Below are 72089 nucleotides of genomic sequence, written 5' to 3' on the forward strand. Positions count from 1 at the left end.
GATGTGACTCTGAGAGCTGCAGTGATTCTGTTTTCAAATACTCTTTCATCTATAACTGCTTCAGACAACAACGTGTATGCAGGAAAGTGGTTAAGAGTGCACGATTGTCTGGGTCTCATGTGTTGTTTTGTATTATTTTGTCTTTTTTTTTTGTTAACTTTTCTTTTGATAGCGGCGCGGACACCCGCAGTTCCTCTTGTTTTTTGTTGAGAGAAAATTCATCTGTGCTGTATGTTACACATACAGTACATTTGACAATAAAATGTATCCAATCCAATCCAATCCAAATACTTGCATGCACAACAATGAAAATGTTTTCTGGCTTTCTCCTCATCACTGGCGCAAGAGGATACAAGTTGTACCAGAGCATTCCTGACATCCACGACAAAGCTCAGGCGTGAAAAAGGATCAGGAGACCAACAAGGGATGGCACTGCTGACTGCGATTGCACATCAAGTGACAAAAACAGAAATCCAAACCTTCCCCACTCTGCGCACTGATTTGAACACAGCTTTGATGACCTTACTCTTAAAACCCAATAAAAACCCAACTACGACCATCCGATTATCACCGACTGTCCTGAAATCAAACCTGTTTAAAAGTTATAGAAAGCGATGCTCCTCATTCAACCTGACCTGCATTTCCTACACACAACAAACATCCTGTCCCAGTAAGCTTTTGACACAGAAACCATTACCACTGTCATCTGTGGTGCAGGTGCTATGGCGACCGCTTCCTGTGGAAAGAGCAGCAGACACACAAACGATATCACGCACACCAACGCTCATACTGAAATAGCATAAGTCATTTTTAACTTACAAAATAAATACCATAGGCTTGCTAAATGATGTGGGATTTTTTTGTTTTTGTTTGTGTGGGTAAACTCGCACTACTCCAAGTCAGAGCAAAAGTTGATTTGAGGCAACTTTTCTAGTTTGTTGATTTTTTTTTCAAAAATGGCTTTCTATAGCTGAAAGATTTGTTTGTTGCCTCATCAACAAAATAATACAGCAACAGCCTTTTAAAACATGTTCTTTTATTGAATTGTTGTTGATTTAATGACGCATTTTATAGCTCACTGACATATAAAACGTGACAAGTTCTAACATGAGCGCAGGAGGAAGAGGAAGGCGGTGGCACCGCACTGGCTACTCCGGTGCGCCGAACCACAGGCCCAGTGTCATGACACAGTTGATGGCGAGCATCTTGGCGAAGATGAGGCGGAGGGCGAGGAAGGCAAGGGACAGGAGGTTCACCTTCTCGTCTGCCGGCGACATGCACATTTAACTCAGACCGACATGCTGCACCTCTCACATGTTCAATACGAACCTGGCACCAACACGTCCTGGCATTGCCCTTGTCCACTGTCACCTGTGGTGGCAAAACAGGAAGCAGACGTGAGGTGGTGACTCCACTAAGATGACTGGAGGCCTTGCCTGACCCTCCTCACCTTCCTCGCACGTGTCGTTATGTGCGATTGTGAGCAGTGCCACCTGGTTGTATAACGAGTCATCTGATAATCGCGCAGGACGAGACTCCTCAAACGTGTCCTTTTCCCATCTTCTCAGTGGCATTGTGTCGGCTGAAGCCGGTGGCGAGACATGCCGTCAGGTTGCTGGCCTCAAGTTTGTAGAAGGATGGCTCAAAGTCCTCCCCTAAAACACCAACCAGATTCTCACATTACAGGGGAGGTTGTGTAAAAAACGTTTTCATGACCATTACATGGAATATGAATGACCAATCCAAGTGGCTCCCCTCACTCCTTTTAAAATCAAGGCAGTCAAAGGACTTTGTCAAAGCAGAAATTGACTTGCTGGGGTGTATGAGATTGGTGCACGCCAAGTGCATTAATTTAGCTGCAAGCTCTCCCCTTGCAGATGATATATTTGGCTGGGCATTTGAGGGCCAGGCATTTGGCATGGGTAATGGGAGAGCACCTTGCAACTCTGTTCAAGCATCCATGGGGACCATGGAGATTTTTTTTCCAGTGATCCACTTTGGGTTATGGTGTTTACTTGTAGTTTTGAAGAAACTTGCTGGTTCCTGACATGTCTAATATGCAACAATAGCTTTCATATTATGTTCGTGACAGAGTCTGTGAAAGATTCACACAAAGCATGTCAACATGTAATGAGCAAACCCCCAAATTTCATTTAATTGAGCCGCCAAATAGACTTTGTCATGTTTCCACTCACCAGGGTCAACACTTAATCTGGTTCCACATCCAAACATCCAGTACACATTCAGAAAATGTGAGGCTCAAACAAAACCAAAAAAAAAATATGAAGTAGCAAATTTTCTGTTTCTGATTTTAATTAAAACAAAACTAATTAATTCTCTGCCCAAAAAAAAAATCCCACTTACAAGTTTCCACCGTCAATCTGGTTCCACCTCCAAAAAGCAACCTGTTTCATCTTGTCACACATTAGTTACTTCCTTAACAAGAACCTCCTGAGATCTGTTATGAAGCTGCAAACTCAATAGGCTTCGCGGTTTTAAAAAATGGACACAAAAAATGCATTTTATCTTGTTTTATCTCATCTTTTTGAGGTAGTGACACAATTTGGGTAGCGATACATTAAAGCCACACTTACAAGTCTTCACAGTCAGTCTGGTGCCGCCTCCAAAAAGTAATCTCCCAACTCCTGACACACATCAGTTGGTCCCTCAACAAAAACCTCAAGATAAACTTTGACAAGAGCACACTCGGAATCCTTATGGTGGGGTCACAGATCAGGTAGTATTATGGTCGTTTTCCAGCCTGAAGGTCGTGGGTCCAATCCTGAGTCCAAGTGACCATGCTGAAGGGTCCTTGAGCAAAATACCAAAGCCCCAACTTGGTCCTCAGAATCAGAATCATCTTTATTGGCCAAGTGGCGTGCCCGTCAATACTGTCCGTTGAGGATGTGGAAGACATGTACATTATCGGCCTTTTGATAACAGGTATGCTGCTGTTTGGTGTTGGCAGCTTTCGCAAAATTCAACCGACGGGAGCGGCTTTATTGGAAGGGAAGAAGCTGCCGGTTCTGGATGGTTTGGCGCGAGTGTCCAACACTCAGACTCAAGCGGTGACTGAGCTCAACCGCAATTTGATGCGGTTTTGGAGCGACTCCGTATGATCGACAACAACATGGAGAAGTTGGAATCCGCGCTGCGGAAAGAGATTGCGGATTTGGCTGATCGGCGCCAGTGAAGAGATACAGGCCACGGACTCAAGGCTGTCTGAAATTGTTGGCGGCCGTCCCTCCAAAACAAACAACGCTATCTGGCCCTTTCCGATGGATGGAAGTATGCATGGAATCTAGGGCCCCCACCATCACCCCCCTCCTTCTGGGCCATGGACTGATAAGCCGGGACTGTCTTCATGAACAGACCTCGACGAAGCAGCTATGACCTGTACACGCATACACATACACAACTGGGCAACCACACGCGCATACACATCCTTATTATCACCGTCTTCATCGCTCCGATTCTTTTTCCCCCGTGACGTGGTTCGATCTGCAGAGCGCTCGTGTTGTCCGTGCAGCTGGTCAGGACTGCCCCCCCCCCCCCTTCCCATTCATCCTCCCCCTTGTTACATGTTATGTCTTGTGACTTGTTGTAACTGTCATATGCTTATTTATGTGCTAGGGTCTTTTTTTATCCTGGACTTAAATTATCCTCAGAAGAGGATAGTTCGAGTGTGGTTTTTTTTTTCCCTCTCCCTACCCAGCATTTTCCTTTCTGAATTCTGACTGTAATTTCCCCATTGCGGGACAAATAAAGGGATATCTTATCTTAAGTATGTAGAGCACACAAGGAATTTGTCTCCGGTATAACACGCTGCATTAGTATCATCATAAACGAAGACATGACAAATAGATGAAAGTCCTGATGCTGATAAGGATTGTTCAAGTGCTTTGAGTGCCTTCAAAAGTGCAATATGAGCAAAATCCCATTTGGTATTTACCTTCATGTTTCCACGCACAAATCAAATGTATTGTCAGCGCACCAGTTAGTTCCAGTTCCAGCTGCATGTATGGGAAAATTTACCAGTTGTGACACTCAAACTAGTTTCACAACAGCGGTTCGCCTCTTCATAGCGGCATTCCTCAGGGCAAGGTTCCTCGTCCACGAGACTTTCATGTAATCAATGTCGACTGGACACCCTTCTCCAAGTGTCTGTGAAAGAAGATTCTCGGCAGAAGCAAGCAACTGAACCTTTCCCCGAAAAATTGAGTGGAGAAAGAAAACATGTATTCACGAACAATGATGTCAATACAAGAGGTGGAAAATAGAAGCTACCGTATATATTAAGATCATCCTGATTTCCACTGTCATTCTTGTCTCGCCCTCGAAGACAATCTTGAAGCCTGCAGCAGCCTTCTTGCAACATCATACACTGTGACACAAAGCTGCAACCACATTGGCCACGCCCACCACCTCTGGCTTCACAATGCTGGCATCATGTTGCCTCTCTTCAAAGTTCCGCTCAAAAGTCATTCACATCTATTTTAATGTTACCAGGTGGTCCGAAGTAATGGTACAAACTCCAGGAAAATGATACAGGATCCGACATTAACGGTGGCCCAATGGCCTTATGGCCCTGGACCAGTATGCCACTGTTGTCAGGCCATCACCGGCATTCCATATGAGGGGTCGGTAGTCCAGTACAAATTTCATGAATATTAAACTGAAATTCTTGCTTTTAAACAAAATCATGTATGATTTGAAAATTGAGTTTTTAGCTGTCAGGCGAGGCAATCAAACTGTCTCAAAAGCAAAGGATCTTTTGGGCTCTCAAAAGTCAAAAGTTGTCTTGTTTGGGGTTCACAGAGAATTTTCAGTGAAAGATTCTTTGTTCCAAAGTAAGCGGCCACAATACACAACCAAAACATATTATGCTGGTGCGTGCTAAATAATTTCTCACAACAATATGTATTGCCTTAAATAAGAAATCAGCTCAGAAAAAATATTTTTTATCCGGATCTGTACTATAATCACAGTCACACCAAGCTAACTTATTAGTACTATTTGCTTGCCTGGCCACAAAAAGTCAGAAAAAAACAATACATGGAACAAAAAGCGCTTTCGAAGGCAAGGTACAAGAGAACAATGAGAATACCCAAACGAAATATCACAAGTCCAATAACGTGAAACGAAATATCAAGATCGATAAAAAAGAATACTGAAAACGAGAGTGATTATGAAAGGCACCGAACGGTCACACGTTTCCTGCTTTCCGTCTCGCCGAGTGGCAGCTCACCAAGTGCCGAAAGGTCGACGAGTATCGAAAGTGACAGGAAGCAGGTGCACCTGCATATCGAGATGATAATGGACATAGAGTATTTACTTTAATATGAGTGTAAGCTTATGTTATATTCTTAATTATCATTTTATGTTTGAGCATCATATTATTTCATGTTAAGATTACCTAAATTGCATTCTGTTGTTTAATTGCTTAGAGATGATTTTATGTTGATAGATTCTGATTGGCTGTTGAAGTCAGGGAAAGCAGGAAGTGATTTTAGTTGTGAAGCGTGTGTTCTCGAACGTGCTGCGATGCAGACGTCTTTTTATTCTTTTAAATAAAACTGCATTCACAGGATTCCATCTTTCCTTTTGCCGTTCGTAAAGTAGAGCCATCCATTAAAAAAAACAATGAACCCCTCAACTTACATTAGCTGTAAATGAGTCTGATGAAAACCAAGACAAGACTACGATGACGATCACGCGAACCACAGTGCGCTGCTCCGCCAATACATGACTTCAGTTGTGCGTGTGTGATGTCACTGCTTCAGAAAGGCCCCGCCCCCTAAGCAACAAGTCAGCATTCACGAGTGCAGACATGAGTCGGGCGCTTGCATGTGTGCTGACGGCTGCTTGGAGCCTGGATGAGGTCGAGATGTGAAGTCACTGCCGCTTTCCACTGAGGTCTGATTGCTTTTGTTGCCTTTTTGTGACAGGAATCAGCGGCCAGACGGTGCACCAGCCGGAACCGGAAGTCCCCGCCGTCGAGTGTGAAGCGGTGACGCTCGGCTGCAGCTCCGACAGTTCGATGTCCAGAGACTACATCTTCTGGTACAAACAAGAAGTGAACTCATTGCCGGACTTCATCCTGAGCACATCTCAGTTCGGTCAGGGCAAGAAGGGAGAAAAGTACGGTGAAAGGTTTCACTGCAGCATTGATGCCAGCGCTCGGCAAACTCCTCTGCATATCGAACGCGTGAAGCCCAGTGACTCGGGAGTCTTCTACTGCGCCCTGCGGCCAGCACTGACACATCCACTGGCGTGCCTGCACAAAAACACCTGCACCCGCCTCATCGCATGAGTGACATTGGGGGCGTGGCCTCACCGGAGTAGATTGGTCTCACTGTAGCAAGAGCTGCAACTCAGCGTGACAAGAGGCTCCTACCGTGCTCGAGGATGCTCTTGTCTAGTTTTTTACTTCACTCTGCTCTGTAGTGTGTCTGATATCTGTCTGCTCTTTAGGTTATCCCATCCGATACATGTAGTTTTCTTCTGGTATTATCACGTTTCTTATCTTCATTTCTCTTCTTATGTTATGTTGACAGCAGCTCAGACATCAATTAGGAGGCCAACGACAGCTGATGCACCAGTGTAATGGCAGCCTACTTGGCAAACGTGGCAGGCGAAGCTGCAATAAAATGACAAAAGTCGCGAAACAACATCAAACTCCATCGACATATTGCACATGTACAATCCAAATGCATAGTCCAATCCACATGAGTCCCTCAGGCCGCAGTCACAGCCTGAGCCCGCCCCTGTTGTATAATCACGTGACCACAATGAGCCAATCGAATAGTTTGTTCACCTGAAGTGATTTTTTTCTTAATCGGAATCTGACGTATTTCGTACGTATTAAAATAGAAGCAGCAAAAGTAAAATACAGCCTTATTCCCTTGTAGTCAGAAAAGAGTCTAATCACAGTTGGAATTTTGATTTTTTATTCCGAAAATTGAAATAGCACGAGACAAAAAAATGGCTGGTAAATTTGTTTTGGATTCTCGACAAATTTTCTGGTCCGTGTCTCCCGGTTTGTTTTGTTTTTTTAAAAAGAGAACAGTTTGCATCTGCGACCGTGTGCATCCTATGACACTGAAGGGCATTACAATACATTAAAAGTGAACAATGGCCAAGACACAGTGACAGTGAAGCACAAGTGTCAAAATAATTTCAGGAAAAAAAAGGCCCAACAGTAATTCATCACTGCCAAGCTTATTGCACACAGAACAAAATAGAAAGGGGAGAAAAAAAGCTTTTGTCCATTTTCTGAGGCCCATCCAAACCTTAAACCACAATTTCATTAAAACCCTGGAGAACCCACGGGGTCAAATTTGGCCCCTATAAATTCTGCTACTCAGATGCTACCCTTAAATCCCAAAGGGTCAAATTTGGCCCTCATCGTAAATTAGGATTAAAGCATTAAATATTTGAAAAAATAGATATTTTCGTGTTCAGTGAACATATAGCAGTCATTTAATGTATAACTCATCATTTTCCAAAAAAGAAAAGGGTTCTTGGGTTCTCCAGGGTAAAGTCCATGAGACTGGGACAAAAGAAAATCCATCCATCCATCCATTTTCCGAACCGCTTGATCCTCACTAGGGTCGCGGGGGGTGCTGGAGCCTATCCCAGCCGTCTTCGGGCAGTAGGCGGGGGACACCCTGAATCAGTTGCCAGCCAATCGCAGGGCACACAGAGACGAACAACCATCCACGCCCACACTCACACCTAGGGACAATTTAGAGCGTCCAATCAACCTGCCATGCACGTTTTTGGAATGTGGGAGGAAACCGGAGCACCCGGAGAAAACCCACGCAGGCCCGGGGAGAACATGCAAACTCCACACAGGGAGGCCGGAGCTGGAATCGAACCCGGTACCTCTGCACTGTGAAGCCGACGTGCTAACCACTGGACTACCGGGCCGCCTGGGACAAAAGAAAAATCCTAAATATTGGATAGTTTTCATAGTGTTGTAGTGTGGAGCCAGTTTGGCAGGTTCTTTGTTTCAGTGACCTCATTGTGTTTTTTGTTGGGTTTTTTTTTTTGGCGCTCCCTGCACATTGACTACAAAGCAGGACAGGTAAGCTGTCATCTCCTTTCAAGCCCTTTTTCTCCTTTTTTTCTTTTCCGAGCAAGTTAGCTTTCAGGACTGCATTTTGCTTTCGTTTTCTTCTCCTGCGGTTCAAAGTCGAGGAAGCTTTGTAGCAGTGTTTTGGGGTTTTTTTGGTATTTGAATCCTAATTTGATTTTGCTCGGTGTGAATTGTTGGATTTGAATGTTTTTGTGCACATGCATGTTAGTGTGTGTACTTCTGTGTGTGTGTGTGTGTGTGTGTGTGCGTGCGCGAGTGATAATAAATCATTTTTTTGTGTGATCCCAGATAACGGCATGCTTTTGGCTGCCGTCAAGTCAGAAAAGGAAAACCAGGAAGTCCACTTGGTGACATACGATTCCTTCACTCATGACTGAGGCAAATGCACAACAGCTCTCCTGACAGCCAGTTGCAACTTACAGACTGATTGTGTCTTCGCGAGGACCATGGCGAGAAGAGTTGCGCACTATCTAGTACAGGGGGGCCAACCAGTCAGAGACGAAGAGCCAATTTTTTTACTGAGTTACTGCAAAGAGCCACATCATAACCTTCCTTGCACACACGCGTGCACACACACAGTTTTTTGGCCAAAGATCAACTTTTGAAGCAACCAACTTCTCACGAACAACCCGATCGCGCACGTGCAAGCATACACACACGCAGCTACGCACTCACGCGGGTGCCCACCAGTGCACTCGCGCACATATGCACGCACACTACGATGAGCAACAGTCGGAACGGGCCGAAAATGAATGAAAGCTCATGATACAAACAAACAAATCTTTTTTTTCCCCCCACGCATTTCCTCCTCCCAACCCTTGCGGTTGACCTGGGACCAGTTCGCTGGCTACTGGTCGATTCTGCTGGACGTATTGGGCACCGCTGTCTTAAAATTAGAGGTAATTCGCTGACTAGCTTAGCACTTAGCGCCGTTGTTTGCGCATGAGCGGTGATGCAGTCATCTGATTGGTTGCCCTCTATGTCAATCAAGTAACGGGATTGATGATATGCTGACTAGCTGTCAGAGATTTTCTCGGACAAAGTTAAAGAAATGACTCGGCACACAGGAAAATTGTCTTCAATATCGGCGGGAGCGGATCTCTGAGAGCGAACGACGGTTTAGTTGCTCCGCGATCACACACTTGAGCTCCCTCCCCGCCAATTCAGACTTTTATTGTAACATACAAGGAAAACACTGCCCCCGATATTTGCATACCGCACCCCCGGTCCGGCCCCTCTGTAGTGATTGGTTACCTGTTTTTAAACATTGAACCACCAGTACGTTGGCGCCTTTTCTGTCTGGTCTACATCGAAATAACATGTTGCAGACTTTGCAGATGGCCAATGTCGCCTGGGCGCGACGGGTGTTCTCAACTCGTCGTTTGTTGTTCAACCGCTGTTCCCGAATGATTCATTCCCCTTTTGTGACTGAGTTTCGCCCTCTCCCCCGTGACTTCAACAGCCCTCCGGCCGCCTTTGTGCACAGGCATTTGGGGGTGCTGGATACGCACCCAAATGTTTAGATGTGCCCAGATTAAATGATTTCGCTCATAGATTCCTCTAACACTAGCTGAGCGCTTAGCGCCTTTGGTTGCGCATGAGCGGTGATGCAGTCATCTGATTGGTTGCTTTCTATTTCAATCAAGTAACGGGATTGATGATAGGCTGACGGAGTACGTTCTGTGAAGTTGCCGCCTTGTTTGAATGGCATCGCCGCTGCCGAGGCGTTTTTGACGCTTGTGTGAGAGCCTGGGAGCCGCATTGAACCAGTCAAAGAACCGCATGCGGCTAGCGAGCCGCGGGTTGGCCACCCCTGCTTTAGTAGCATGAATGGCAACTGGCAATGACAGTCGCAAGCTGCACCTTACCTCTTGGGAGATACCATCTCAACTAGAACGGGGGGCGGGGGTGGGGGATAGTCTCCAAATATCTCCCCTTTTATAATTCAACACAATTCACAATAAACAATATTAGCTTTTCTATAAATCGAATCTTTGTTCATTCGGGAACAGCGGTTGAACAACAGTACAAGACCAGCAGTACAAGACCAGCAGTGGTCTTGTACTGTCCCTTTGTGTCCATCTGTGTCTTTTCCTCATCTTGTTCGTTTCTCCTGTCCTTGCTCTTGTTCTCTTCCCTCATACAGTCACTGCCCTGACTCTCCTGTGGTTTGGGAGGTGTCAGGTTTTGTTCTGTTGGACTTGTAGCCTCGTTTTGTTCCGTTTGTCTCTCAGCCATATTTTGTTCTGCTGGTCTCAGAGCCACTCTGTTACGTCTGTACAGAGTGCCTTCCACATCCACTACATAGGACCGAGGGCCCGCCTGCTGGAACACACCTCTTCTCCATCTCCCAGTCCGATTTCCAGGCAAAGGCTGCATTCTTATTGGTTGGCCAATTTTTAGTTCTGGCAGATCTCTAGCTGATTTGTCATACCACAGCTTGGCTGTTTGATGCTTAGCCTTCAACTTCTCCGTAACACCCGTCACTATGCATGGCTCCAACAGACTCTCCGAAACAGGAAGTGACGTTTTCAGCCGACGGGCCATCAGTCTTTGAGCCGGACTGTAGTCCATGTTGTCTGAAGGGGTATTCCTCCACTGCAATACAGCCAACCAGGGATCAGAGCCAGCACCAGCAGCTATTTTACACAGATTCTTGGCTATTTTCACAGCTGATTCAGCCTTGCTATTTGATTTGGGGTGTCTCGGTGAAGACATTACATGTTCAAACCCCCATTCTTTTGCAAATCTTCTGAATGTGTCATTCTCAAACTGTGGCCCACAGTCAGTGATCCCCCGGTCAGGCTGGCCATAGCGAGGAAATTGTGATTCACACTTTAGAACTGTGGTTTCCGCTGAGAGGTCAGGAAGCCGCTCAATCTCCCAAAAATCGAAGTAAGGTCATTACTTTGATTTTTGGGAGATTGATTAAAAATGATTGATTAAAATGAAAAGAAAAACGGACATTACATCATATTTCTATATGAAAAAGAAACAAATTGATCCAGACACAGAGAGAGAGTCAGATGATGATGGTGGTGAGAGTTCTGAAGAGGAGCAAGTTGAAAGCACCAGAGAGGGAGAGTCAGAGGACACGGGATTCATTTATTTAGCGAGGACACAGAAGCAGGAAAGGGATACAAATGAAGATCCTGAGAATGAGAAGACGAGACTGCAATAGAAGTGGAGTGTGAGACACAGACAGAGGATATTTGCGCTTCAACAAGCACTGGACCATCAGGTATGTGATGCTGAAAAGAACACAATCCTGTTCTGTGTGTGTGTGTGTGCGCGTGTGTGTGTGTGTGCGTGTGTAACTTTTTTAGTCTCCCTTTTTATTTAAATTTCATGTAAAGAGGACCCGCCAATGCAGCCAGACCTAAAACAGTTTCCCAGGACCCTGATGGGGGACAGGAGAAGGAGCTTCAAGGCAGGCTGGTACCATATCATCCCCTGGCTTGAATTTTCAACAGATGGACATGGCGTATTGTTACGCTTGCAGACATTTTAGCCCTCCTATTACTGTTTTTTTTCTCATCACTGTAATGTTATGACTACAATGCTTTCAAAGTTTGTTGAAATAAAAAGTCAAATAAGATTTCGAATCTGTCTTTTTAGCCCTGGGTTGAATGTGCCCCTCCATCAAAATCCCTGGCCCCAGCCCCCTCAGTGAAATTGATCCAGAACCGCCACTGGTAGCAAACCATTTTTTTCCTTGACCATGTCGAGCACCAATGCTCTCTGCAGCATAGATTCCGTCCTGTTCTTCATCAAACTGTGCGTCTTCCGTGACTTTAATTCTCTGGTTGGATTGAACTTTTCTCATGCACACTTTTGCAAAGTGATTCAAAGTCCCACATTTAGAACATGTTTTTCCAAATGCTGGGCATACATCCGCTCCCCGTTTGTGTGAGCCACCACAATATTTGCACTCGAAATTAATGTCCCCTCTTCTCTGTCCATCTTTGGGTTTATACATGCCTTGTGTGCCCCGTTGCTGTTGCTTGTCTGATACGTGAATACTCTCTGAAATGCGCTCTGGCGTCATGAGTTTCAATTTCATACCTCTCATTTCAGCCTCTCTGCACATATCAATGGCTGATCTTAGTGTCAAGTCTTTCTCCCTAAGTAGGCATCTTGTCACATTTTCATCAATGATTCCAAGGACCAGCCGGTCGCGTAGCAGCTCTTCTTTTAGCTCTCCGTATTCACATGAAGTGGCCTTCTCGAGCAGTCTTGTAACAATTGAATCAATTGGCTCACCGTCGTCCTGCTTGCAGTTTCCAAACACGTATCTCTCGAATATTACATTCCGTTTTGGTTTGAAATAATTCTCCAACGCGTCCAATATCTCTTTCACGTCCTCCTGTTGTGCCGCAGACAGGTTCAGGTTATGTTTTTACACATGGCGGCAATCGCCTCCCATAAGTCTTCTCAGAGCAGCAGCCTGCACTCTTTTGTCTTTATCTTCCAACCCGGATGCCAAAGAATAGTCTTCAAATTCAGCACGAAAGTTATCCCAGTTGTTAGCAACATATCCAGTCAGCTTCATCTCCTCCGGGGCTGGGATGCTAACGTCAGCCGCCATGTTGTCAGCCTCGTTGCGCTCACGGTCGCGATATTGGACTTCCAACTGCGTGTTTCGCATTCAATGAACTTACAGCTGTGACGGCACTTATCGAAAACAGCAGTGGGTAAGATCACTTCTGACACCATGTTTATTTAATAACGACACAAGACATGATGGCGTTTGACTGATGCTTTAGTGGCATGAATAGCAACTGGCAATAACAGTAGCAAGCGGCACATTGCCTCTTGGGTTATACCATCTCAACTAGAACGGGGGGGGGGGGGTAGTCCCCAAACACACACGGTTGCAGATGCAATCTGTTCTCTTTTTTTAAAAAACTAAACAAAACAGGAGACACGACCAGAAAACTTGTCGGGAATCCAAAACAAATTTACCGGCCATTCTTTTTTTGTCTCATGCTGTGTACTATTTCAATTTTTGGAATCAACATTGAAAATCCAACTGTGATTAGACTATTTCCTGACTACAAAGAGAATAAGGCTGTATTTTACTTTTGGTGCTTTTATTTTAATACGAACGAAATTCAAATACATCAGATTCCAATGAAGAAAAAAAAATTCTTCCGGTTAACAAACTATTCGATTGGCTCATTGTGGTCACGTGATTATACAACAGCGGCGGATTCCATCTGTGACAGCAGCCTGAGGGATTCAAGTAGAATCTACTGATAGTAGATAGTACTCTGCATTTGGATTGCACATGTGCAATATGTAGATGGAGTTTGATGTCGTTTCGCTACTTTTGTCATTTTATTGCAGCTTCATTTGCCAAGTAGGCTGCCATTACACTGGTGAGCAGCGTCAGCTGTCGTTGGCCTCCAAATTGACGTCTGAGCTGCACTGTCAACATAACTTGAGAAGAGAAATGAAGAGAAGAAATTGGATAATACCAGAAGAAAACTACATGTCGTATCGGATGGGATAACCTAAAGAGCAGACAGAGTATCAGACCGACTCCAGAGCAGAGTGAAGTAAAAAAACAAGACAATACAAGAGCATCCTCGAGCACGGTAGCAGCCTGTTGTCACGTTGAGTTGCAGCTCTTGCTACAGTGAGACCAATCTACTCCGGTGAGGCCACGCCCCCAATGTCACTCATGCGATGAGGCGGATGCAGGTGTTTTTGTGCAGGCACGCCAGTGGATGTGTCAGTGTGGGCTGCAGGGCGCAGTAGAAGACTCCCGAGTCACTGGGCTTCACGCGTTCGATATGCAGAGGAGCTTGCTGAGCGCTGGCATCCATGCTGCAGCGAAACCTTTCACCGTACTTTTCAGCATTCCTGAAACCGGACCGATCTGTAACCAGGATGAAGTCAGGCGATGCGTTGGCTTCTTGTTTGTACCAGGAGATGGAGTACGGCGAACTGTCGTAGCTGCAGTCAAGCGTCACTGCTGCACCCTCCACAGTGCGGACGCCCCGCTCGAGCTGGTACACCGTCTGGCCGCTGATATCTGTCACAAAAAGTTAACACAAACGATCAGACGTCAGTGGAATGCGGCAGTGACTTCACATGTTGACCTCACCCAGGCTCCAAGCAGCCGTCAGCACACATACGAGCACCCAACTCATGTCTGCACTCGCAGTGTGCGTGAACGCTGACTTGTTGCTGAGGGGGCGGGGCCTTTCTGAAGCAGTGACATCACACACGCACAAAGGAAGTCATGTATTGGCGGAGCAGCGCACTGTGGTTCGCGTAAATGTCATCTTTGTTTTGTCTTGATTTTAATCAGACTCATTTACAGCTAATATTAAAGTAAATATGAGCATAATCATCTCGATATGCAGGTGCACCTGCTTCCTGTCACTTCCGATACTCGCCGACCTTCCAGCACGTGCTGACACTCGGCGAGACGGAGAGCAGGAAACGTGTGAGCAGGAAACGTGTGACCGCTCAGTGCCTTTCATAGTCACTCTCGTTTTCAGTATTCTTTTTTATCGATAATGATATTTGCTTTCACGTTATTGGACCTTTGATATGTCGTTTGTGTCTTCTCTGCGTTCTCTTGTACCTTGCCTATGAAAGCACTTTTTGTTGTTTGTATTGTTTTTTTTTTTCTGGCTCCTTGTGGCCAGGCAAGCAAATAGCGCAAATAAATTAGCTTGGTTTGACTGTGATTAAAGTACAGATCCGGATTAAAAAAAAAAAATTCTGACCTTATTTCTTCATCAAGCCAATACATATTGTTGTGGAAAATAATTTAGCACACACCAGCAGAATATGTTATGGTTGTTTATTGTGGCCACCTACTTTTGAACAAAGAATCTTTCACTGAAAATTCTCTGTGAACCCCAAACAAGACAACTTTTGACTGACTAGAGCCCAAAAGATTCTTTGCTTTCGAGATCGTTTGATTGCCTCGCCTGACTACTAAAAATTCAATGTTCAAATCGTACATTATTTTGTTTAAAAGCAAGAATTTCAGTTTCATATTCATTAAATTTCAGCTTGTCGGTGGTGGCCTGACAACAGTGGCATACTGGTCCAGGGCTATAAGGCCATTGGGCCACCGTTAATGTCGGATCCTGTATCATTTTCCTGTAGTTTGTCCCATTACTTCGGACCACCTGGTAACATTAAAATAGATGTGAATGACTTTTGAGCGGAACTTTGAAGAGAGGCAACATGATGCCAGCATTGTGAAGCCAGAGGTGGTGGGCGTGGCCAATGTGGTTGCAGATTTGTGTCACAGTGGATGTTGTTCCAAGAAGGCTGCTGCAGGCTCAAGATTGTCTTCAGGGGCGGGACAAGCATGACAGTGGAAATCAGGATGATCTTAATATATACGGTAGCTTGCATTTTCCACCTCTTGTATTGACATCATTGTCCGTGAATACTTGTATTTCTTTTTTTTTGGGGAAAGGTTCACCTGCTTGCTTCTGCCACGAATCTTCCTTTTTTATTCCCTCAAGTGCTAGGGCAACATGATGAAAAATTTACCCAGCTTTTTTGATGCTCATAACATGCTTCAAGACATCACAGACACTTGGAGAAGGGTGTCCAGTCGATATGGATGACATGAAAGTTGAGTGGACAAGGAACAATGCCCTGAGGGATCCCGCTGTGAAGAGGCGGACCGCTGATGTGAAACTCGTTTCAGTGTTGCATCTGGTACATTTTCCTGTACATGCAGCTGGAACGAGCAGATAATTAGTCCGCTGACAATACATTTTATTTGTGCATGGAAAAATGAAGGAAAATGATAAATGGGATTTTGCTTGTATCGTGCTTTTAAAGGCTCTCAAAGCACTTGAACAATCCTCATCAGCATCAGGACCAAGTTGGGGCTTTGGTATTTTGCTCAAGGACCCTTCAGCATAGTCACTCGGGCTCAGAATTGGAACCAAGACCTTCAGGCTGGAAAACGACCATAATACCTCCTGAGCTGTGCCGCCCCAAAAGGATTTGGATTGTGTTCTTGTCAAAGTTTCTCTTCAGGTTTTTGTTGAGGGACCAACTGATGTGTGTCAGAAGATCGGAGATTACTTTTCGGAAGTGGTACCAGACTGACTGTGGAGACTTGTAAGTTTGGCTTTTATGTATCACGACCCAAATTGTGTCATTACCTCAATAAGATGAGATAAAACAAGATAAAATAATTTTTTTGTGTGCATTTTTTACACTGTGAGGCCTGTTGAGGTTTGCAAGTTCAAAACAGATCTCAGGAGGTTCTTGTCAAGGAAGCAACTAACGTGTGTCAGGATCCGACAGGTTACTTTTTGGAAGTGGAACCAGATTGACGGTGGAAACCTGTAAGTGGGATTTTTTTGGGGGGGGGGGGGGTTGGAAGATAATTACGAAACAGAAACTTTGCTAGTTCATATTGTTTTTTTCTTGTTTTGTTTGAGCCTCACATTGTTTGAATGTGTAGTCGATTTTTGGATGTGGTACCAGATTTAGTGTTGAGCCTGGTTAGTGGAAACATGGCAAAGTCTATTTGGCAGCTTAATTAAATGAAATTTGGGGATTTGCTCATGACATGTTTACATGCTTTGTGTGAAACTTTCACAAGCTCTGTCACGAACTTAATATGACAGCTATTGTTGCATATTAGACATATCAGGAACCAGCAAGTTTCCTCAAAACTACAAGTAAACACCATAACCCAAAGTGGATCACTGGAAAAAAAAATCTAAATGGTTGTTTTATTTCCAGATTCAAATAGTGCTATACTAAAAATAGAAACCAAACACTGAAAAAAAATAGCCGTTCATGATTTTGGTCCCTATGGATGCTCGAACAGGGTTGCAAGGTGCTCTCCAATTGCCCACGTCAAATGCCCGGCCGTCAAATGCCCGGCCAAATATATCATCCGCAAGGGGAGAGCTTGCAGCTAAATGAATGCACTTGGCGTGCACCAATCTCATACACCCCAGCGAGTCAATTTCTACTTCGACAAAGTGTGAGGGGAGCGAGGGGAGCCACTTGGATTGGTCATTTATATTCCATATTATGGTCATGAAAACTTTTAACACAACTTCCCTTGTAATGTGAGAATCTGGTTGGTGTGTTAGGGGAGGACTTTGAGCCATCCTTCTACAAACTTGAGGCCAGCAACCTGACGGCATGTCTCGCCACCGGCTTCAGCCGACACAATGCCACTGAGAAGCCGGGAAAAGGACACATGTTCGTGGAGTCTCGTCCTGTGCGAATATCAGATGACTCGTTATACAACCAAGTGGCACTGCTCACAACCGCACATAACGACACATGTGAAGAAGGTGAGGAGGGTCAGGCGAGGCCTCCAGTCATCTTCATGGAGTCACGACCTCACATCTGCTTCCTGTTTTGCCGCCACAGGTGACAGTGGACAAGGGCAGTGCCAGGACGCATTGGTGCCAGGTTAGTATCGAAGGTGCGAGAGGCACAGTCTGTCGGGCTGAGCTAAATGTGCATGTCCTCGGCAGACGAGAAGGTGAACCTCCTGTCCCTTGCCGTCCTTGCCCTCCGCCTCGTCTTCGCCAAGACGCTCGCCATCAACTGTGTCATGACACTGGGCCTGTGGTTCGGCGCACCGGAGTAGCCAGCGCAACGCCACCACTACCTCTTCCTGCTGTGCTTTTGTTAGAAATTGTCGCTTTTTGCATGTCAGTGAGCTATAAAATCTGTCATTAAAACAACAAAAATTCAATGAAAGAATTTTTTTTTAAAAAGCTGTTGCTTCCTTTTTTTTGGATGATTCAAAAGAGGCCATCAATAATCTACATCCAGGGAAACAATAAGTCATGAATACAAAACAAAGAAGACATCAAATCAGCATGAAAACAAATACTGTAGTTCAAATAAAAGACAGCCATTTAAAAAAAAAGAAAAAAATTGAAGAATCGACTTTTGTCATGACCTCGATGAATGAGAGTCTACCGACCCATTAAAAAAATCCCACATCATTTAGCAAGCCTATCAGTATTTATTTTGTGATCATGAGTTAAAAATGACTTGCGCTATTTCAGTGTGAACGTTGGTGTGCGTGAAATTGTTTGTGTCTCTGCTGCTCTTTCCACAGGAAGCGGTCGCCATGGCACCTGCACCACAGATGACAGCGGTGATGGTTTCTGTCTCAAAAGCTTACTGGGACAGGATGTTTGTTGTGTGTAGGAAATGCAGGTCAGGTAGAACGCGGAGCATCGCTTTCCGTAACATTTAAACAGGTCTGATTGCAGGACAGTGGGCTATCACTGGATGGTCGTAGTTGGATCTTTATTGGGTTTTAACCGTAAGCTCATCAAAGCTATGTTCACATCAGTGCGCCGAGTGGGGATAGATTGGATTTCTGTCTTTGTCACTTGATGCGCAGTAACAGTAAGCAGCATAGGTCTCTTGATCCTTTTCCATGCCTAAGCTTTGTCGTAGATGTCAGGAATGCTCTGGTACAACTTGCATCCTCTCGCGTCAGTGGTGTGGAGGAAACCAGGCAACATTTTCATTGTTGTTCATGCCAGTATATGTGATCACAAAATCACTGTTGATCTTAGAGTCACATCACACATTGACCTCCTTATGCTTGACTAACATCACAACAGAACATAAGATCAGTCAGCAGGAGATGAGCAGATGAGACAAGATCGTCCTCCGCAAAGCAGCAGCATGTTATCACAGTGGGTCATCTCCTTCCGTGAGGCCACCCCCCCACGAGGTGGCTGCAGGTGTTTTTGTTGCAGGAGCGCCAGAGGATGTGTCGGCATGAGCTTCATGGTGCAGCATTCGTGGTTCACATGAATGCTGATTTGTGGCTGAGTGGGCACGCCCTTCACTTCCTGTTGCAATGACATCAACATGCATATTCGAAGGAAGACATGTCCTCCCGAGTCACCACACCGTACTGTGGTTCTTTCATGTCACCTGAAATTTGTCTTGGCCTCATCTGCTTCTCCTTCTTCTTGCCAATAAATATTGGCTGATAAGCCGTTGAGGAGGCTTCTTCTGGTCCACAGGAAGCCCCATGACACTGTCACGCAACAATGCCCCTCAAAAACCACGATGACCAAAAACAATTTGAATTGTTGACTCCTCACCACTCGGGTGGAAAAAAGTATTTTAATTTTATTTACATTTTGCAGCACGACATCCAAACTTTAGAATTGGGGGTTGTATGTCTCGGGAAGCTGTTCCTCAACTCTCAACTCGGCTGTATTTGTAGAGCACTTTCAAACAGCCATCGCTGCATTCAAAGTGCTGTACATGGAGCAACTATCATACATACTCTCATCCTTTTACGGTGTCTGATAGAATAGATCGAATTTACTCAACAACACTCACAAAATAGCTGCACTTGAATTTATTCAATCACTGCAATGTTTGCAATGTTTTGTCCTCGGATATTCGGACACATGACCTTCCTCAACCAATCTGCCATTGCGGTGGGCAGTCACTCCCACTATTCCTCTCTCCTGACATGCAGCTACTGTACAACGGAACAACAACAGATGGCATTGTTTATCCAATTGAGCTGGAGTTAATTCTTTGAATGTTATATGTGGAACAACCAACTGTCTCATTTCTAAATCGAACAGAATACGCCTGTCTCAGGTGTTTTGGGGCGGGATGCGGGGTGTGTATGGAACACGGCTGTGAAAACTATCCAATATTAAGGGATTTTTTGTCCCAGTCTCGTGGACTTTATGAAATTGTGGTTTAAAGTTTTGATGGGCCTCAGAAAATGAACAAAAGATTTTTTTTCTGCTTTTTAATTTTGTTTTGTGTGCAATAAGCTTGGCAGTGATGAATTACTGTTGGGCTTTTTTTGTCCTGAAATTATTTTGATACTTGTGCTTCACTGTCACTGTGTCTTGGCCATTGTTCACTTTTAATGTATTGTAATGCCCTTCAGTGTCGTAGGATGCACACGGTCGCAGATGCAATCTGTTCTCTTTTTTAAAAAACAAAACAAAACGGGAGACACGGAGCAGAAAATTTGTCGGGAATCCAAAACAAATATACTGGCCATTTTTTTTTGTCTTGTGCTATTTCAATTTTAGGAATGAAAATCAAAATTCCAACTGTGATTAGACTCATTCCTGACTTCAAAAGGGAATAATGCTGTATTTGACTTTTGCAGCTTCTATTTTAATACGTACGAAATTCAAATACGTCAGATTCCGTTTCAGAAAAAAAATCACTTCCGGTGAACAAACTATTCGATTGGCTCATTGTGGTCACGTGATTATACAACAGGGACGGGCTTAGGCTGTGACAGCGGCCTGAGGGATTCATGTGGATAGTCCTCTGCATTTGGATTCTACATGTGCAATATGTCGATGGAGTTTTTTGTCGTTTCGCTACTTTTGTCATTTTATTGCAGCTTCGCCTGCCAGGTTTGCCAAGTAGGCTGCCATTACACTGGTGCATCAGCAGTCGCTGGCCTCCTAATTAACGTCTGAGCTGCACTGTCAACATAACATAAAAAGAGAAATGAAGATCAGAAATGTTGGGGATTTATGTTATGTGTAGCGCTCTTGCTCATTGCTTTTGTTCTGAAGGGACATGCCGGATGTCCCTTATGTCCCATATCGGACGACTCGTTATACAACCAGGTGGCACAGCTAACAGCCGCACATAACGACACGTGCGAGGAAGGTGAGGAGGGTCAGGCGAGTCCTCCAGTCATCTTCATGGAGTCACTGCCTCAGGTCTGCTTCCTGTTTTACCCCCACAGGTGACAGTGGACAAGGGCAGTGCCAGGACGTGTTGGTGCCAGGTTCGTATTGAACATGTGAGAGGTGCAGCATGTCGGTCGGAGTTAAATGTGCATGTCGCCGGCAGACGAGAAGGTGAACCTCCTGTCCCTTGCCGTCCTCGCCCTCCGCCTCATCTTCGCCAAGACGCTCGCCATCAACTGTGTCATGACACTGGGCCTGTGGTTCGGTGCACCGGAGTAGCCAGCGCGGCGCTTCCGCCTTCCTCTTCCTCCTGCGCTCATGTTAGAATTTGTCGCTTTTTACATGTCAGTGAGCGATAAACTCCGTCATTACATCAACAAAAATTCAATAAAAGAACATATTTTTAAAAAGCTGTTGCTTCCTTATTTTTTGGATGATTCAAAAGAAGCCATCAAGAGAAACTAATTACTAAGAAACCATCCAGAGAAACTAATAAGTAATGAATACAAAACAAAGAAGACATAAAATCAGCATGAAGACAAATTGTTCAAATAGAAGACAGCCATTTTTGAAGAAAAAAAAACCAAGAAAAAAATTGAAGAATCAACTTTTGCCATGACCTGGTTGAATGAGAGTCTACCCACCCATTAAAGAAATCCCACATCATTTAGCAAGCCAATCTGTTTTTATTTTGTGAGCATGAGTTAAAAATGACTCGCGCTATTTCAGTGTGAACGTTTGTGTGCGTGATATCTTTTGTGTCTCTGCTGCTCTTTCCACAGGAAGCGGTCACCATGGCACCTGCGCCACAGACGACAGCGGTGATGGTTTCTGTCTCAAAAGCTTACTGGGACAGGATGTTTGTTGTGTGTAGGAAATGCAGGTCAGGTCGAACGAGGAGAATCGCTTTCCGTAACTTTTACACAGGTCTGACTGCAGGACAGTGGACTGTCACTGGATGGTACAACTTGCATCCTCTTGCGTCAATCGTGTGGAGAAAACCAGAGAACATTTTCATTGTGGTTCATGCCAGTAGATATGATCACAAAATCACTGTTGATCTCAGAGTCACATCACACATTGACGTCCTTGTGCTTGCATAACATCACAACAAAACATAACATCAGTGAGTATGAGATGAAGTTGAAATGACCCAATGAGATAAACACGTCCCCTACACAGCAACAGCAACGTGTTGTCACAGTGGCTCATCTCCTCCCGTGAGGCCACGCCCCCAATGTGGTCTCTGACACGAGGCAGCTGCAGGGGTTTTTGTGCAGACGCTCCAGAGGATCTGTCGGCCTGTGCTTTATAGTGCAGCATTGGCGGTTCACATGAATGCTGACTTGTTGTTGAGTGGGCACGGCCTTCAGTTCCTGTTGCAATGACATCAACATGCACTTTTGAAGACATGTCCTCCCAAGTCACCACACCATACTGTGGTTCTTTCGTCTCACTTGGAATTCGTCTCTGCCCCATCTGCTTCTCCTTCTTCTTGCCAATAAATATTGGCTGATAAGTCGTTGAGGAGGCTTCTTCTAGTCCACAGGAAGCCCCATGACACTGTGTGACACAACAATGCCCTTCAAAAACCATGATGACCAAAAACAATTTGAAATGTTGACTCCTCCCCACTAGGGTGGAAAAAAAAAAGGATTTTAAATGTACAACCAAACTCTAGAATTGGGGTTTGTATATCTAGGGAAGCTGTTCCTCAACTCTCAACTCCACTCAACTGTATTTATAGAGCACTTTCAAACAGCCATCGCTGCACACAAAGTGCTGTACATGGAGCAACTCGGAGCAACTATCATATATTCAACCATAGAGCAATAAATCAGTGACAAAGATGGTAGAAAGCAACGAACAGCAAAACTAAGCTCAAGCTTGAGTCATGCTGAGTCAAATGCCAAAGAAGACAAGTGAGTTTGAGGCAGGTTTGAAAGATGGGCAGCGAGGGGGCTTGCCGAATGTCAGTGGGAGTTCATTCCAGAGAGAGGGACCAGCAACGGAAAAGGTTCGATCCCCTCTGAGCCTCAGTTTAGTTCTTGGTACTTCTAATAATGTCTCGTCTGCAGACCCGAGGCGCCGGGCAGGTGGGTAGTGGCGGATGATCTCAGAGAGGTAAGGTGGAGCGAGGTCATTTAAAGATTTGAAAACAAATAATAGGACCTTAAAAAAAACTCTAAAATGAATAGGGAGCCAGTGAAGGGATGCCAGAGTAGGAGTTATGTGCTCCCTCCTACGAGTTCCTGTCAAGAGGCGAGCAGCAGCATTCTGGACCAGCTGAAAATGCTTAATAGAGGATTGGCTGACTCAGAAGTAAAGTGCATTACAGTAATTGAGCCGGGAGGTGATTGTTATTAGAAGTGAGTATGATGAATTCAGGAACAGGAAATGTTCTTGTGACGAGAATGTGGCGTGTGTGTCACAGCACAGTAGTAAACTGCAGAGTGCTGAAGCGACACATCCTCCATGTGCTGGTGCACTCGCTCCCTGTCACTTGCCATGATGACCGACATTCCCGGCTTGCCCTTCAATGGTTTGCCATTTCCTCAGTGGGAAAGCAGGAAGTGTGGCGCTTGTCCAGGAAGTTGTTTGTACCAGAATATATAATGACTACTCATTGACTTTTTGGCATAAACGTATGACAGTTATTGACAAAACACGAGGCAAAAACAACTTCAGAGAGAGAATATGAACGAAAGAGGGCAAAACAAGGAAGGGATGCAGTTTAAAGTTAAAGGACTATAATTTTGATTCTTTACTCTGTTCTTTGTTTTTTACATGATGCAAAACTCTCATTTATTGTGCAATGATCTGATTGTAACATGTATTTGTTCCATATTTTGATGCATTTTTATGATTTAGAAAACATTAATGTCTCAATTTTGGGGGTGCTTGGAACGGATCAGGGCATGGCATTACATGGAAAATGCGTCTCTACTTACAATATTTTCGAGTGAAGAAATTTCTTCCGGAACCAATTAATTTCGTAAGTAGAGGTACCACTGAACTTACAAAAAGGCCGGAGCCGGAATCAAACTCTGTACCTCTGCACTGTGAGGCCATCGTGCAAACAAGTCAACCACCGTGTTGCCCGAGTGAGCTTATTAAACTTTGAAACGTCTTTCCCTGCAAATTTCTTCCAGTAAATTTGATGGGCTCTGAGTCACAACATCATTCTCGAGGACAGAATCAGTCTGTTGACACGCTGAGTTGCAGCTCTTGCGATAGTGAGACCAATATACTTCGCTGAGGCCACGCCCCCAATGTCACTCATGAGATGAGGCGGGTGCAGGTGTTTTTGTGCAGGCACGCCAGTGGATGTGTCAGTGTGGGCTGCAGGGCGCAGTAGAAGACTCCCGAGTCGCTGGGCTTCACGTGTTCGACATGCAGAGGAGCTTGCCGAGCGCTGGCATCAATGCTGCAGTGAAACCTTTCACGGTACTTTTCTGCTTTCTTGCCGTAACCAGTCTTATGGCGGCTAAGGATGAAGTCAGGCAATGAGTTTACTTCTTGTTTGTACCAGGAGATGTAGTATGCCGAACTGTCGTAGTTGCAGTCCAGCGTCACTACTGCACCCTCCACGCTGTGGACGCCCCGTTCCGGCTGGTACACCGTCTGGCCGCTGATTCCTGTCACATAAAGGCAGCAAAAGCGATCAGACCTCAGTGGAATGTGGCAGTGACCTCACATCTTGACCTCACCCAGGCTCCAACTAGCCATCAGCACACATACAAGCGCCCGACTCATGTCTGCACTCGCAGTCTGCATGAACGCTGAGTTGTCGCTAAGGGGCAGGGGGCTTTCTGAAGCAATGACATCACACATGCACAACAGAAGTCGTATACTGTATTGCTGTGAGGCGAAGCAACGCACTGTGGTTCGCGGAAACGTTTGCGTGATCTCGTTTGTGTCTCCGCTGCTCTTTCCACAGTAAGTGGTGGCCATGGCACCTGCACCACAGATGACAGCGGTGATGGTTTCTGTCTCAAAGCTTACTGGGACAGCATATTTGTTGTGTGTAGGAAATGCAGGTCAGGTAGAACGAGGAGCATCGCTTTCTGTAACTTTTAAACAGGTCTGAATTCAGGGCGATAATTGGATGGTTGTCGTTGGGTCTTTATTGGGTTTTAACATTGTGGTCATCAAAGTTGTGTGCATATCAGTGCGCAGAGTGGGGATGGTTTTGATTTCTGTTTTTGTCACTTTATGAGCAGTAACAGTCAGTAGCGCCAGCCGCTGTTGGTCTCCTGATCCTTTTCCACGCCTGAGCTTTGTCGTGGATATCAAGAATGCTCTGGTACAACTTTTATTCTCTTGCGCCAGTAATGAGGAGAAAGACCTCCTTGTGCTTGCATAACATCACTACAAAACATAAGATCAGTGAGTCTGAGATGAAGTTGAAATGAGCCCATGAGACAAGATCGTCCCCTGCACAGCAGCAGCAGCGTGTTGTCACAGTGGCACATCTCCTCCCATGAGGCCACTCCCCCAATGTGGTCTCTGACACGAGGCACCTGCAGGTGTTTTTGTGCAGGCGTGCCAGAGGATGTGTCAGCATGAGCTTCATGGCGCAGCATTTGCGGTTCACATGAATGCTGACTTGTGGCTGAGTGGGCACAGCCTTCACTTCCTGTTGTAATGACATCAAGCACATTCGAAGACATGTCCTCCCGAGTCACAGCGCTGTACTGTGGTTCTTTGGTGTCACCTGAAATTTGTCTTTGCCCATCTGCTTCTCCTTCTTCTTGTCAAAACTTATTGGCTGATAAACTGTTGAGGAAGCGAATCAGGCTTCTTCTGGTACACAGGAACATCCATGACACTGCATCACAAAACACTGACCTTCAAAATTCATGATGACCAAAAACCATTTGAAAAGTGAACGAGGGTGAAAAAAAAAGTCTTTAGTTTTATTCACATTTTGCACAACGTTCAAACTTTAGAATTTGGGGTTTTGTATCTAGTTAAGCTGTTCCTCTATAAGAGATGAGTGTGATGAGTTGAGGAAGCAGGAAATGTTCTTGTATCGAGAATGTGGCCTGTGTGTCACTGTGGGTGTCACAGCACAGTAGTAAACTGCCGAGTGCTCAAACGACACATCCTCCATGTGCAGGTGCACTCGCTCCCTGTCACTTGTCATGCTGACCGACATTCCCGGCTTGTCCTTCAATGGTTTGCCGTTTCCAAAGTGGGAAAGCAGCAAGTGTGGTGCTCTTCCAGGAAGTTGTTTGTACCAGAAAAAATAATCACTACTCGTAGCCTTATTGGTGTAAACGTATGATAGTGTCACCCGACTGCCTTTTGATGCCAGCATTTCAGTCGTGACTGACACCAGCTCGCTGCTGGTGCCTGAAGGATAAGACAAAAGCTGTTTCAGCATTCGGTGACATGTTGAGTGACTCTTCGCCTCGGCAAGCAGCACTCACCCGCCACCGTGATGATGAGCAGCAACCAAGCTGCCAGCAACATACTGAAGAAATTTCTGTCAACTCTGCTTCTCCTTCTGAGCTCAAGCTCTGAACTCACAAACTCATCGGGTGACTGAAGCTCCTCCCTGATCACGTGAAGCCACAGCCCACGCTGCCTTTTACTTTTACACTGGTACCTCTACTTACGAACGCCTCTTCATAAAAAGTTTTCAAGTTATGAAACTTCTCAACAGGAAAATATTGCCTCTTGTTCCAAAAGAAATTTCAAGATATGAAAGGTAAAAAAAATACAGTTCGGGCCACTTTTTGCAGGTCTGAGTTTCCTGAACGCAACACACTCATAGCTGTTCTGCCATTGGCTATTCGCGAGTATCTTCTTGGCATTCCATTGGCTGAGAGGGACCTCGACCGTATGTGTCTGTGCGCATCGATTAATCGATCTGTGTCATGCAGCATCCTTGTCATTCGCCCTTCGGGCCATGAGACGTTAAGATGATTTCATGTAAATGTGAATCACCCAGAAAAAGTGTTCACAATTCGGGCGATCGCTTTGCTAATGTTTGCCTTTGACATTTTCGAAAGATTGTTAAAAGCCGACAAAAGCAAACACAGTTTTTTACAAAACGTAAGGCAAAAACCACTTCTGAAGGAGAATATTAACTAAAGAGGGCAAAGAAAAAAAACTACGAGGATGCAGTTAAAGGTTAAATGATCATTTTTACTCTTTATTCTGGTTTTTTCCATTATGCACAATTCTCCTTTTATAGTGCAATAATGTAATTGTAACATGCTGTATGTTTGTTACATATTTTGATGCATTTTTATGCTTAATAAAACATTTCTGTTTGAATTTGGGGGGTGGGCAGGCCTTGGAACGGATTAGGGGATTTGCAGTTCGACCGCAGTGTTGTCCGTTGCTCTTTTAAGTCAAAAACTTCAGCGTTCTCATCCACAGCCAAGAAATATGCGATGACATCTTTTCCGTTTTTCACAAGCTGCTCTTTGAGATAAATGGACAACTGCTCTACTCGCTCGGCAATGGTGCTTCTGCTCATGCGCATGTTTAAAAAGAGTTGCTTTTTTCGTGGCAAGCTTCGTCACAAACTTTAAGCATACTGTTTTTAATGAAACCCCCCTCCGTAAGTGGCCGGGCTGATTTAGCGATCTCTTCTGCCACAATAAAACTGTCCGTAACAGCAGCCTGGCTTTGTGATTTGGCTTTTCTTGAACAGAGCCTGTCGAGATTTGAGGCTTCGTTTTAATTCCTCAACCTTCTGTAGCCTTTGTTCCATGTACATATTCTTGTTTTTGTTTGCGTGTTTTGTTTCATGATGTCATCTCAGATTTCACTCTTTCAATACCGCCACACTTTCTCCGCACAGAAGACACACAGATTTTCCAGCTACGTCCGTGAACATGTAGTCCGACTCCCGCCTTGTTTGAAACCCCCGGTTCTCGGTGTCCACCTTCCGTTTTGCCATTTTTGATGGGTATCTCAAAGCTAACGTCACTGTTATGCGAGCGACTCCTGCACTAATAAATATTGAAATTAAAGTGACCGACTGCTTGGTGCGTCGCCATTGCATTGTGGGAAATGTAGTATTGGTGCGTGTAAAAAGATCTGCGGGCTCCCGGCTTGCTGCGGTCCGCGGGCCGGTTCTAATAATAAATCAATATCATCCCAGGTGGTACTGAAAACATTCGCGGGCCAGATCCGGCCCGCGGGCCGGCACTTTGATATAGGTACTGTAATATTTATTTTTTGCTTCATTGTGTGTGTGTGTGTGTGTGTGTTTGAGCTCAGATCGGTCCTAAAGAATCGAGCCCGACCCGACTGGCCTGAGGGTATTTAAGCCCGACCCGGCCCGAGCCCGATCACTTAGCTTGAGTTGCAGGCCCGAGCCCGAAGCAAACCCGACATTTCATACTTTATTTGTGAGGACTTGAGAGGAGGAGGGGTGATTTCTGATAACAAAGCCTGTCTTTTGTAACGAAATCTAAGTTAAACAAGACTGTATAAACATTTACATCTTTTATATTTCTGTTTCTGAAGAGGTTACATTAACCGACAATTTTCTATCATTGACGGATTTTTTTTAAGAGTGGACGGGGAAAATTTAAGGCCGTCAGTCATTTTGACGGGTTGAAAATTGGGCTTCCTGTGTCTTTCATTTTGATGACTTTTACCCTCTCTTCCAGCGTCAAAGCGCTTCTTGTCTTAGCTGCTTGACATCCAAAGGTCCGTTTTGTAGCCATTTTAGCAATGCAACGTTCATGCTGCATCTGAATCTAACAATAACAGATACTTCCTGGACCTGGTGGCTTTTCTTTCCACTATCTCACTGTCTCTAACTCGACCTCCCCTCGATCGCCACCCAAGACAGCGTTGCTCAGCTGATGTCATTAAATGAACTTTTAAGCCAGCCACGGGACGCTTCGTAGTCCTTGATGGCCATAGTTAGCGCGATGGAAATCGCCTTCTAATTAGCGCTCCAGTTAGCGTAAGGTTTTTAGCATGATAACAAGTAAAGCATTCGAGGAAACATTTGTTTATTTGAATGTCCGTCGAGCCATAGGCAATTTACTCTGAGCAGCTAATCGGATGCATTCCACTCTATTTTCCACAGATCTAGCTGCAGTATCTGCACACATAGACAGTGAGTTCCCTCTTGGCCAATCGGAGGCCAGGATGATGCTCGGTAAACCAATGGCAGAACAGCTATGAGTATGATGCCTTTGACATTTGCTGTTAAGACTCTGGCTATATGCTCCTTATTTGAAATTTTTGTCTAAAAATCCCATGGCTTCCTTTTTTTTCTTCTTTTTTGTTTAAACGTTTGTAATATGTGTATGTATTGGTAGCACGTTCGTTTTGTTTTCTGTTTGCTGAGAATTGTATTCTGACTTGTTCAATAAAGATTGAAAAAAAAACCCAATGTGGTGGTTGCTGTTGCCGTTTCTGAACGAAGCAGTTGAGGTCGCTGTTGGATTCGACTTCGTTGTAGTGAATCTGTTCGCGAGGCTAGAGCAGGAGAAATGATTTCGTACAATGCAACAGGGGGGGGGGGGGGTTTCGTCGTATGGGCGGCAGGAGAATGGGAATGGTGTTAATGCATGAAGATTTTTTCACATTAGGGGGTATTTTCGCCCATGTAGGTTTCGTTCTAGAGGAGTTTCACTGTAATGAATCGGTGTACCTGGGAAAAGCAGATCTTAAAGTAGAAAAATACACCTCTGTGTTGATTGATGGCACTTGTATGGCAAAAATGGGCGCATACGTACTGGCTGCTCAGCACAGACCTGACATTCCGATCTAGCTGGTCCGCTAATTAAACACAGAGATTGTTGTGTTACAGTTTGTCTATGTATTTTTTTTTTACCGCTGTTGAGCAGACTGATGTACGCATCATCGCACTTCAAGAAAAAAGCTACTATTCAGCGCTTCTTGTTGTGTGTTGGTATTGTTCAATATAAATGCGGAGTTACAGGACACCGCCGCCCTCAACAGTTTTAAAGACTCGACTCTATCTGCCTGATAAGGGCAAGTATGGCTCAGGGCTTGAAAGATGTAAAGACCACTTCGCCTGCCCCGGCGCGCAAACACTCATTCATCCTTTGAAGAGTTCCTTACCTACCAAGAGCAGTCCTATCTCCTCCGGCTTCGCGTCAACCCTCAGCCCCCAGGGGAGGAGCCGAAACCCAGTCCCGAAAAGGGTGTTTCAGCCGTGGCCACGGTCTTCCTGGCCGTCGACTCATCTTCTGGAGGCATCAGGTATATTGCTATCCCGGACGAGCCCCCAAAAATGTCAGGCCCATCAATTTGACATATAGAAATAAAACCCAAGGAGGAGACAGGAGACTTAATTCTGGTACCAGGGGGGAATGAGGAGAAGCGTTAGGTTTCAGTTCTCTGCAGGCCACCCAAGGATCTCCATCCTCACCCCCTCATTTATTGGGAATCTACTACATAGGTGTGTCCAACCTAAAGGGTGGGGTATGTTGAAGACACACTGAACTTGTTTGACTCTGTGCGTGTATGTGAGTGTAAATTATATACATGTGTGCAATTGTTACAAAAACATCAAGTTGCAGCTGGTGTTGACAGCTCCGTCCATGTCTGACCTTGCTCCCGTTTAGTCTTAATACATATCATGCTCTCTGCATCCCTCAACTGCCACACAGTGTACTATGCACCAAGCAATGCGAGTATATATTATTTAAAAGCATTATATCTTTATTGAAAGCATAAGCGTTCTTCATTGCAGGCATCATCAATTTATCATTGCAGGCATCAGCATTCTTCATTGCAAGCATAATCAATTTATCATTAATACTATGCAAATGTATCATAACTAAAAACAATTAACCTAACAAAAGGTTTCTCACCAGTGTGGGTTATTTTGTGCGTTTGTAAGTTTCCCTTCTGAGAGAATCTTTGGCCACAAACTAAGCACGAAAAAGGTTTCTCACCAGTGTGGGTTCTTACGTGCATTTGTAAGTTTCCCTGATGAGAAAATCTTTGGCCACAAACTGAGCACAAAAAAGGTTTCTCACCAGTGTGGGTTCTTATGTGCATTTGTAAGTTTCCCTTCTGAGAGAATTTTTGGCCACAATCTGAACAGGCAAAAGGTTTATCGCCAGTGTGGGTTCTTGTGTGTAATTTTAAGGTTCCCCTATGAGAGAATCTTTGGCCACAAACTGAGCACGAAAAAGGTTTCTCGCCAGTGTGGATTCTTTTGTGATCATTTAAGGTTCCCTTCTGAGAGAATCTTTTGCCACAATCTGAGCAGGAAAAAGGTTTCTCACCAGTGTGGGTTCTTACATGCTTTTTTAAGTGTCCCTTCCGAGAGAATTTCCGGGCACAGTCGGAACAGGTGAACCGTTTCTCACCATTATCATCAGCGGTTGACGATGTGTTGTCTCTACCTGAGAGTGGAGCTAAGAGGCTATCTGCTTTTGGTTGTCCACAGTGGTTTCCAATACCCTGTGTTGTCATGTGTTTACATGAGCTGCTGCTTGGAGGCTCCGCCCCTTCCGTCTGCCTCATTTATACTCTTCAGAGGGACACCAGTCGATGGCAACTTGCAGATCCCCTTCTCCTCCTCCTCTTCTTTGACGTCGGGAGGCTCATCCACCTCCACTTTCGTGCAAGGGTGCTCTAGCTCCTCCTCTTTCTTAATGTAAGGGGCCTGCTGCTCTTCCTCCTCTTTCAAGTGGGGTACCTCGTTGTTCTCCTCTTCCTCTTTAATGTGAGAAGTCTCTGCATCCAACCCCTCAGGACAAGCATCTTCGCTGATGTCTGAAAGACACGAGAAACACACATGGAATTGTGGTTGATAATTACAATGAAGGTTACAAGGAGAGCTAGATGAGTTCAAATTACCACTTGCTAAGTGACATTAGCAGAATCTCTTACTGGTGGTGGATTTTTATTTTTATCCCGAGTGGTGATTTTTTAAAATGAATTAATTTTGTTTTATCCATGGTTATTTTTGGAAAGATTCGTACAGAGTCTGACATTGCACATTTTTGAGTGGTGGAAAAGTCAAAAGCCGTCCTGGCCTCGAATATTTAAGATATGAGGCACTATGTTTTCGTACTTAGTTCATATTTAGTGACTTCATGCTGTATTTTTAAGACCCTTTAAGAAATTATTAGTCCAACTGTATTCTTGGGTTTGATAGTGCGCTACCCACTAAGATCAAAGCTTCAAAGATGAATACAAAGGCTTCAAAGAATCCAGTAAATATTCTCTAGTACGGATTCATGTTTGCGCTGTCCAATCTGTCCTGAGAACAGAATTTCCTTATTTGGGAAAAGAGCATGGTACATGGTGAAAAGGTGAAAAGGGCTGAAGAAACTCCACAAGATGCTGAAATAGCTCAGTTGTGAGACCGTTCGTCTGAAGATCTAAAGGTCCCTGGCTCAATCGTATGTTTCGGCATGTAAGGCACAGAATTCATTTCTTTGTATTGATGACTGTACTACGATGTGTCCTCTGACTCGCTTTTGTGATTTTGGCCGATAAGATCCCATTTATTAACAGGTGTAAAGGGAGTTAGAAAACACCATCAAGACAACACTCAAGAAGGACTTTCTCATTGTCCAGGGAGACTGGAATGCCAAAATTGGCACAGACGCATATCAGCACTGGGAAGGGACAGCAGGACGTTTTGAGCTAGGAGAAAGGAATGACAGAGGCCTAAGACTTCTGGAATTTGCAAGGAGCCATAAGCTCACCGCAGCCAACACACTGTTTCCGCAAAAAACCTCCCGCAGAACGACATGGCATTCACCAAATGGTGCAACACACAATCAAATCGACTACATATTGACCCCACAAAGATTCAAGTCAAGCATCAACAAAGCCCAAACCAGAACGTTTCCTGGTGCAGACGTGGGAAGTGATCACAATATGGTACTGTTGACGCTCAGACTCAAACTTAAAACACAAAAGCAACACAGTACACCATGCATCATGTTCAACTTAGACAAACTGAAAGACCCACAGGTTGCAGGAATATTTGAGGCAAGCATAGGAGGAAAATTTGCAACACTGAACCTACTCCAAGACATAGACTCATTGAGAGACACTATGGAGAGCTCCCTCGTAGAAACAGCGACAGAAGTACTAGGGAAGTTTAGAAAGAAAAAATCTGTGGGTCACAGATGACATCCTGGATTTGTGTGACCATAGAAGGACATTAAAAAGGACCAAGAAGGATCACCCAGAGTCAGCAGAACAGCACACTCTGGAGAACAAAAATATCAGGAAGAGGATGAGGGAAGCGAAGGAGAAGTGGATCACAGAGCAATGTGAAAACATAGACACAGGGATACGACAGGGCAACAGTAAAGCAGCATACGCCACATTGAAGACACTGACAAAGACACGGCAACATACAGCAACAATAATAGAAGATGGGGATGGTGCTCTGCTAACTGAAAAGACAGCAGTAACCAGAAGATGGACAGGACCTCTACAATTTCACAATAAAACCCAAACCTTAACATAATTCCCGACGCCACAAAGACTACCAGCCAAGATGCCAACGCGCCAATACTCCAGGCTGAAGTGGAGGAGGCAGTAAGGAGCCTGAAAGCCCAAGATGGCCGCCCGTGCGCCAGTGTGTTCGGCGACACTCCTGCCATTTCGTTTTTTTTAAAAAACTTTTCGCAATGCTTGTTACCTCCCTAACAGCGTCTCGGTTGGTTTATGATCGCCGATCGTTGTTATTGATTCAACAACACGGAGATTCGGCCGCGTTTTGGCAAGACGGTGGTGAAAAGACGCTACCTCGGTTCTTGGCTAACCTGCCGGCTAATCTCTTCCGCGTTCGCTCGCCCCCTTCACAGAAGCGCCGCCGCCGTCGCCGCGGCGGCAAACGTAGCGGTCAGCTCGTGAAGCTAAAACGGGATCTGAGACACACTTTGATCGCTCCGGCATGGTGTGCCCTCGACCCCATCGCCTCGTGCTTGCTAACAGTCGTTGGCTCTCCCACCGCGCCACGGCATTTCTACCCTCCACGCCTTTCTCGGGGAGGAATCCAGCAAAAGCTTTTGAGGGAATTCCCCCGGGCTCGGCGATCGGAAGAGGCAATCCCTCCCGTTGCTACTCCCACAAGGATCGCGTTGTTAAATACCCGGTCGCTGACGAACAAGACCCATATTCTGAGGGAGTATTTCCTTTCCAATGACTTGGATTTCCTGTGTCTGACGGAGACTTGGGCAGGTACTGGTGAGTACAACGCTTTGCTTGAATTGTTGCCACCTGACTGTGGTTTCCTCGATACCCCGAGGACATCAGGCCGTGGTGGAGGAACGGTGAGTATCTTTAAGAACAATTTCAAATGTAAACGGTGCACATTCACCACTTCGGCCACCAGCTTTGAAGCAACCTTCTTTGAAGTCGGTCGTGTTTTCCCCGTGCTCTGTGCTGTCATTTACCGTCCTCCTAAATACAACAAAGACCTTTTAAGCGTCTTTTCAACCTCTTGCGGAAATCAGGCTGAGATATGATCATATCCTCCTAATGGGGATTTTAATATCCATGTGTGCTGTCCGGAAAAACCACTGGCAAAGGATTTCTTAAGACTTATCGACTCTTTTAACCTCTCCGTGAGCCGTCACCTTACCGTGGTGGAGGGGTTTGTGTGTCCCAATGATCCTAGGAGCTAAGTTGTCTGGGGCTTTATGCCCCTGGCAGGGTCACCCATGGCAAACAGGTCCTAGGTGAGGGACCAGACAAAGCACGGCTCACAAAACCCCTTATGATAGATAAAATCGATGGCACTCAGTTTCCCTTGCCCGGACGCGGGTCACCGGGGCCCCCCTCTGGAGCCAGGCCTGGAGGTGGGGCTCGTTGGCGAGCGCCTGGTGGCCGGGCCTACACCCATGGGGCCCGGCCGGGCTCAGCCCGAAGAGGCAACGTGGGTCCTCCTTCTCATGGTCTCACCACCCGTGGGAGGGGTCAAAGGGGTCGGGTGCAATGCGAGCTGGGCGGCAGCCAAAGGCGGGGACCCTGGCGGTCCGATCCTCAGCTGCAGAAGCTAGCTCTTGGGACATGGAATGTCACCTCTCTGGCAGGGAAGGAGCCCGAGCTGGTGTGTGAGGTAGAGAAGTTCCGACTGGATATAGTCGGACTTGCCTCCACACACAGCCTGGGTTCTGGTACTACTTCTCTCGAGAGGGGTTGGACTCTCTTCCACTCTGGAGTTGCTCATGGTGAGAGGCGCAGAGCAGGTGTGGGCATACTCATTGCCCCCCGGCTCAGTGCCTGTACATTGGGGTTCACACCGGTAGACGAGAGGGTTGCTTCCCTCCGCCTTCGGGTGGGGGGACGGGTCCTGACTGTTGTTTGTGCATATGCACCAAACGGCAGCTCAGCATACCCACCCTTTTTGGAGTCCTTGGAGGGTGTGCTGGAGAGTACTCCTGCTGGGGACTCCCTTGTTCTGCTGGGGGACTTCAATGCTCACGTGGGCAATGACAGTGAGACCTGGAGGGGCGTGATTGGGAGGAACGGCCCCCCCGATCAGAACTCGAGTGGTGTTTTGTTATTGGACTTCTGTGCTCGTCACGGACTGTCCATAACGAACACCTTGTTCAAACATAAGGGTGTCCATATGTGCACTTGGCACCAGGACACCCTGGGCCGGGGTTCGATGATCGACCTTGTGGTTGTATCATCGGATTTGCGGCCGCATGTTTTGGACACTCGGGTGAAGAGAGGGGCGGAGCTGTCAACTGATCACCACCTGGTGGTGAGTAGGCTCCGATGGTGGGGAAAGATGCCGGTCCGTCCTGGCAGACCCAAACGTATTGTGAGGGTTTGTTGGGAGCGTCTGGCGGAATCCCCTGTCAGAAGGAGTTTCAACTCCCACCTCCGACAGAGCTTTTCCCATGTTCCGGGGGAGACGGGGGACATTGAGTCCGAGTGGACCATGTTCCGTCCCTCCATTGTTGAGGCGGCCAATCTGAGTTGTGGCCGTAAGGTGGTTGGTGCCTGTCGTGGCGGCAACCCTCGTACTCGCTGGTGGACACCAGCAGTAAGGGATGCCGTCAAGCTGAAGAAGGAGTCCTATCGAGCCTTTATGGCCTGTGGGACCCCAGAGGCAGCTGACGGGTATCGACTGGCCAAGCGGAACACAGCTTCGGTGGTCGCCGAGGCAAAAACCCGAGCGTGGGAAGAGTTCGGTGAGGCCATGGAAGCCGACTTCCGGACGGCTTCGAGGAAATTCTGGTCCACCATCCGACGTCTCAGGAGGGGGAAGCAGTGCACCACTAACACTGTGTACAGTGGGGATGGGGCACTGCTGACTTCGAATCGGGACGTTGTGAACCGGTGGGCAGAGTACTTCGAAGACCTCCTCAACTCCACCAACACGTCTTCCTTGGAGGAAGCAGAGTCTGAGGACCCCGAGGTGGGCTCTCCTATCTCTGTGGTTGAAGTCACCGATGTGGTTAAAAAGCTCCTCGGTGGCAGGGCCCCAGGGGTGGATGAGATCCGCCCGGAGTTCCTCAAGGCTCTGGATGTTGTGGGGCTGTCCTGGTTGACACGCCTCTGCAACATCGCGTGGTCAACGGGGAGAGTGCCTCTGGATTGGCAGACCGGGGTGGTAGTCCCTCTTTTTAAAAAGGGGGACCGGAGGGTGTGTTCCAACTACAGAGGGATCACACTCCTCAGCCTCCCTGGTAAGGTCTATTCAGGGGTGCTGGAGAGGAGGGTCCGTCAGGAAGTCGAGCCTCAGATTGAGGAGGGGCAGTGTGGTTTTCGTCCCGGCCGTGGAACAGTGGACCAGCTCTACACCCTTAGCAGGGTCCTCGAGGGTATGTGGGAATTCGCCCAACCAGTCTACATGTGTTTTGTGGACTTGGAGAAGGCGTTTGACCGTGTCCCTCGGGGAGTTCTGTGGGGGGTGCTTCGTGGGTATGGGGTACCGAACCCCCTGATATGGGCTATTCGGTCACTATACCACCGATGTCAGAGTTTGGTTCGCATTGCCGGCAGTAAGTCGGAATCGTTTCCAGTGAGGGTAGGACTCCGCCAAGGCTGCCCTTTGTCGCCGATTCTGTTCATAATCTTTATGGACAGAATTTCTAGGCGCAGCCGAAGCGTTGAGGGCGTCCGTTTTGGTGGCCTCAGTATTGCATCCCTGCTTTTTGCAGATGATGTGGTGCTGTTGGCTCCTTCAAACGGGGCTCTCCAACTCTCACTGGAGCGTTTCGCAGCCGAGTGTGAAGCGGTTGGGATGAAAATCAGCACCTCCAAATCTGAAACCATGGTCCTCAGTCGGAAAAGGGTGGAGTGCCCCCTCCGGGTCGGGGGAGAGATCTTGCCCCAAGTGGAGGAGTTTAAGTATCTTGGGGTCTTGTTCACGAGTGAGGGCAGGAGGGAGCGAGAGATCGACAGGCGGATCGGTGCAGCGTCTGCTGTGATGCGGACGTTGTATCGGTCTGTCGTGGTGAAGAAGGAGCTGAGCCGAAGGGCGAAGCTCTCAATTTACCGGTCGATCTACGTTCCAACCCTCATCTATGGTCACGAGCTATGGGTCGTGACCGAAAGAACGAGATCCCGGATACAAGCGGCCGAAATGAGTTTTCTCCGCAGGGTGTCCGGGCTCTCCCTTAGAGATAAGGTGAGAAGCTCGGTCATCCGGGAGGGGCTCAGAGTCGAGCCGCTTCTCCTCCACATCGAGAGGAGCCAGATGAGGTGGCTTGGGCATCTGATTCGGATGCCTCCTGAACGCCTCCCTGGTGAGGTGTTCCGGGCATGTCCCACTGGGAGGAGACCCCGAGGAAGACCCAGGACACGCTGGAGTGACTATGTCACCCAGCTGGCCTGGGAACGCCTCGGGATCCCCCGGGGAGAGCTGGAAGAAGTAGCTAGGGAGAGGGAAGTCTGGGCTTCCCTGCTAAAGCTGTTGCCCCCGCGACCCGGCCCCGGATAAGCGGTAGAAGATGGATGGATGGATGGACTCTTTTAATTTCGTGCAGTATGTGACCAGCCCGACACATGAACAAGGACATATTTTAGACCTTGTCCTTGCTTATGGTCTACCGGTGTCAAATCTGGAAGTCCTTGAAAATGGGATTTCTGATCACATGGCAGTTTTATTTGACGTAGTCTTATCGCATGCTGCTGTGAAATCTGCCGCTCCTAGTTGTAAACGCCAAATTTTTAACCCTCGCACTGCTAGTCGTTTTTCTGATGCCTTTAATAACCTTTGCGTACCCACGTCTAACACAGAGGAACTCACCTCTTGGTTCAACTCATCATGCCGTGCCATCCTGGATTTGGTGGCTCCTTCAAAAACTGTGCTCCCAAAACCTAAACCCGAGCCATGGTTTAACGACATTACCCGCGCAGCTAGGCAGGGGTGTTGCAAAGCCGAACGCAAGTGGAAAAAAGACAAATTGCATGTCTCTGATCAAATTTGGAAAGACTGCTGGCGTAACTACCAGCTCACAGTAAAAGAGGCCAAAAGAGAATATCTGTCGGACCTTATTCAAGCTAACCGTCACAACCCACGCGCACTATTTAAAACGATAGATTCTGTACTCAAACCCCCTCTGCCTACTTGCTCGGATTCTTCACCCGAGATGTGCAACAGATTCCTTCAGTTTTTCATTGATAAGGTCTCTACAGCTAGGACTCTGGTCTCAAATACCGCATCTGACCCCTCTGTCCATGTTCCATGTTCAGCTGTGCTAAATTCTTTTGAAACTGTGTCCTTGACGCTTTTGGAAGATGTAGTTCGCCAGACGAAGCCATCTGGCTCCCCTTGCGACTCTCTTCCCCCGCACTTCTTTCAGGAGGTTCTCCCGAGTGTTGGGGCATCGGTCTTGGATATCATCAACAGCAGCCTCTCTTCTGGTATAGTTCCCCAACAGTTTAAACATGCTGTGATCCAACCCTTGATCAAGAAACCTGGTCTTGATCCAGATGTGCTGTCAAGTTTCAGGCCCATTTCCAAACTGCCTTTCATTTCCAAAATTCTGGAAAAAGTGGTGCACATGCAGTTGAAATTTTTCTTGGATGAACATAACATCTTGGAGGTCTTCCAGTCAGGTTTCAAGACGATGCATAGCACGGAGTCAGCCCTGTTACGCGTTTCTAATGACACCCTCCTGGCAAATGACACTGGAGATCACGTGTGTCTAGTTTTATTGGACTTAACTGCAGCATTTGATACAGTGGATCACAGTATTCTGCTGACTCGTTTGCAGCACTTGGTGGGCATTGGCGGCAGTGCTCTTGAGTGGTTTAGGTCCTATTTAGCTGACAGAACCTTTTGTGTCAGCCTTGGCTGCTCTGAGTCACGCACTGCTCCCCTGTCATGTGGTGTTCCACAGGGCTCAATTCTGGGGCCTCTGCTGTTCTCGCTGTATCTGCTCCCATTGGGTTCCATCTTAAGGAAACATGGTATTCCCTTCCACTGCTATGCAGATGACTGCCAGATCTATGTCCCACTGAGCAAGAAAGACCCCTTCTCATTAAGGCCACTCCTATCCTGTCTGGATGAAATCAAAACCTGGATGGCACAAAATTTCTTGAAAAATCACCTGGCATCAACATTCCTGCAGAGCTTTGGAAACATGGAGGGCATGAGACAATAAAAGTACTCACACACATCTGTCAAAATATCTGGGGAACCAAGCAATGACCCCAAAAATGGACACAATCTCTCGTTATTCCCATCCCTAAGAAAGGGAACTCAAGGCAGTGTCAGAACTACAGGACCATCAGCCTGATCTGCCACGCAAGCAAGGTGCTACTATGGATCATCCTGAATAGACTAAAGAGCAAGGCAGAGGAAATCATTTCAGAAGAACAACCAGGATTCTGACCAAAAAGGAGTGTCACGGAGCAGATCTTTCACATCAGATTACTCATCGAGAAACACCTCCAGCACCAACATGACCTTTACCACAACTTCATCGACTTTAAAAAAGCCTTTGACCGTGTGTGGCATGAGGGGCTGTGGCAGGTGCTCCGAAACTACAACTTTAACAATAATCTCATCCAGGTCATCCAATCACTCTACACAAACTCAAGTAGTGCAGTTCTCATTAACAACACCATGGGAGAACTTTTCAAAACATCGATGGGTGTCCGCCAAGGATGTCTTCTGTCCCCTGTCCTATTCAATGTCATTCTGGAAAACATCATTGACGAGGCCCTTGAAGAGTTCCACACCTCCATATGCATCGGAGGAAGACCCTTCTGCAACCTCCGGTTCGCTGATGACATCGACCTTATGGTAAAAAGCGAAGCTGAACTCCAGGATCTTACCACTAGACTGGAAGAGGTAGTGAGGGCTTATGGCATGGAGATAAGTGCAGAGAAAAGCAAGATACTGGTCATTAGCCACAATAAAACAACACCAATAAACATCACATTCAACGGGCAAACCCTGGTAGTGGTTAAGGACTTCAAATACCTTGGGTCCTTTGTGAGTGAGGATGGCAGCTCCACAAAGGAGATTAAAGCAAGAATAAGCATAGCAACATCAGCCATGACAAGACTGGCCAGAATTTGGAGGAGCAATACCATCAGCTTCACGGTGAAGGTCAGGCTGTGCAAGTCCCTGGTACTCTCCACCTTACTATATGGCTGTGAGAGTTGGACACTCACAGGAGACACGGAACACAGGATTCAATCCTTTGAGAACAAGAGCTACAGAAGGATGCTCCATATATCTTACAGAGAACACCGGACAAATGACTATGTCAGACAGCTAGTCACCACCCTCGCTGGAGAACAGGAGCCTGTACTGTCAACGGTAAAACGTCGCAAAATGGCCTGGTATGGCCACGTTACAAGGCATACCTCGCTATCCAAAACTATCCTACAGGGGACAGTGGAAGGGAAGCGGAGAAGAGGCAGACAGAGAAAGTGCTGGATGGACAACATCAAGGAATTGACTGACTGCAGCTTCCAGACCCTGCTACGAACAGCTGAGGACCGAGAGTGCTGGAGATCCCTGTCCACCATGGCACCCCTACTGCCTCTTCGGCCATGGGATGAGTGAGTGAGTGAATAGTGCATGATAATGGTCTCTTGAGAGAGAAATCTATGAACAAAATTGTATCATGTTTAAAGTTTCGGTTAATTTGGGCATGTCTGGACATATTCAGCGCAAAGGTGTCGGCCGTTTGGGCGGAGAGCCTTTTCTTGAGTAATCACGTCAAAGCAAGGGGGCGAACAGATGGAAGAAGGCTAGATTCATCAATCACAGAGTGGGAATAAACAAATTGGGAACAAAGAGTTGTTGAATACCAAAAGACAGCTTGGGAACAGCTGTCGTGCCCAGGTAGACATTTGTCATCACCAAAGTCTGTGACTTGTGTATTCGGGTAGATCAGATCACTACCGAGGGGCCGGACCGGGGGGCGCGGTATGCAAATCTCGGGGGCAGTGTCTTTCTTGTATTTTGCAATAAAAGTTCAAACCGGCGGAGAGGGAGGGGAGAATGTGATCATCGGGGCAACTACTGTCGTTCGCTCTCAGAGATCCCTCCCGCCGATATTGAAGACAATTTTCCCTGTGTGCCGAGTCATTTCTTTAACTTTGTCCGAGAAAAACTCTGACATCTCTTTACTGGTTCTTATAATATTTACTAGTTTATTTTTATAGGTCTTATTTTTTTCTGCCTCTTCAGTTCTCAATTTTATAAACAATTTAAATAAATGTTTTTTCCCCTCCGTGAGCCGTCACCTTACCGTGGTGGAGGGGTTTGTGTGTCCCAATGATCCTAGGAGCTAAGTTGTCTGGGGCTTTATGCCCCTGGCAGGGTCACCTATGGCAAACAGGTCCGAGGTGAGGGATCAGACAAAGTCGTTTAAAAAGAGATTTTGTTGATTTAGCTTATCTAGGGAACAGCAAGAACAGCTCTATGTTCACATATCAGTTTGATGTTGTCTGTCTGACTGCCCCAGCAAGTAGCACTTTCTATTGTAAAATACAAGCCAGTGCTCAAATTGGGTCAATGAAACTGACTTGGTAGGGAAAGACTTTAGTTTTGTGAACTTTGCTAACCTGTGAATGGATCATTTTCCCTTACCAAACGGCCTCCCTCTTCTTACGGTGGAGAAGTTATGCAAATGCAGTGACAACAACTTTATAGAGAGATTTGCAATTGAAGCTCAACTCCACCCCCATGAATACTTGGTCAATGGGTAATTTGGCCAACAGGAATGTATTGCAACCCCCGCTCCCTTGTAATGAATAGCCTACATTGGTTGTCAATTCATGAGATCCTGATCAGCGGGAACAGCTGTCTGCTGAAAACGTCACAAGCGATACCAACAGTAAAGGACGCAATTTGAAAAGAAAAACATTTGCCTTCCCATTTAAGGTAATCAAAATGAACATATTTCAAATGTGTCAGCAATATAAAATGAGCCAAATGCCGCATGGAATCACCAGAACTACCCCAACAAAAAGCACTTACTGCTTTCTGAACACGAGTGAGTGCTTAGGTTTGAGTAATCTGAGTGATGCATTGGCCTATTTAGCTTGGCTGAGGTCAAGGCATTGCGTTGAAAACTAGGAATAAAAGTAGTCTGGAGAGTCACCAGAACTACCCCAACAAAAAGCACTTCCTGCTTTAAGAAGACAAGTGAGTGCTTAGGTTTGAGTAATCTTAGTGATGCATTGGCCTATTTAGCTTGGCTGAGGTCAACACATTGCGTTGAAAACTAGGAACAAGCATATTCTCGAGAGACACCAGAACTACCCCAAAAAGAAGCACTTCCTGCTTTAAGAAGACCAGTGAGTGCTTAGGTTTGAGTGATCTTAGTGATGCATTGGCCTATTTAGCTTGGCTGAGGTTAGGGCATTGCGTTGAAAACTAGGAACAACCATAGTCTGGAGGATAACCAGAACTACCCCAACAAGAAGCACTTACTGATTTGAGAATACAAGTCAGTGCTTCGATTTGAGTAATCTTCGTGATGCATTGGCCTATTTAGCTTGGCTGAAGTCAAGGCATTGCGTTGAAAACTAGGAATAAAAGTAGTCTGTAGAGTCACCAGAACTACCCCAACAAGAAGCACTTCCTGCTTTCTGAACACGAGTGAGTGCTTTTGTTTGAGTAACCTTCGTGATGCATTGGCCTATTTAGCTTGGCTGTGGTCAAGGCATTGCGTTGAAAACTAGGGACAAGCATGGTCTCGAGAGTCACCAGAACTACCCCAACAAGAAGCACTTACTGCTTTCAGAATACAAGTGAGTGCTTAGGTTTGAGTAATCTAAGTGATGCATTGGCCTATTCAGCCATGCTGAGGTTCGGGCTTTGCGTTGTAAACTAGGAACAAGCAGAGTCTCGAGAGTCACCAGAACTACCCCAACAAGAAGCACTTACTGCTTTCAGAATACAAGTGAGTGCTTAGGTTTGAGTAATCTAAGTGATGCATTGGCCTATTTAGCCATGCTGAGGTTAGGGCTTTGCGTTGAAAACTAGGAACAAGCAGAGTCTCGAGAGTCACCAGAACTACCCCAACAAGAAGCAATTACTGCTTTCTGAACACGAGTGAGTGCTTTTTTTCGAGTAACCTTCATGATGCATTGGCCTATTTAGCTTGCTGAGGTCAAGGCATTTCGTTGAAAACTAGGAATAAAAATAGTCTGTAGAGTCACCAGAACTACCCCAACAAGAAGCACTTACTGCTTTCTGAACACAAGTGAGTGCTTAGGTTTGAGTAATCTTAGTGATGCATTGGCCTATTCACCTTGGCTGAGGTCAAGGCATTGCGTTGAAAACTAAGAACAAGCATGGTCTCGAGAGTCACCAGAACTACCCCAACAAGAAGCACTTACTGCTTTCAGAATACAAGTGAGTGCTTAGGTTTGAGTAATCTAAGTGATGCATTGGCCTATTCAGCCATGCTCAGGTTCGGGCTTTGCGTTGTAAACTAGGAACAAGCAGAGTCTCGAGAGTCACCAGAACTACCCCAACAAGAAGCACTTACAGCTTTCTGAACACAAGTGAGTGCTAAGTTTTGAGCAATCTTGGTGATGCATTGGCCTATTTAGCTTGGCTGAGGTCAAAGCATTGCGTTGAAAACTAGGAACAAGCATAGTCTCGAGAGTCACCAGAACTACCCCAACAAGAAGGACATACTGCTTTCTGAACACGAGTGAGTGCTTTTGTTCGAGTAACCTTCGTGATGCATTTGCCTATTTGGCTTGGCTGTGGTCAAGGCATTGCGTTGAAAACTAGTAACAAGCATGGTCTCGAGAGTCACCAGAACTACCCCAACAAGAAGCACTTACTGCTTTCAGAATACATGTGAGTGCTATTGTTTGAGTAATCTAAGTGATGCATTGGCCTATTTAGCCATGCTGAGGTTAGGGCTTTGCGTTGAAAACTAGGAACAAGCAGAGTCTCGAGAGTCACCAGAACTACCCCAACAAGAAGCACTTACTGCTTTCTGAACACGAGTGAGTGCTTTTGTTCGAGTAACCTTCATGATGCATTGGCCTATTTAGCTTGGCTGAGGTCAAGGCATTTCGTTGAAAACTAGGAACAAGCATGGTCTCGAGAGTCACCAGAAATACCCCAACAAGAAGCATTTACTGCTTTCAGAAAACATCTGTGCTCATGTTTGGGTAATCTTGCTGACAAATTAGCATACTGCGCATGGTTGTGGTCAGGAAATTGAATTGAAGAAACAATTGATGAACAGAGATACGTTTAAAAAGACATTTTGTTGATTTAGCTTGTCTAGGGAACAGCAAGAACGTCTCCATGTTCACATTTCAGGTTGATTTTGTCTGTCTGACTGCCCCAGCAAGTAGCACTTTCTATTGTCAAATACAAGGCAGTGCTCAAGTTGGGTCAATGAAACTGACTCGGTCGGGAAAGACTTTAGTTTTCTGAACTTTGCTCACCTGTGAATGGATCATTTTCACCTTACCAAACGGCCTCCCTCTTCTTACGGTGGAGAAGTTGCGCATGTAAAGTGACAACAACTTTAAATAGAGATTTGCAATTGAAGCGCAACTCCACCCCCATGAATACTTTGTCAATGGGTAATTTGGCCAATAGGAATGTATTGCAACCCCCGCCCCCTTGAAATGAATAGGCTACATTGGTTTTCAATTCATGAGATCCTGATCAACGGGAACAGCTGTCTGCTGAAAACGTCACAAGCGAGACCAACCGTAAAGGACGCAATTTGAAAAGAAAAACATTGCCTTCCCATTTAAGGTAATCAAAATGAACATATTTCAAATGTGTCAGCAATATAAAATGAGCCAAATGCGGTATGGAATCACCAGAACTACCCCAACAAAAAGCACTTACTGCTTTCTGAACACGAGTGAGTGCTTAGGTTTGAGTAATCTGAGTGATGCATTGGCCTATTTAGCTTCGCTGAGGTCAAGGCATTGCGTTGAAAACTAGGAACAAGCATATTCTTGAGAGACACCAGAACTACCCAAAAGAGAAGCACTTCCTGCTTTAAGAAGACAAGTGAGTGCTTAGGTTTGAGTGATCTTAGTGATGCGTTGGACTATTTAGCTTGGCTGAGGTCAAGGCATTTTGTTGAAAACTAGGAATAAAAGTAGTCTGGAGAGTCACCAGAACTACTCCAACAAGAAGCACTTACTGATTTGAGAATACAAGTCAGTGCTTCGATTTGAGTAATCTTTGTTTTGCATTGGCCTATTTAGCTGGGCTGAGGTCAAGGCATTGCGCTGAAAACTAGGAACAAGCAAGGTCTCGAGAGTCACCAGAACTACCCTAACAAGAAGCACTTACTGCTTTCAGAATACAAGTGAGTGCTTAGGTTTGAGTAATCGAAGTGATGCATTGGCCTATTTAGACATGCTGAGGTTAGGGCTTTGCGTTGAAAACTAGGAACAAGCAGAGTCTCGAGAGTCACCAGAATTACCCCAACAAGAAGCACTTACAGCTTTCTGAACACGAGTGAGTGCTTTTGTTCGAGTAACCTTCATAATTAGCGCAGACTTTCAGGCAGGAGGGGGACACTTTGTTGGGCCCCGCAGCTTTCTTGATCTTCTGCTGCTTGAAGAGCCGTCTCACGTCCTGTTTGTGGATCTGTAGTGGAGAAAAAGAGGGTGGAGGGGTAGAGTAGTTTCTGGTAGAGGTGGGTGTGTGTGGGAAATGGGGGTGTCCTTTTCAAATCGGCAGAAAAACATGTTTAGTTCATTAGCAAGACCCTTATTGTTCACTGTTTGGGGGGATGGCATTCTATAGTTAGTGATTGCTTTCAGGCCCTTCCATACAGATGCAGAGTCGTTAGCAGAGAACTGGTTTTTCAGCCTCTCTGCATAGCTTCTCTTAGCGATATTAATTTCCTTTGTCAATTGGTTTCGGGCGTGTTTGTACAGTGCCTGATCTCCACTTCTAAATGCGGCCTCTTTCTCTTTCCTGAGTTGCCCGAGTTTGGGAGTGAACCATGGCTTGTTATTGTTGAAGGAGTAGAAGGACTTCGTTGGTACGAACATGTCCTCACAGAAACTGATGTATGATGTTACAGTGTCTGTGTATTCATCCAGTGTGCCCGTTGAAGTTTCAAAGACGCCCCAATCAGTGCAGTCTAAGCATTCTTGTAGAGCTAGCTTTGCTTCATCTGTCCATTTTTTCACAGTCTTAACAACCGGTTTAGCACATTTGAGTTTCTGTCTGTATGTAGGTATTAAGTGGATTAAATTGTGGTCAGAAAGACCCAATGCTGCACGGGCGACCGATCGGTATGAATTTTTGATTGTTGTATAGCAGTGGTCTAGAATGTTGCCTTCTCTGGTGAAACAGTCGATGTGCTGCTTATATCTGGGAAGTTCACGGTTAAGATGTGCTCTATTAAAATCGCCCAAAATTATCAGGGGTGACTCTGGGTATTTTAGTTCGAGTTTGTTTACTTGTTCGGCTAGCGTTTGTATCGCCGTGTTAGTGTTAGCTTGTGGCGCAATGTAAACACCGATTAGTAAAAAGGAGGTGAACTCACGTGGCGAGTAGAATGGCTTGCAGTTTAAAGACAGCGACTCCAGGTCCGGGCTGCAGTGTGCGTCGAGCTTCGTGACATCAGTGCACCATTCTTCGTTGATATAGAAGCAAATCCCGCCACCTTTCGATTTCCCTGATAGCTCCGTGTCGCGGTCGGCTCGGAGAAGGCGGAAGCCGGCTAGATGTAGCGCGGAATCCGGGTGGCGGTCACTGAGCCAGGTTTCAGTGAAGCAGAGCGCAGCAGAACGTGCAAAGGTTTTGTTGGTCTTTGTGAGGAGAAGAAGTTCATCCATCTTGTTTGGCAGAGATCGTAGATTAGCAAGATGGATCGATGGGAGCGGGGTTCGAAATCCGCGCTGCTGGAGCTTGACGAGCACGCCGGCTCTCTTCCCCCTCCTCCGGCGGCGTTTCCATGCTCCGTACAGCGCAGCCGCTCCGCTCGCGATTACCTCCGAAAAACCTTGTGGGTTTTCGCGTGCTGGTGAAAAAAGACCGAGCGTAGACTCCCCAATGCGCAGCAACTTTTCCCTCGTGTAAGTAAGCCGCTCAGGGTCGCCAAAAACTAACGAAAATGACAAAAACAGGGATAATACTAGGGAGCGTGTGACCGAGGCTGCCATACCTGTCGGCGCCCGATGAACCGCACTGTGTGAGGGCCCATCCTGCTTCAAACAGTCTACCATCATCCCAGTTCCCAAGAAATCGGCAACATCGGAACTGAACGACTATAGGCCTGTCGCCCTGACGTCTGTGGTCATGAAGTCCTTTGAACGCCTTGTGCTGAACCACCTAAAGAACGTCACCGGACCCCTGCTGGACCCTCTCCAGTTTGCCTACCGGGCAAACAGGTCTGTGGAAGACGCAGTCAACATAGGTCTGCACTACATCCTCGAGCACCTCGACAGCACAGGGACCTATGCAAGGATACTGTTTGTGGATTTCAGCTCTGCGTTCAACACCATCATCCCGGAACTCCTCACCCCCAAACTTCTCCACCTCGGTGTGTCCCCTACGATCTGCCAGTGGATCCTCAGCTTCCTGACGGGACGGACACAACAGGTGAGACTGGGAGCAACAACATCATCAATACGCACCACCAGCACTGGAGCCCCACAGGGATGTGTCCTCTCTCCACTGCTTTTCTCTCTCTACACAAACGATTGCACCTCAACAGATCCAGCTGTCAAACTCATAAAGTTCGCAGACGACACCACGGTCATCGGTCTCATCAAAGACGGCGACGAGTCTGCGTACCGCCAACAAGTGGAGCAACTGGAGCTCTGGTGCAGCCGACACAACCTCGGGCTGAACACGCTCAAGACTGTAGAGATGATCGTGGACTTCAGGAAACATTCTTCTCCACAGTTGCCCCTCACACTATCCAACTGCCCCGTGTCAACCGTCGAGACCTTCAAGTTCCTGGGAATCACAGTCTCCCAGGACATGAAGTGGGAAGTCAACACCATCTCCATCCTGAAAAGGGCCCGGCAGAGGATGTACTTCCTGAGGCTGCTGAGGAAGCATGGCCTGCCACAGGAGGTGCTACGACAGTTCTACACGGCAGTCATCGAATCAATCCTGTGTTCTTCCATCACGGTTTGGTTTGGGGCCGCCACAAAAAAGGACAAAATCCGACTTCAATGGACAGTTAGGACGGCGGAAAAAATTGTTGGCACCGCTCTACCCACTCTTGAGGACTTGCACACTGCAAGAATCAAGACAAGGGCACGGAAAATCCTCCTGGATCCCCCGCACCCTGCCCACCACCTTTTCCAGCTACTCCCCTCAGTCAGACGCTACAGATCCATGCGCACCAAATCCAGTAGACACTTAAACAGCTTCTTCCCTCTAGCCATTAACTCCTTAAACAGTCACTGACATAGTCACTCTTCTTGTACTACAAATACTGCTACTGGTTACTCTAAAATGGTTCAATGATTTGTTGTTTACGATGATACTAATGCAGCGTGTTTTACCGGAGACAAATTCCTTGTGTGTTCTACATACTTGGCCAATAAAGATGATTCAGATTCAGATTCTGATTCAGATTTGACCACACAACTCATTCCTATGAAGATACATTCAAACTCACAAAAAGTGCTCAGCTCGGGCTGAGCACACAATAAAAACTCAAATTGAGTGTCACGCCTAAACCAAAGGACTTACGCACACACTTAAACATGTATTTTGTTCAAGATAACCTCCTGAAGCCTAAATGAGCATTAATTTGACCACACAACTCATTCCTATGAAGATACATTAAAACTCACAAAACATGCTCAGCTCGGCCTGAAAATGCATTTAAAGCAATAAAAACTCAAATTGAGTGTCACGCCCAAACCAAAGGACTTATGCACACACTTCAACATGTACTTTGTTCAGGATGTCCTCCTGAAGCCTAAATGAGCATTATTTTGATCACACAACTCATTCCTATGAAGATACATTCAAACTCAAAAAACGTGCTCAGCTCGGCAAAAAATGCATTTAAAGCAATAAAAACTCAAATTGAGTGTCACGCCCAAACCAAGGGACTTATGCACACACTTCAACATGTACTTAGTTCAGGATGTCCTCCTGAAGCCCAAATGAGCATTAATTTGATCACACATCTCATTCCTATGAAGATACATTCAAACTCACAAAACGTGCTCAGCTCGGGCTGAAAATGCATTTAAAGCAATAAAAACTCAAATTGAGTGTCACAGCTAAACCAAAGGACTTATGCACACACTTCAACATGTATTTTGTTCAGGATGACCTCCTGAAGCCTATATGAGCATTAATTTGACCACACAACTCATTCCTATGAAGATAAATTCAAAGTCAGAAAGCGCGCTCAGCTCGGGCTGAAAATGCATTTAAAGCAATAAAAACTCAAATTGAGTGTCACACCTAATCCAAAGGACTTATGCACACACTTCAACATGTATTTAGTTCAGGATGTCCTCCTGAAGCCTAAATGAGCATTAATTTGACTACACAACTCATTCCTATGAAGATACATTCAAAGTCAGAAAGCGCGCTCAGCTCGGCCTGAAAATGCATTTCGCAATTAAAACTCAAATTGAGTGTCACGCCTAAACCAAAGGGCTTATGCATACACTTCAACATGTATTTTGTTCAGGATGACCTCCTGAAGCCTATATGAGCATTCATTTGACCACAAAACTCATTCCTATGAAGATACATTCAAACTCAGAAAACGTGCTCAGCTCGGCCTGAAAATGCATTTCGCAATTAAAACTCAAATTGAGTGTCACGCCTAAACCAAAGGGCTTATGCACACACTTCAACATGTATTTAGTTCAGGATGGCCTCCTGAAGCCTAAATGAGCATTAATTTGACTACACAACTCATTCCTATGAAGATACATTCAAAGTCAGAAAGCGCGCTCAGCTCGGGCTGAAAATGCATTTAAAGCAATAAAAACTCAAATTGAGTGTCACACCTAAACCAAAGGACTTATGCCCACACTTCAACATGTATTTTGTTCAGGATGGCCTCCTGAAGCCTAAATGAGCATTAATTTGACTACACAACTCATTCCTATGAAGATACATTCAAAGTCAGAAAACGTCCTGAGCTCGGGCTGAAAATGCATTTAAAGCAATAAAAACTCAAATTGAGTGTCACACCTAAACCAAAGGACTTATGCACACACTTCAACATGTATTTTGTTCAGGATGGCCTCCTGAAGCCTAAATGAGCATTAATTTGACTACACAACTCATTCCCATTAAGATACATTCAAAGTCAGAAAGCACGCTCAGCTCGGGCTGAAAATGCATTTAAAGCAATAAAAACTCAAATTGAGTGTCACGCCTAAACCAAAGGACTTATGCACACACTTCAACATGTATTTTGTTAAGGATGACCACCTGAAGCCTAAATGAGCATTAATTTGACCACACAATTCATTCCTATGAAGATACATTCAAACTCACAAAACGTGTTCAGCTCGGGCTGAAAATGCATTTAAAGCAATAAAAACTCAAATTGAGTGTCACGCCTAAACCAAAGGATTTATGCACACACTTTAACATGTATGTAGGTCAGGATGTCCTCCTGAAGCCTAAATGAGCAGTAATTTGACCAGACAACTCATTCTTATGAAGATACATTCAAACTCACAAAACATGCTCAGCTCGGCCTGAAAATGCATTTGAAGCAATAAAAACTCAAATTGAGTGTCACGCCCAAACCAAGGGACTTATGCACACACTTCAACATGTACTTAGTTCAGTATGTCCTCCTGAAGCCTAAATGAGCATTAATTTGATCACACAACTCATTCCTATGAAGATACATTCCAACTCACAAAACGTGCTCAGCTCGGGCTGAAAATATATGTAAAGCACAAAAATTTAAATTGAGTGTCACACCTAAACCAAAGGACTTGTGCACACACTTGAACATGTATTTAGTTCAGGATGTCCTCCTGAAGCCTAAATGACCATTAATTTGACCACCCAACTCATTCCTATGAAGATACATTCAAACTCAGAAAACGTGCTGAGCTCGGGCTGAAAATGCATTTAAAGCAATAAAAACTCAAATTGAGTGTCACACCTAAACCAAAGGACTTATGCACACTTCAACATGTATTCTGTTCAGGATGGCCTCCTGAAGCCTAAATGAGCATTAATTTGACTACACAACTCATTCCTATGAAGATACATTCAAAGTCAGAAAACGTGCTTAGCTCAGGCTGAAAATGATTTAAAGCAATAAAAACTCAAATTGAGTGTCACACCTAAACCAAAGGACTTATGCACACACTTCAACATGTATTTTGTTCAGGATGGCCTCGTGAAGCCTAAATGAGCATTAATTTGACTACACAACTCATTCCTATGAAGATACATTCAAACTCAGAAAACGTGCTGAGCTCGGGCTGAAAATGATTTAAAGCAATAAAAGCTCAAATTGAGTGTCACACCTAAACCAAAGGACTTATGCACACACTTCAACATGTATTTTGTTCAGGATGGCCTCGTGAAGCCTAAATGAGCATTAATTTTACTACACAACTCATTCCTATGAAGATACATTCAAAGTCAGAAAGCGCGCTCAGCTCGGGCTGAAAATGCATTTATAGCAATAAAAACAAAAATTCAGTGTCACACCTAAACCAAAGGACTTATGCACACACTTTAACATGTATTTTGTTCAGGATGACCTCCTGAAGCCTATATGAGCATTAATTTGACCACACAACTCATTCCTATGAAGATACATTCAAAGTCAGAAAAGCGCGCTCAGCTCGGGCTGAAAATGCATTTAAAGCAATAAAAACTCAAATTGAGTGTCACGCCTAAACCAAAGGACTGATGCACACACTTCAACATGTATTTTGTTAAGGATGACCACCTGAAGCCTATATGAGCATTAATTTGACCACACAACTCATTCCTGTGAAGATACATTCAAACTCACAAAACGTGCTCAGCTCGGGCTGAAAATGCATTTAACGCAAAAAAACTCAAATTGAGTGTCACGCCTAAACCAAAGGACTTATGCACACACTTCAACATGTATTTAGTTCAGGATGTCCTCCTGAAGCCTAAATGAGCATTAATTTGACTAAACAACTCATTCCTATGAAGATACATTCAAAGTCAGAAAGCGCGCTCAGCTCGGGCTGAAAATGCATTTAAAGCAATAAAAACAAAAAATGAGTGTCACACCTAAACCAAAGGACTTATGCACACACTTTAACATGTATTTTGTTCAAGATGACCTCCTGAAGCCTATATGAGCATTAATTTGACCACACAACTCATTCCTATGAAGATACATTCAAACTCACAAAACGTGCTCAGCTCGGGCTGAAAATGCATTTAAAACAATAAAAACTCAAATTGAGTGTCACACCTAAACCAAAGGACTTATGCACACACTTCAACATGTATTTAGTTCAGGATGTCCTCCTGAAGCCTAAATGATTATTAATTTGACTACACAACTCATTCCTATGAAGATACATTCAAAGTCAGAAAGCGCGCTCAGCTCGGGCTGAAAATGCAATTAAAGCAATAAAAACTCAAATTGAGTGTCACACCTAAACCAAAGGATTTATGCACACACTTTAACATGTATTTTGTTCAGGATGACCTCCTGAAGCCTATATGAGCATTAATTTGACCACACAACTCATTCCTATGAAGATACATTCAAACTCACACAACGTGCTCAGCTCGGGCTGAAAATGCATTTAAAGCAATAAAAACTCAAATTGAGTGTCACAGCTAAACCAAAGGACTTATGCACACACTTCAACATGTATTTTGTTCAGGATGACCTCCTGAAGCCTATATGAGCATTAATTTGACCACACAACTCATTCCTATGAAGATACATTCAAACTCACAAAACGTGCTCAGCTCGGGCTGAAAATGCATTTAAAGCAATAAAAACTCAAATTGAGTGTCACAGCTAAACCAAAGGACGTATGCACACACTTTAACATGTATTTTGTTCAGGATGACCTCCTGAAGCCTATATGAGCATTAATTTGACCACACAACTCATTCCTATGAAGATAAATTCAAAGTCAGAAAGCGCGCTCAGCTCGGGCTGAAAATGCATTTAAAGCAATAAAAACTCAAATTGAGTGTCACACCTAATCCAAAGGACTTATGCACACACTTCAACATGTATTTAGTTCAGGATGTCCTCCTGAAGCCTAAATGAGCATTAATTTGACTACACAACTCATTCCTATGAAGATACATTCAAAGTCAGAAAGCGCGCTCAGCTCGGCCTGAAAATGCATTTCGCAATTAAAACTCAAATTGAGTGTCACGCCTAAACCAAAGGGCTTATGCATACACTTCAACATGTATTTTGTTCAGGATGACCTCCTGAAGCCTATATGAGCATTCATTTGACCACAAAACTCATTCCTATGAAGATACATTCAAACTCAGAAAACGTGCTCAGCTCGGCCTGAAAATGCATTTCGCAATTAAAACTCAAATTGAGTGTCACGCCTAAACCAAAGGGCTTATGCACACACTTCAACATGTATTTAGTTCAGGATGGCCTCCTGAAGCCTAAATGAGCATTAATTTGACTACACAACTCATTCCTATGAAGATACATTCAAAGTCAGAAAGCGCGCTCAGCTCGGGCTGAAAATGCATTTAAAGCAATAAAAACTCAAATTGAGTGTCACACCTAAACCAAAGGACTTATGCCCACACTTCAACATGTATTTTGTTCAGGATGGCCTCCTGAAGCCTAAATGAGCATTAATTTGACTACACAACTCATTCCTATGAAGATACATTCAAAGTCAGAAAACGTCCTGAGCTCGGGCTGAAAATGCATTTAAAGCAATAAAAACTCAAATTGAGTGTCACACCTAAACCAAAGGACTTATGCACACACTTCAACATGTATTTTGTTCAGGATGGCCTCCTGAAGCCTAAATGAGCATTAATTTGACTACACAACTCATTCCCATTAAGATACATTCAAAGTCAGAAAGCACGCTCAGCTCGGGCTGAAAATGCATTTAAAGCAATAAAAACTCAAATTGAGTGTCACGCCTAAACCAAAGGACTTATGCACACACTTCAACATGTATTTTGTTAAGGATGACCACCTGAAGCCTAAATGAGCATTAATTTGACCACACAACTCATTCCTATGAAGATACATTCAAACTCACAAAACGTGCTCAGCTCGGGCTGAAAATGCATTTAAAGCAATAAAAACTCAAATTGAGTGTCACGCCTAAACCAAAGGACTTATGCACACACTTTAACATGTATGTAGGTCAGGATGTCCTCCTGAAGCCTAAATGAGCAGTAATTTGACCAGACAACTCATTCTTATGAAGATACATTCAAACTCACAAAACATGCTCAGCTCGGCCTGAAAATGCATTTGAAGCAATAAAAACTCAAATTGAGTGTCACGCCCAAACCAAGGGACTTATGCACACACTTCAACATGTACTTAGTTCAGGATGTCCTCCTGAAGCCTAAATGAGCATTAATTTGATCACACAACTCATTCCTATGAAGATACATTCCAACTCACAAAACGTGCTCAGCTCGGGCTGAAAATATATGTAAAGCACAAAAATTTAAATTGAGTGTCACACCTAAACCAAAGGACTTGTGCACACACTTGAACATGTATTTAGTTCAGGATGTCCTCCTGAAGCCTAAATGACCATTAATTTGACCACACAACTCATTCCTATGAAGATACATTCAAACTCAGAAAACGTGCTGAGCTCGGGCTGAAAATGCATTTAAAGCAATAAAAACTCAAATTGAGTGTCACACCTAAACCAAAGGACTTATGCACACTTCAACATGTATTCTGTTCAGGATGGCCTCCTGAAGCCTAAATGAGCATTAATTTGACTACACAACTCATTCCTATGAAGATACATTCAAAGTCAGAAAACGTGCTTAGCTCAGGCTGAAAATGATTTAAAGCAATAAAAACTCAAATTGAGTGTCACACCTAAACCAAAGGACTTATGCACACACTTCAACATGTATTTTGTTCAGGATGGCCTCGTGAAGCCTAAATGAGCATTAATTTGACTACACAACTCATTCCTATGAAGATACATTCAAACTCAGAAAACGTGCTGAGCTCGGGCTGAAAATGATTTAAAGCAATAAAAGCTCAAATTGAGTGTCACACCTAAACCAAAGGACTTATGCACACACTTCAACATGTATTTTGTTCAGGATGGCCTCGTGAAGCCTAAATGAGCATTAATTTTACTACACAACTCATTCCTATGAAGATACATTCAAAGTCAGAAAGCGCGCTCAGCTCGGGCTGAAAATGCATTTATAGCAATAAAAACAAAAATTCAGTGTCACACCTAAACCAAAGGACTTATGCACACACTTTAACATGTATTTTGTTCAGGATGACCTCCTGAAGCCTATATGAGCATTAATTTGACCACACAACTCATTCCTATGAAGATACATTCAAAGTCAGAAAAGCGCGCTCAGCTCGGGCTGAAAATGCATTTAAAGCAATAAAAACTCAAATTGAGTGTCACGCCTAAACCAAAGGACTGATGCACACACTTCAACATGTATTTTGTTAAGGATGACCACCTGAAGCCTATATGAGCATTAATTTGACCACACAACTCATTCCTGTGAAGATACATTCAAACTCACAAAACGTGCTCAGCTCGGGCTGAAAATGCATTTAACGCAAAAAAACTCAAATTGAGTGTCACGCCTAAACCAAAGGACTTATGCACACACTTCAACATGTATTTAGTTCAGGATGTCCTCCTGAAGCCTAAATGAGCATTAATTTGACTACACAACTCATTCCTATGAAGATACATTCAAAGTCAGAAAGCGCGCTCAGCTCGGGCTGAAAATGCATTTAAAGCAATAAAAACAAAAAATGAGTGTCACACCTAAACCAAAGGACTTATGCACACACTTTAACATGTATTTTGTTCAAGATGACCTCCTGAAGCCTATATGAGCATTAATTTGACCACACAACTCATTCCTATGAAGATACATTCAAACTCACAAAACGTGCTCAGCTCGGGCTGAAAATGCATTTAAAACAATAAAAACTCAAATTGAGTGTCACACCTAAACCAAAGGACTTATGCACACACTTCAACATGTATTTAGTTCAGGATGTCCTCCTGAAGCCTAAATGATTATTAATTTGACTACACAACTCATTCCTATGAAGATACATTCAAAGTCAGAAAGCGCGCTCAGCTCGGGCTGAAAATGCAATTAAAGCAATAAAAACTCAAATTGAGTGTCACACCTAAACCAAAGGATTTATGCACACACTTTAACATGTATTTTGTTCAGGATGACCTCCTGAAGCCTATATGAGCATTAATTTGACCACACAACTCATTCCTATGAAGATACATTCAAACTCACACAACGTGCTCAGCTCGGGCTGAAAATGCATTTAAAGCAATAAAAACTCAAATTGAGTGTCACAGCTAAACCAAAGGACTTATGCACACACTTCAACATGTATTTTGTTCAGGATGACCTCCTGAAGCCTATATGAGCATTAATTTGACCACACAACTCATTCCTATGAAGATACATTCAAACTCACAAAACGTGCTCAGCTCGGGCTGAAAATGCATTTAAAGCAATAAAAACTCAAATTGAGTGTCACAGCTAAACCAAAGGACTTATGCACACACTTCAACATGTATTTTGTTCAGGATGACCTCCTGAAGCCTATATGAGCATTAATTTGACCACACAACTCATTCCTATGAAGATAAATTCAAAGTCAGAAAGCGCGCTCAGCTCGGGCTGAAAATGCATTTAAAGCAATAAAAACTCAAATTGAGTGTCACACCTAATCCAAAGGACTTATGCACACACTTCAACATGTATTTAGTTCAGGATGTCCTCCTGAAGCCTAAATGAGCATTAATTTGACTACACAACTCATTCCTATGAAGATACATTCAAAGTCAGAAAGCGCGCTCAGCTCGGCCTGAAAATGCATTTCGCAATTAAAACTCAAATTGAGTGTCACGCCTAAACCAAAGGGCTTATGCATACACTTCAACATGTATTTTGTTCAGGATGACCTCCTGAAGCCTATATGAGCATTCATTTGACCACAAAACTCATTCCTATGAAGATACATTCAAACTCAGAAAACGTGCTCAGCTCGGCCTGAAAATGCATTTCGCAATTAAAACTCAAATTGAGTGTCACGCCTAAACCAAAGGGCTTATGCACACACTTCAACATGTATTTAGTTCAGGATGGCCTCCTGAAGCCTAAATGAGCATTAATTTGACTACACAACTCATTCCTATGAAGATACATTCAAAGTCAGAAAGCGCGCTCAGCTCGGGCTGAAAATGCATTTAAAGCAATAAAAACTCAAATTGAGTGTCACACCTAAACCAAAGGACTTATGCCCACACTTCAACATGTATTTAGTTCAGGATGTCCTCCTGAAGCCTAAATGAGCATTAATTTGACTACACAACTCATTCCTATGAAGATACATTCAAAGTCAGAAAGCGCGCTCAGCTCGGGCTGAAAATGCAATTAAAGCAATAAAAACTCAAATTGAGTGTCACACCTAAACCAAAGGACTTATGCACACACTTCAACATGTATTTTGTTCAGGATGTGACCTCCTGAAGCCTATATGAGCATTAATTTGACCACACAACTCATTCCTATGAAGATACATTCAAACTCACAGAACGTGCTCAGCTCGGGCTGAAAATGCATTTAAAGCAATAAAAACTCAAATTGAGTGTCACACCTAAACCAAAGGACTTATGCACACACTTCAACATGTATTTTGTTCAGGATGACCTCCTGAAGCCTATATGAGCATTAATTTGACCACACAACTCATTCCTATGAAGATACATTCAAACTCACAAAACGTGCTCAGCTCGGGCTGAAAATGCATTTAAAGCAATAAAAACTCAAATTGAGTGTCACACCTAAACCAAAGGACTTATGCACACACTTCAACATGTATTTTGTTTAGGATGGCCTCCTGAAGCCTAAATGAGCATTAATTTGACTACACAAATTCCTATGAAGATAAATTCAAAGTCAGAAAGCGCGCTCAGCTCGGGCTGAAAATGCATTTAAAGCAATAAAAAGTCAAATTGAGTGTCACGCCTAAACCAAAGGACTTATGCACACACTTCAACATGTATTTAGTTCAGGATGTCCCCCGAAGCCTAAATGAGCATTAATTTGATCACACAACTCATTCCTATGAAGATACATTCAAACTCACAAAACGTGCTCAGCTCTGGCTGAAAATGCATTTATAGCAATAAAAACTCAAATTGTGTGTCACGTCTAAACCAAAGGGCTTATAAACACACTTCAACATGTATTTTGTTCAGGATGGCCTCCTGAAGCCTAAATGAGCATTAATTTGACTACACAACTCATTCCTATGAAGATACATTCAAAGTCAGAAAGCGCGCTCAGCTCGGGCTGAAAATGCATTTAAAAATAATAAAAACTCAAATTGAGTGTCACACCTAAACCAAAGGACTTATGCACACACTTCAACATGTATTTCGTTCAGGATGACCTCCTGAAGCCTAAATGAGCATTAATTTGACTACACAACTCATTCCTATGAAGATACATTCAAAGTCAGAAAGCGCGCTCAGCTCGGGCTGAAAATGCATTTAAAGCAATAAAAACTCAAATTGAGTGTCACACCTAAACCAAAGGACTTATGCACAGACTTTAACATGTATTTTGTTCAGGATGACCTCCTGAAGCCTATATGAGCATTCATTTGACCACAAAACTCATTCCTATGAAGATACATTCAAACTCACAAAACGTGCTCAGCTCGGGCTGAAAATGCATTTAAAACAATAAAAACTCAAATTGAGTGTCACACCTAAACCAAAGGACTTATGCACACACTTCAACATGTATTTAGTTCAGGATGTCCTCCTGAATTCTAAATGATTATTAATTTGACTACACAACTCATTCCTATGAAGATACATTCAAAGTCAGAAAGTGCGCTCAGCTCGGCCTGAAAATGCATTTCGCAATTAAAACTCAAATTGAGTGTCACGCCTAAACCAAAGGGCTTATGCATACACTTCAACATGTATTTTGTTCAGGATGACCTCCTGAAGCCTATATGAGCATTCATTTGACCACAAAACTCATTCCTATGAAGATACATTCAAACTCAGAAAACGCGCTCAGCTCGGCCTGAAAATGCATTTCGCAATTAAAACTCAAATTGAGTGTCACGCCTAAACCAAAGGACTTATGCCCACACTTCAACATGTATTTAGTTCAGGATGTCCTCCTGAAGCCTAAATGAGCATTAATTTGACTACACAACTCATTCCTATGAAGATACATTCAAAGTCAGAAAGCGCGCTCAGCTCGGGCTGAAAATGCAATTAAAGCAATAAAAACTCAAATTGAGTGTCACACCTAAACCAAAGGACTTATGCACACACTTCAACATGTATTTTGTTCAGGATGTGACCTCCTGAAGCCTATATGAGCATTAATTTGACCACACAACTCATTCCTATGAAGATACATTCAAACTCACAGAACGTGCTCAGCTCGGGCTGAAAATGCATTTAAAGCAATAAAAACTCAAATTGAGTGTCACACCTAAACCAAAGGACTTATGCACACACTTCAACATGTATTTTGTTCAGGATGACCTCCTGAAGCCTATATGAGCATTAATTTGACTACACAACTCATTCCTATGAAGATACATTCAAACTCACAAAACGTGCTCAGCTCGGGCTGAAAATGCATTTAAAGCAATAAAAACTCAAATTGAGTGTCACACCTAAACCAAAGGACTTATGCACACACTTCAACATGTATTTTGTTTAGGATGGCCTCCTGAAGCCTAAATGAGCATTAATTTGACTACACAAATTCCTATGAAGATAAATTCAAAGTCAGAAAGCGCGCTCAGCTCGGGCTGAAAATGCATTTAAAGCAATAAAAAGTCAAATTGAGTGTCACGCCTAAACCAAAGGACTTATGCACACACTTCAACATGTATTTAGTTCAGGATGTCCCCCGAAGCCTAAATGAGCATTAATTTGATCACACAACTCATTCCTATGAAGATACATTCAAACTCAAAAAACGTGCTCAGCTCTGGCTGAAAATGCATTTGTAGCAATAAAAACTCAAATTGTGTGTCACGTCTAAACCAAAGGGCTTATAAACACACTTCAACATGTATTTTGTTCAGGATGGCCTCCTGAAGCCTAAATGAGCATTAATTTGACTACACAACTCATTCCTATGAAGATACATTCAAAGTCAGAAAGCGCGCTCAGCTCGAACTGAAAATGCATTTAAAAATAATAAAAACTCAAATTGAGTGTCACACCTAAACCAAAGGACTTATGCACACACTTCAACATGTATTTCGTTCAGGATGACCTCCTGAAGCCTAAATCAGCATTAATTTGACTACACAACTCATTCCTATGAAGATACATTCAAAGTCAGAAAGCGCGCTCAGCTCGGGCTGAAAATGCATTTAAAGCAATAAAAACTCAAATTGAGTGTCACACCTAAACCAAAGGACTTATGCCCACACTTCAACATGTATTTAGTTCAGGATGTCCTCCTGAAGCCTATATGAGCATTAATTTGACTACACAACTCATTCCTATGAAGATACATTCAAAGTCAGAAAGCGCGCTCAGCTCGGGCTGAAAATGCATTTAAAGCAATAAAAACTCAAATTGAGTGTCACACCTAAACCAAAGGACTTATGCACAGACTTTAACATGTATTTTGTTCAGGATGACCTCCTGAAGCCTATATGAGCATTCATTTGACCACAAAACTCATTCCTATGAAGATACATTCAAACTCACAAAACGTGCTCAGCTCGGGCTGAAAATGCATTTAAAACAATAAAAACTCAAATTGAGTGTCACACCTAAACCAAAGGACTTATGCACACACTTCAACATGTATTTAGTTCAGGATGTCCTCCTGAAGCCTAAATGATTATTAATTAGACTACACAACTCATTCCTATGAAGATACATTCAAAGTCAGAAAGCGCGCTCAGCTCGGGCTGAAAATGCAATTAAAGCAATAAAAACTCAAATTGAGTGTCACACCTAAACCAAAGGATTTATGCACACACTTTAACATGTATTTTGTTCAGGATGACCTCCTGAAGCATATATGAGCATTAATTTGACCACACAACTCATTCCTATGAAGATACATTCAAACTCACACAACGTGCTCAGCTCGGGCTGAAAATGCATTTAAAGCAATAAAAACTCAAATTGAGTGTCACAGCTAAACCAAAGGACTTATGCACACACTTCAACATGTATTTTGTTCAGGATGACCTCCTGAAGCCTATATGAGCATTAATTTGACCACACAACTCATTCCTATGAAGATACATTCAAACTCACAAAACGTGCTCAGCTCGGGCTGAAAATGCATTTAAAGCAATAAAAACTCAAATTGAGTGTCACAGCTAAACCAAAGGACTTATGCACACACTTCAACATGTATTTTGTTCAGGGTGACCTCCTGAAGCCTATATGAGCATTAATTTGACCACACAACTCATTCCTATGAAGATACATTCAAAGTCAGAAAGCGCGCTCAGCTCGGGCTGAAAATGCATTTAAAGCAATAAAAACTCAAATTGAGTGTCACACCTAAACCAAAGGACTTATGCCCACACTTCAACATGTATTTAGTTCAGGATGTCCTCCTGAAGCCTAAATGAGCATTAATTTGACTACACAACTCATTCCTATGAAGATACATTCAAAGTCAGAAAGCGCGCTCAGCTCGGGCTGAAAATGCATTTAAAGCAATAAAAACTCAAATTGAGTGTCACACCTAAACCAAAGGACTTATGCCCACACTTCAACATGTATTTAGTTCAGGATGTCCTCCTGAAGCCTAAATGAGCATTAATTTGACTACACAACTCATTCCTATGAAGATACATTCAAAGTCAGAAAGCGCGCTCAGCTCGGGCTGAAAATGCAATTAAAGCAATAAAAACTCAAATTGAGTGTCACACCTAAACCAAAGGACTTATGCACACACTTCAACATGTATTTTGTTCAGGATGTGACCTCCTGAAGCCTATATGAGCATTAATTTGACCACACAACTCATTCCTATGAAGATACATTCAAACTCACAGAACGTGCTCAGCTCGGGCTGAAAATGCATTTAAAGCAATAAAAACTCAAATTGAGTGTCACACCTAAACCAAAGGACTTATGCACACACTTCAACATGTATTTTGTTCAGGATGACCTCCTGAAGCCTATATGAGCATTAATTTGACTACACAACTCATTCCTATGAAGATACATTCAAACTCACAAAACGTGCTCAGCTCGGGCTGAAAATGCATTTAAAGCAATAAAAACTCAAATTGAGTGTCACACCTAAACCAAAGGACTTATGCACACACTTCAACATGTATTTTGTTTAGGATGGCCTCCTGAAGCCTAAATGAGCATTAATTTGACTACACAAATTCCTATGAAGATAAATTCAAAGTCAGAAAGCGCGCTCAGCTCGGGCTGAAAATGCATTTAAAGCAATAAAAAGTCAAATTGAGTGTCACGCCTAAACCAAAGGACTTATGCACACACTTCAACATGTATTTAGTTCAGGATGTCCCCCGAAGCCTAAATGAGCATTAATTTGATCACACAACTCATTCCTATGAAGATACATTCAAACTCAAAAAACGTGCTCAGCTCTGGCTGAAAATGCATTTATAGCAATAAAAACTCAAATTGTGTGTCACGTCTAAACCAAAGGGCTTATAAACACACTTCAACATGTATTTTGTTCAGGATGGCCTCCTGAAGCCTAAATGAGCATTAATTTGACTACACAACTCATTCCTATGAAGATACATTCAAAGTCAGAAAGCGCGCTCAGCTCGAACTGAAAATGCATTTAAAAATAATAAAAACTCAAATTGAGTGTCACACCTAAACCAAAGGACTTATGCACACACTTCAACATGTATTTCGTTCAGGATGACCTCCTGAAGCCTAAATCAGCATTAATTTGACTACACAACTCATTCCTATGAAGATACATTCAAAGTCAGAAAGCGCGCTCAGCTCGGGCTGAAAATGCATTTAAAGCAATAAAAACTCAAATTGAGTGTCACACCTAAACCAAAGGACTTATGCCCACACTTCAACATGTATTTAGTTCAGGATGTCCTCCTGAAGCCTAAATGAGCATTAATTTGACTACACAACTCATTCCTATGAAGATACATTCAAAGTCAGAAAGCGCGCTCAGCTCGGGCTGAAAATGCAATTAAAGCAATAAAAACTCAAATTGAGTGTCACACCTAAACCAAAGGACTTATGCACAGACTTTAACATGTATTTTGTTCAGGATGACCTCCTGAAGCCTATATGAGCATTCATTTGACCACAAAACTCATTCCTATGAAGATACATTCAAACTCACAAAACGTGCTCAGCTCGGGCTGAAAATGCATTTAAAACAATAAAAACTCAAATTGAGTGTCACACCTAAACCAAAGGACTTATGCACACACTTCAACATGTATTTAGTTCAGGATGTCCTCCTGAAGCCTAAATGATTATTAATTAGACTACACAACTCATTCCTATGAAGATACATTCAAAGTCAGAAAGCGCGCTCAGCTCGGGCTGAAAATGCAATTAAAGCAATAAAAACTCAAATTGAGTGTCACACCTAAACCAAAGGATTTATGCACACACTTTAACATGTATTTTGTTCAGGATGACCTCCTGAAGCATATATGAGCATTAATTTGACCACACAACTCATTCCTATGAAGATACATTCAAACTCACACAACGTGCTCAGCTCGGGCTGAAAATGCATTTAAAGCAATAAAAACTCAAATTGAGTGTCACAGCTAAACCAAAGGACTTATGCACACACTTCAACATGTATTTTGTTCAGGATGACCTCCTGAAGCCTATATGAGCATTAATTTGACCACACAACTCATTCCTATGAAGATACATTCAAACTCACAAAACGTGCTCAGCTCGGGCTGAAAATGCATTTAAAGCAATAAAAACTCAAATTGAGTGTCACAGCTAAACCAAAGGACTTATGCACACACTTCAACATGTATTTTGTTCAGGGTGACCTCCTGAAGCCTATATGAGCATTAATTTGACCACACAACTCATTCCTATGAAGATACATTCAAAGTCAGAAAGCGCGCTCAGCTCGGGCTGAAAATGCATTTAAAGCAATAAAAACTCAAATTGAGTGTCACACCTAAACCAAAGGACTTATGCCCACACTTCAACATGTATTTAGTTCAGGATGTCCTCCTGAAGCCTAAATGAGCATTAATTTGACTACACAACTCATTCCTATGAAGATACATTCAAAGTCAGAAAGCGCGCTCAGCTCGGGCTGAAAATGCAATTAAAGCAATAAAAACTCAAATTGAGTGTCACACCTAAACCAAAGGACTTATGCACACACTTCAACATGTATTTTGTTCAGGATGTGACCTCCTGAAGCCTATATGAGCATTAATTTGACCACACAACTCATTCCTATGAAGATACATTCAAACTCACAGAACGTGCTCAGCTCGGGCTGAAAATGCATTTAAAGCAATAAAAACTCAAATTGAGTGTCACACCTAAACCAAAGGACTTATGCACACACTTCAACATGTATTTTGTTCAGGATGACCTCCTGAAGCCTATATGAGCAATAATTTGACCACACAACTCATTCCCATGAAGATACATTCAAACTCACAAAACGTGCTCAGCTCGGGCTGAAAATGCATTTAAAGCAATAAAAACTCAAATTGAGTGTCACACCTAAACCAAAGGACTTATGCACACACTTCAACATGTATTTTGTTTAGGATGGCCTCCTGAAGCCTAAATGAGCATTAATTTGACTACACAAATTCCTATGAAGATAAATTCAAAGTCAGAAAGCGCGCTCAGCTCGGGCTGAAAATGCATTTAAAGCAATAAAAAGTCAAATTGAGTGTCACGCCTAAACCAAAGGACTTATGCACACACTTCAACATGTATTTAGTTCAGGATGTCCCCCGAAGCCTAAATGAGCATTAATTTGATCACACAACTCATTCCTATGAAGATACATTCAAACTCACAAAACGTGCTCAGCTCTGGCTGAAAATGCATTTATAGCAATAAAAACTCAAATTGTGTGTCACGTCTAAACCAAAGGGCTTATAAACACACTTCAACATGTATTTTGTTCAGGATGGCCTCCTGAAGCCTAAATGAGCATTAATTTGACTACACAACTCATTCCTATGAAGATACATTCAAAGTCAGAAAGCGCGCTCAGCTCGGGCTGAAAATGCATTTAAAGCAATAAAAACTCAAATTGAGTGTCACACCTAAACCAAAGGACTTATGCACACACTTCAACATGTATTTCGTTCAGGATGACCTCCTGAAGCCTAAATGAGCATTAATTTGACTACACAACTCATTCCTATGAAGATACATTCAAAGTCAGAAAGCGCGCTCAGCTCGGGCTGAAAATGCATTTAAAGCAATAAAAACTCAAATTGAGTGTCACACCTAAACCAAAGGACTTATGCACACACTTCAACATGTATTTAGTTCAGGATGTCCTCCTGAAGCCTAAATGATTATTAATTTGACTACACAACTCATTCCTATGAAGATACATTCAAAGTCAGAAAGCGCGCTCAGCTCGGGCTGAAAATGCAATTAAAGCAATAAAAACTCAAATTGAGTGTCACACCTAAACCAAAGGATTTATGCACACACTTTAACATGTATTTTGTTCAGGATGACCTCCTGAAGCATATATGAGCATTAATTTGACCACACAACTCATTCCTATGAAGATACATTCAAACTCACACAACGTGCTCAGCCCGGGCTGAAAATGCATTTAAAGCAATAAAAACTCAAATTGAGTGTCACAGCTAAACCAAAGGACTTATGCACACACTTCAACATGTATTTTGTTCAGGATGACCTCCTGAAGCCTATATGAGCATTAATTTGACCACACAACTCATTCCTATGAAGATACATTCAAACTCACAAAACGTGCTCAGCTCGGGCTGAAAATGCATTTAAAGCAATAAAAACTCAAATTGAGTGTCACAGCTAAACCAAAGGACTTATGCACACACTTCAACATGTATTTTGTTCAGGATGACCTCCTGAAGCCTATATGAGCATTAATTTGACCACACAACTCATTCCTATGAAGATAAATTCAAAGTCAGAAAGCGCGCTCAGCTCGGCCTGAAAATGCATTTCGCAATTAAAACTCAAATTGAGTGTCACGCCTAAACCAAAGGGCTTATGCACACACTTCAACATGTATTTAGTTCAGGATGGCCTCCTGAAGCCTAAATGAGCATTAATTTCACTACACAACTCATTCCTATGAAGATACATTCAAAGTCAGAAAGCGCGCTCAGCTTGGGCTGAAAATGCATTTAAAGCAATAAAAACTCAAATTGAGTGTCACACCTAAACCAAAGGACTTATGCACACACTTCAACATGTATTTTGTTTAGGATGGCCTCCTGAAGCCTATGTGAGCATTAATTTGACCACACAACTCATTCCTATGAAGATACATTCAAACTCACAAAACGTGCTCAGCTCGGGCTGAAAATGAATTTAAAGCAATAAAAACTCAAATTGAGTGTCACGCCTAAACCAAAGGACTTATGCACACACGTCATGTATTTAGTTCAGGATGTCCTCCTGAAGCCTAAATGAGCATTAATTTGACCACACAACTCATTCCTATGAAGATACATTAAAACTCACAAAACGTGCTCAGCTCGGGCTGAAAATAAATATAAAGTAATAAAAACTCAAATTGAGTGTCGCGTCTAAACCAAAGGGCTTATAAACACACTTCAACATGTATTTTGTTCAGGATGGCCTCCTGAAGCCTAAATTAGCATTAATTTGACTACACAACTCATTCCCATGAAGATACATTCAAAGTCAGAAAGCGCGCTCAGCTCGGGCTGAAAATGCATTTAAAGCAATAAAAACTCAAATTGAGTGTCACACCTAAACCAAAGGACTTATGCACACACTTCAACATGTATTTCGTTCAGGATGACCTCCTGAAGCCTATATGAGCATTAATTTGACCACACAACTCATTTCTATGAAGGTACATTCAAACTCACAAAACGTGCTCAGCTCGGGCTGAAAATGCATTTAAAACAATAAAAACTCAAATTGAGTGTCACATCTAAACCAAAGGACTTATGCACACACTTCAACATGTATTTAGTTCAGGATGTCCTCCTGAAGCCTAAATGAGCATTAATTTGACTACACAACTCATTCCTATGAAGATACATTCAAAGTCAGAAAGCGCACTCAGCTCGGGCTGAAAATGCAATTAAAGCAATAAAAACTCAAATTGAGTGTCACACCTAAACCAGAGGACTTATGCACACAATTTAACATGTATTTTGTTCAGGATGACCTCCTGAAGCCTATATGAGCATTAATTTGACCACACAACTCATTCCTATGAAGATACATTCAAACTCACAAAACGTGCTCAGCTCGGGCTGAAAATGCATTTAAAGCAATAAAAACTCAAATTGAGTGTCACACCTAAACCAAAGGACTTATGCACACACTTCAACATGTATTTTGTTCAGGATGACCTCCTGAAGCCTATATGAGCATTAATTTGACCACACAACTCATTCCTATGAAGATACATTCAAACTCACAAAACGTGCTCAGCTCGGGCTGAAAATGCATTTAAAGCAATAAAAACTCAAATTGAGTGTCACACCTAAACCAAAGGACTTATGCACACATTTCAACATGTATTTTGTTCAGGATGACCTCCTGAAGCCTAAATGAGCATTAATTTGACTACACAAATTCCTATGAAGATAAATTCAAAGTCAGAAAGCGCGCTCAGCTCGGGCTGAAAATGCATTTAAAGCAATAAAAACTCAAATTGAGTGTCACGCCTAAACCAAAGGACTTATGCACACACTTCAACATGTATTTAGTTCAGGATGTCCCCCGAAGCCTAAATGAGCATTAATTTGATCACACAACTCATTCCTATGAAGATACATTCAAACTCACAAAACGTGCTCAGCTCGGGCTGAAAATGCATTTAAAGCAATAAAAACTCAAATTGAGTGTCACGCCTAAACCAAAGGACTTATGCACACACGTCATGTATTTAGTTCAGGATGTCCTCCTGAAGCCTAAATGAGCATGAATTTGACCACACAACTCATTCCTATGAAGATACATTAAAACTCACAAAACGTGCTCAGCTCGGGCTGAAAATAAATATAAAGTAATAAAAACTCAAATTGAGTGTCACGCCTAAACCAAAGGGCTTATAAACACACTTCAACATGTATTTTGTTCAGGATGGCCTCCTGAAGCCTAAATGAGCATTAATTTGACTACACAACTCATTCCTATGAAGATACATTCAAAGTCAGAAAGCGCGCTCAGCTCGGGCTGAAAATGCATTTAAAGCAATAAAAACTCAAATTGAGTGTCACACCTAAACCAAAGGACTTATGCACACACTTCAACATGTATTTCGTTCAGGGTGACCTCCTGAAGCCTATATGAGCATTAATTTGACCACACAACTCATTCCTATGAAGATACATTCAAACTCACAAAATGTGCTCAGCTCGGGCTGAAAATGCATTTAAAACAATAAAAACTCAAATTGAGTGTCACACCTAAACCAAAGGACTTATGCACACACTTCAACATGTATTTCGTTCAGGGTGACCTCCTGAAGCCTATATGAGCATTAATTTGACCACACAACTCATTCCTATGAAGATACATTCAAACTCACAAAACGTGCTCAGCTCGGGCTGAAAATGAATTTAAAGCAATAAAAACTCAAATTGAGTGTCACGCCTAAACCAAAGGACTTATGCACACACGTCATGTATTTAGTTCAGGATGTCCTCCTGAAGCCTAAATGAGCATTAATTTGACCACACAACTCATTCCTATGAAGATACATTAAAACTCACAAAACGTGCTCAGCTCGGGCTGAAAATAAATATAAAGTAATAAAAACTCAAATTGAGTGTCGCGTCTAAACCAAAGGGCTTATAAACACACTTCAACATGTATTTTGTTCAGGATGGCCTCCTGAAGCCTAAATTAGCATTAATTTGACTACACAACTCATTCCCATGAAGATACATTCAAAGTCAGAAAGCGCGCTCAGCTCGGGCTGAAAATGCATTTAAAGCAATAAAAACTCAAATTGAGTGTCACACCTAAACCAAAGGACTTATGCACACACTTCAACATGTATTTCGTTCAGGATGACCTCCTGAAGCCTATATGAGCATTAATTTGACCACACAACTCATTTCTATGAAGGTACATTCAAACTCACAAAACGTGCTCAGCTCGGGCTGAAAATGCATTTAAAACAATAAAAACTCAAATTGAGTGTCACATCTAAACCAAAGGACTTATGCACACACTTCAACATGTATTTAGTTCAGGATGTCCTCCTGAAGCCTAAATGAGCATTAATTTGACTACACAACTCATTCCTATGAAGATACATTCAAAGTCAGAAAGCGCACTCAGCTCGGGCTGAAAATGCAATTAAAGCAATAAAAACTCAAATTGAGTGTCACACCTAAACCAGAGGACTTATGCACACAATTTAACATGTATTTTGTTCAGGATGACCTCCTGAAGCCTATATGAGCATTAATTTGACCACACAACTCATTCCTATGAAGATACATTCAAACTCACAAAACGTGCTCAGCTCGGGCTGAAAATGCATTTAAAGCAATAAAAACTCAAATTGAGTGTCACACCTAAACCAAAGGACTTATGCACACACTTCAACATGTATTTTGTTCAGGATGACCTCCTGAAGCCTATATGAGCATTAATTTGACCACACAACTCATTCCTATGAAGATACATTCAAACTCACAAAACGTGCTCAGCTCGGGCTGAAAATGCATTTAAAGCAATAAAAACTCAAATTGAGTGTCACACCTAAACCAAAGGACTTATGCACACATTTCAACATGTATTTTGTTCAGGATGACCTCCTGAAGCCTAAATGAGCATTAATTTGACTACACAAATTCCTATGAAGATAAATTCAAAGTCAGAAAGCGCGCTCAGCTCGGGCTGAAAATGCATTTAAAGCAATAAAAACTCAAATTGAGTGTCACGCCTAAACCAAAGGACTTATGCACACACTTCAACATGTATTTAGTTCAGGATGTCCCCCGAAGCCTAAATGAGCATTAATTTGATCACACAACTCATTCCTATGAAGATACATTCAAACTCACAAAACGTGCTCAGCTCGGGCTGAAAATGCATTTAAAGCAATAAAAACTCAAATTGAGTGTCACGCCTAAACCAAAGGACTTATGCACACACGTCATGTATTTAGTTCAGGATGTCCTCCTGAAGCCTAAATGAGCATGAATTTGACCACACAACTCATTCCTATGAAGATACATTAAAACTCACAAAACGTGCTCAGCTCGGGCTGAAAATAAATATAAAGTAATAAAAACTCAAATTGAGTGTCACGCCTAAACCAAAGGGCTTATAAACACACTTCAACATGTATTTTGTTCAGGATGGCCTCCTGAAGCCTAAATGAGCATTAATTTGACTACACAACTCATTCCTATGAAGATACATTCAAAGTCAGAAAGCGCGCTCAGCTCGGGCTGAAAATGCATTTAAAGCAATAAAAACTCAAATTGAGTGTCACACCTAAACCAAAGGACTTATGCACACACTTCAACATGTATTTCGTTCAGGGTGACCTCCTGAAGCCTATATGAGCATTAATTTGACCACACAACTCATTCCTATGAAGATACATTCAAACTCACAAAATGTGCTCAGCTCGGGCTGAAAATGCATTTAAAACAATAAAAACTCAAATTGAGTGTCACATCTAAACCAAAGGACTTATGCACACACTTCAACATGTATTTAGTTCAGGATGTCCTCCTGAAGCCTAAATGAGCAATAATTTAACTACACAACTCATTCCTATGAAGATACATTCAAACTCACAAAACGTGCTCAGCTCGGGCTGAAAATGCATTTAAAGCAATAAAAACTCAAATTGAGTGTCACGCCTAAACCAAAGGACTTATGCACACACGTCATGTATTTAGTTCAGGATGTCCTCCTGAAGCCTAAATGAGCATTAATTTGACCAGACAACTCATTCCTATGAAGATACATTCCAACTCACAAAACGTGCTCAGCTCAGCCTGAAAATGCATTTGAAGCAATAAAAACTCAAATTGAGTGTCACGCCCAAACCAAGGGACTTATGCACACACTTCAACATGTACATAGTTCAGGATGTCCTCCTGAAGCCTAAATGAGCATTAATTTGATCACACAACTCATTCCTATGAAGATACATTCCAACTCACAAAACTTGCTCAGCTCGGGCTGAAAATATATTTAAAGCACAAAAATTTAAATTGAGTGTCACGCCTAAACCAAAGGACTTGTGCACACACTTGAATATGTATTTAGTTCAGGATGTCCTCCTGAAGCCTAAATGACCATTAATTTGACCACACAACTCATTCCTATGAAGATACATTCAAACTCAGAAAACGTGCTGAGCTCGGGCTGAAAATGCATTTAAAGCAATAAAAACTCAAATTGAGTGTCACACCTAAACCAAAGGACTTATGCACACACTTCAACATGTATTCTGTTCAGGATGGCCTCCTGAAGCCTAAATGAGCATTAATTTGACTATACAACTCATTCCTATGAAGATACAT

At 43.6% G+C, this 72089-nt stretch overlaps 1 protein-coding gene, 3 long non-coding RNA genes, 1 pseudogene and 2 gene segments (V, D, J or C); 3 read left to right on the forward strand and 4 right to left on the reverse strand.

Annotated features, from left to right (window-relative positions):
• Positions 1-1019: 1019 nt before the first annotated feature.
• Positions 1020-1377, reverse strand: LOC147192196 (uncharacterized). The gene is made up of 2 exons (XR_015103521.1): positions 1330-1377; positions 1020-1264 (listed from the first exon to the last, which is right to left on the reverse strand). It is a non-coding gene; the product is annotated as an uncharacterized LOC147192196 (long non-coding RNA).
• A 4480-nt stretch (positions 1378-5857) lies between these two features.
• Positions 5858-17843, forward strand: LOC147192197 (M1-specific T cell receptor alpha chain-like). The gene is made up of 5 exons (XM_086135204.1): positions 5858-6255; positions 16385-16440; positions 17203-17409; positions 17489-17530; positions 17596-17843. Exons 1-5 carry the CDS (start codon positions 6041-6043, stop codon positions 17709-17711), a joined length of 636 nt encoding a protein of 211 aa, XP_085991330.1. The 5' UTR covers positions 5858-6040; the 3' UTR covers positions 17712-17843.
• LOC147192198 (T cell receptor alpha variable 34-like) lies at positions 12846-14298 on the reverse strand. The segment is given in 3 exon segments: positions 12846-13969; positions 14033-14141; positions 14214-14298. Coding segments are annotated over 3 exon segments (339 nt in total).
• A 276-nt stretch (positions 17844-18119) lies between the features above and the next one.
• On the forward strand, positions 18120-21194 carry LOC147192199 (uncharacterized). Its single transcript, XR_015103517.1, has 3 exons — positions 18120-20761; positions 20841-20882; positions 20948-21194. It is a non-coding gene; the product is annotated as an uncharacterized LOC147192199 (long non-coding RNA).
• Positions 21195-23584: 2390 nt separating this feature from the next.
• LOC147192200 (T cell receptor alpha variable 12-3-like) lies at positions 23585-24738 on the reverse strand. The segment is given in 2 exon segments: positions 23585-24422; positions 24495-24738. Coding segments are annotated over 2 exon segments (603 nt in total).
• On the forward strand, positions 24147-29158 carry LOC147192201 (uncharacterized). The gene is made up of 2 exons (XR_015103526.1): positions 24147-24231; positions 24317-29158. It is a non-coding gene; the product is annotated as an uncharacterized LOC147192201 (long non-coding RNA).
• Positions 29159-30512: 1354 nt separating this feature from the next.
• On the reverse strand, positions 30513-31749 carry LOC147192202 (uncharacterized; annotated as a pseudogene).
• Between the last annotated feature and the right edge of the window lie 40340 nt (positions 31750-72089).

Source organism: Hippocampus guttulatus, chromosome 17 (genome assembly GCF_054856545.1).
Source record: "Hippocampus guttulatus isolate MCC_2025c chromosome 17, RoL_Hgut_1.0, whole genome shotgun sequence".
Classification (NCBI taxonomy): Eukaryota; Metazoa; Chordata; class Actinopteri; order Syngnathiformes; family Syngnathidae; genus Hippocampus; species Hippocampus guttulatus.

Excerpts from the sequence above, each read along its gene's own strand:
- LOC147192197 (XM_086135204.1), top strand. The coding sequence starts at position 6,041 with ATGTCCAGAGACTACATCTTCTGGTACAAACAAGAAGTGAACTCATTG. Across the intron at positions 16,441-17,202 it reads CAGATTGACGGTGGAAACCT|GGGAGGACTTTGAGCCATCC; the intron begins GTAAGTGGGATT and ends TTGGTGTGTTAG. Across the intron at positions 17,410-17,488 it reads TAACGACACATGTGAAGAAG|GTGACAGTGGACAAGGGCAG; the intron begins GTGAGGAGGGTC and ends TTGCCGCCACAG.